General features: G+C 40.4%; 2 protein-coding genes across 3 annotated transcripts; one reads left to right on the top strand and one right to left on the bottom strand.

Annotated features, from left to right (window-relative positions):
- Positions 1–2260: 2260 nt before the first annotated feature.
- Positions 2261–5911, bottom strand: LOC109436249 (small integral membrane protein 10-like protein 2A). 2 transcript variants are annotated; one of them, XM_074323576.1, is made up of 3 exons: positions 4981–5911; positions 4102–4228; positions 2261–3485 (listed from the first exon to the last, which is right to left on the bottom strand). In XM_074323576.1, exon 1 carries the CDS (start codon positions 5750–5752, stop codon positions 5516–5518), a length of 237 nt encoding a protein of 78 aa, XP_074179677.1. In that variant the 5' UTR covers positions 5753–5911; the 3' UTR covers positions 2261–3485; positions 4102–4228; positions 4981–5515. The 2 variants fall into 2 exon arrangements, with proteins under 2 accessions (XP_074179677.1, XP_019570260.1); XM_019714701.2 differs by having other exon boundaries at positions 5117–5889.
- A 10681-nt stretch (positions 5912–16592) lies between these two features.
- On the top strand, positions 16593–42667 carry CT55 (cancer/testis antigen 55). The gene is made up of 4 exons (XM_019719935.2): positions 16593–16770; positions 30852–30987; positions 41779–41891; positions 42376–42667. Exons 1-4 carry the CDS (start codon positions 16594–16596, stop codon positions 42565–42567), a joined length of 618 nt encoding a protein of 205 aa, XP_019575494.2. The 5' UTR covers position 16593; the 3' UTR covers positions 42568–42667.
- The last annotated feature ends 29422 nt before the right edge of the window (positions 42668–72089 follow it).

Genomic DNA, 72089 nt, shown 5'->3' with positions numbered 1-72089 from the left:
ATTTATTAGGAAGATATACAGTCAAACCTTTATGCATCTATCAACAGCAGTGAACATGGAGGGCAAGGAGAGACGGAATAAAGAGGCAGACCACTCCGATTGGTGGGCTGGAAGGTTTAATAAGCAAGGGAACTTACATACAAGGCTTCCTTGGATGGCTGCAAGAATCTTAGAGTTTATGCAGAGGCCTGACCTGGGTTCAGTCACTATACCCTCCAGATGGTCTCAAGGCTTCGTCCTTGAACCAGCTCTGCTTATGGGAATGGTGGACAGAACATACATGGCAAGGACAGAGATAGGGGTAAGGAGCCCCTGATTGCCCGGGTCCAGCTCAAAGATCATATCCAACTGGCAGTCACATCCTCTCAATGACCTCCTCTAACAGACGGCTGTGGGGATTACAATGAGATGGTGGCAGCAAACCATCCAGCTCAGTGCTTCAAGCTCCATAGGCTCTCTTTACACGTCAGTTCCCTTCGCTTGGTTTTGAGGCAGGCAGCTAACAATAGGAATTGGGTCTCCTACATGTCAGACACACACAACCTGTGGAGAGCGACCGCGCAGACTTCCTCTCCCCACCCAAACCTTTCCCTATCTACCATAACCATCAACCATTATGAGGAAGCTAAAGGATACAAAATACCTGACTGGATTAGACTGGTCACTCACGCCTGTGCAGTAAGGGTTTCAGCGACCTTCATTCCACCTCAGCCTCATTATACTTTCATTATGATATCATACATATGCCCGGAAGTTCATTAACATCATTATAACAGACTGAATTATGGGAACAAACGTGCACAGTCTGAAAAGATGAGGTAATAGTCTCCTGTCAATCATAAGTGCCAATCGAGAGGCCCCACATCTAGAGAGGAGTAGCCCATTCTAGAAAAGAAGGAAATAAAACTGCTAAGTCCTCGCCAGTTGGGGCCCTAGAGTCACTCTTTTGTTCTCGCCTGCTTCTATCCCTTCAGTGTGTACTTTCGCTTCTAATAAACTGTTCTTTCACCACTGCCTTTTTGTGTTCGCTCAATTCTTTGTTCGGGTTACCAAAGACCTGGACACCGCACCGAGGGGAGTCCATGCTCCGATAGCAGTCTCCGCTTCTCAGAGTGACAAGGATGCTCCAGATGTGACCTGAGGACAAATGTTGAATAGACATCATCACCTTGAATGCTCACAACTACGCTAAAGGCTCCTTACTGGAAGTGCATGAGTGTATGTGGCTGGCCTGACCACGCAGTAGTCGGTGAAGGACATGGGCTGCCCTCCTCCCTAGCTGGGAAGGGTGGTCCTCCCTCGTCAGCGTGCCTTGGGGCTCTGGTCTGACCCTCTTCCATCTTGGTTGTGCCAGATTGCATGATCCCTGGAGTGGGTGTGACACAATCAGGGACTGAACAGGACCATCTGGAGGGAAAGCTCAGGGCACTGGCAGGGCCTGGGGTCCATTCCTTCCTGTGGTGGCAGATATTGGAAGGGTCCCTCTTGTCAGGGTGTTCTGACCCTTGGGGAGCTCTCGGCGACAGGTCAGGAGTGCACCCAGGTCCCTTACCCCAGGCTGTGCTCCTCCGTGAGACCACAACCCTGCGTCCTCGGGCCACCTCCCTCCGGGGGCCTGTGGGCCTGCCTTCCTCTATCCTGGCTGCTGCACTCCTCCCCAGATCTCCCTCACTCAGCCCTCTGCCCGACCACCACCCTCACCTCTGCAGCAGCCTCAGTCCCTGGCTTCCCTGGGGAGATGCTGGGAGTGAAGCCACGATGGGACAGTTGGGGTCTAAGGTGGGGGGAAGGAGAGCTTCCATCCAGGTGGTTTACCCTCTCCAACTCTACACCCATCTGGTCAGCAGGGAGGTGATGGGGACCTTGCCACCTGTTGCTACAGAGGGGCCTCCAGCTGACACAAAATGATCTGCACACAGTCTATTTCACCTCACTTCCCCCAGCCCACCCTCGGGGTACAACTGAATTAAGTGCTTTCCAACACCATGCTCTAAAATGAAGACAAGACAGGCATGAGGTTATTCAAAGATTGTGAGTGGACAATTGCCACCTCGTGGGCCAGGCTCATGCTGCTGCCTTCTCCTCATGGGGGCAGTGGTCCAGGTCAAGGCAGGTCTCAAGCATCTCCTGAACAGGTCCTACCCACTGAAAGCCCTCTGAGGGTGCTCCTCTCCCCCAGCCCCTGGCCATCAGAGGGGTGATCTCACCACTGGCCCGTGTCTCCTCCAAGGCTATTGCACCACACCAGAAACAGGAGGCCTCCAGTTTTATTTGACTTTATTGAACTCAAGGACTTTTTCGTTTTTAACTTAGAGAGACAACAAAATTTGATAACACCAGAAACAAGAACATCTTTCTGACCAGAGTGTGCTGACCAGTAGTTAACACACGCAGAAAAGTGAAAGTCAACTTATTTGAGTTGGTGTCTCTGATTTTGTAGAAGTTCTGCTGCCTGGAAAACAGACTGCAAATAAATAAAGTGCATTGAGAGCCCATCCAGTGGCCAGGGCCCAGTGGGGGTGAGGGAGGTGGGAAAGCAGAAGCAGCTCACTAGTCAAGGCCAGAACGGTACAAAAAGCAGTGGTAGGAACAGAGGCTGAGGACCAGTCCCTGGCCCGTCCCCCAGCCATTCCCTTGGAGCAGACACAGCCACAGCCAGCTCCACCCAGAGCCACTTCCAGTGCCCCTCTGTATGGGGTGGAGCTTCTCTGCCGGGAGCAGGTCTGTGAGGCCAAGGGCCCCTGAGGCTTACACACATTTCTGCCTGTGGGACAGGGACAATCAGTGAGGAGCCTCCCTCCAGCCCACCTCAGGCCTCCCTCCTCCCTGCCTGGCCCAGGAAGAGGCTGGAGCTGGGGATCCAGTCCCCCAGAGGGTGTATCAGCCCCGAGGAGCGCCCTCGTCCTCCTCCCCTTTCATGCAGCCTGTGCTGCTCTCCTTGCTCCGAGGCTGTCCCCAGAGATTTCTGGACGGAGCTGGCATGCTGGCAGGCTCCCAGAAGTAGTCCAGGGTGGACAGGGTTGGAGTGGAGGTGGGACCACCAGGACTGGGGGCGCCCGGGAGACTTGGCACAAGGAAGGAAGCCATCAGGCCCTGTCTGAGGGCCACCGCAGGGAGCACGTGGTGGCCTCGGTCCAGTCTCAGTTCCCAGGGTGAGGCAGGTGATCTTCACCTTGGACCTGGGCTCCAGCTGGGCAGCTGAGGAGCGCTGATGGTGTGAGACTGGGCCACTCTTTGCCTCGTGCTGACCAGACTACTGCGGTTTTCAGTCCCAGGAACTCTGAGTACTTGGGCCGGGAGCAACCAGTGTCAGAGCAGACGGTGGTGAGGGCCAGGGTCTCCCCTGGCTCCCGTCTGGGCTGCTCCTGGCCATCCTGGTATGCTGGTTGGTATGCCGGTCAGCGGCACACTCTGGGCCTCGAGGACCAATCCAAGCCCATCTACAGGACAGTCTCCCATGTGATCGTGGGCATGGGGGCCGGAGCCTGGGGGCAGAGAGATGGGGTCATACATAGTTCCCAGTCCCATCCCACCCCAGGTTTATCGCTTCACCCTCCTGCTTACATCATGTCCCCAGGAGCCACCCCCCACCACCCAAACTGAGAAGCTTGCACCCAATTGCTGAGGAGCACTTAGTCAAGCCTGGGGTAGGGTGGGGTGGGGAGATCTGGCTCTGTGGGTGAGGACCTCAGCTCCCCAGGCGGTTCTGGGGCTCATCTCTCCGTACCCATCTCAGCTCAGCCTGTCTTCCTGGTCTTCCCTGTGACTTCCCATACCACTCAAAGGTAAGCTAGTTCCTCACATTCCCTACCCTGAGAGCCTTCTCACCTGAGAGCCTTGCGCTCCCTTCCCCCATCTCACTGTGCTGTCTTGGAGAAGACTGGGGGGACAGGTAGGTGAGTGCAGGCCTTAGGGGTAGATTTAGCTCCACTACTCCTTATCTGTGTGACAGGGGCAAATCTGTCTCCACCTGCGAGCCCCAGTTTCCCATCAGTAAGTGGGGAGAATAGAAGTCCCTCATGGTGTTGCTAGGAGATCTCAGTGCCCACGTGACATGGTCCCATCCTTCCTCATGCCAGAACCGGATGACTGGGTCTCTACCTGGAAGGCTCTTCATCTCCTCCTTGGTCAGGTCCCTCACTCAGCTGCTCACAGGCAGCTAGCTGGGCAGATTTGGCTCCCGATGAGGCTAGAGAAGGGGTGAGTCGCCACCTACAAACACCAGGTCCTGAAAGAAAGAGAGAAATGGAGACTTAAGAGTTGCCTCTCTACTGAAAGAGATCCCCAGTTCCCCAATGTTGCCTCCTCTACAAGCCCCTTCTTCATCTGGTCTCCCTACCCCAGCCTGAGAGCTGTCCTCTGCTCAAGGAAATCCCTATTTTCCCAGATCCTTTGGGTCCACAGGGTCTGCTGGAGGCCCTCTGTGCTGGAAGATGGCATTCTCTGGCCCTGGGAGGACCGGGGGAGGGGAAGCATGGCTGAGATGGCATAAGAGCAAGACTGTGCGGGGAGGGCTAGGGAGGAAGGTGTCTTTCCCACTCTTCCCTGTCTCCAAAAGCAGAGATTGGGAGGATGCCCTCAGGGAGGCAGGCACAGGCAGAGAGCAGCCCCCTGACCCAGAAGCAGGGTGCAGGGTGCTGCAGAGAGCCCCGGGGCCTGAGAGCTGAGAAGGGGCAGACCTGGGGTTTGGCCAAGAACACAACCATCCTTCCTGACTGCCTACCCAGGCGGTGGTGAAGGGTGGCAGCATTTTATCTCCCCTAGGGCCCTCCCAGGGGCCACCCCAGCCCATTCTCCTCCATTTCTTCAGGCTCAGGTGACGGCACAAGGGCCTCTGGAAAACGGGGGGGGGGGGGGGAAGCGGGGGGGGGGGTGGCGGAGAGGGGGACTGGGTTGTGGGAGGGAGGGGATGCCTGGGTCTCCGTCAGAATGGGCTGAACCTCTGAGATGCTCAATGCAGAAGCCACCGCCGCCCCTTACCCCCATCTTGGGCTCCGCAGCTCTCCGGGATGGTTTCCTCAGGTCCCTTTCATATTTCTCCCGAACCCCCAAGGGGTCTGGACGTCTATATGTCGGCAACCGCCTCCCTCCAGGCTACCACCGCCGGGCCGCATACCTTTTCAGTCAGGGCCAGTCAAAGCAAGTCCCGGCAGCACAATTTCTTCTTTCTTGTTTCCCTCTTCGGCCCATATGAGGCAACAGGTCAGCCGCACTCAGATAATTTTCTCGAGCCCGAGGGAAAGGGCCCGTTTTGTGAGTTTCTGTGCAATCCGGCGCCGGCCGCGAAGCGTGTGGGCGGGTCACGGCTGGGTCCGGGGCTCGCTGGCCTCGGGGGCTCGCTGGCCGGCGCCCTCCCACGAAGGTCTAGGGTCCGGGGGCCTAGGCCGTCCCGCCTCTTACCCCGGCCGTGTCTGGGTGACCCGGGCGGCCCCGCCGTCCTCCATGCCGGCGGCCCTGCTCGTCGCGGGCGTGTGGCCGCGGGACCCTCCGGACCGGCCGCGGTGGCCACCGGCGCTCACTCGATCCGCACCTGCAGGCGGACGTTGAGCATCACGGAGGCCACGACGTAGAAGTAGGGGAAGTTCATGCGCAGCCGCCAGGCCAGGTCGAAGAAGGTGAGCAGCGTGCGCGTGAGCCCCTTGCAGAAGGTGCCGTAAGAAGTGCGGGCCGCGGCCGAGCGCGACAGCCTCACTGCCAGGCCCGACAGGGCCGCCGCCGCCGCTGCCGCCGACAAAGCCGCCGACGCCGCCATGGGCCGGGCTGACGCAGGCCCTGTTGACCCGCAGGAGCGAGATCAAGCGGACAGGTGGACGCGAGGCCTGGTGTGACCCGCCGGCCCCGGGGGCCTCCTGCCCCTCCCCGCCCTCGGTATCCTCTGGAGCTGGGCTAGGCCACCGCCCCCGCCGCAGCCACTGCCCCTCCTCCTCCCTAGAGTAGCTCCGCCCCTACCGTAGCCACGCCCCTTGTCGGGATTCACTGAGCTGCTGCGGCTGATATAGCCCTGCCTATGGCACCCACAACTCTGGCAAGCCCCGCCCACGACACCACCCTGCCCGCAAGGGTAGGCTCCTAAGAGCGGAGCCGGAGGTCCTGAGCCCATAGGAAGGCGATGCTTCCCTGGTGGGGAGCGGACGGCTGTAGCGTCTGGGCCGCTGTGCTGATAATGTACAGAAGGCCATCCAAAGGCCCCGCCCATTCATACCATCTTCCACTGTCTTTTGTAGAGCTTTTGTAGCTTTAGGAACATTTCACTACAGACTGCAACTCATTGAAACCAGGGAGTTAACCAATATCATAAATTCTCCAAGTTATTGGACGATTTCACCTACAAGTTGTTGCCATAGACTGAGAGCCCTGTGGGCAGGTAACAAAAGTGGGAGGAGGCCTAGCTAGGAGTGGATCTCAGGTCTTTTGAGCAACACCCCTTCTGTTTACAGCCAGCTCTATAACATTATCATCAGTAAGGATGAATACTCTTGAGAAAGAGGCAAGTGAAGAAGTGAAATATTCTGATTTGGTCTGACATACGTTGAAACCACATCCTCTCCAATAGGTCGCTTGGAATTGCCCAGGACACTACCCTTCTCTCATTCATTTCTTCTTCAAATATTTATTGAGCACTGATTATCTGCCAGGCTTTGTTTTAGGTGCTGGAAGCACAGCAGAGAACAACAAAATCCTTGCCCTCAAGGACCTAATATTTAAGGGCAGGGAGACAGACGTTTGTAAATAAATCAATAAATATGATTTTTCAGCTGGTAACCAGAAACATAAAGAAAATACAGCAGGAGCATGTCATTGAATGTTTCACGGTAGGAGAAGAAAACTCTTTTATAGAATTTGATCAAGGAAAGGAAACTCTAAGGAGGTTATATTTGAGCTGAAATCTGAGACTATGAAAAGGAAATAGCCATGGAAAACCTAGAGGAAGAGCTGTCCAGGCTGAGGGAACAGCAATTGCAAAGGTTGATTCTGCCTCGGGCCTGTTGATGAGTTCTTTGCCTAAGCTGATTTTAGACATAACATTTTTTTTTCTGCAAAGATTCAGGTCAGTAAGATAGGTGGATACACATCATGAAACAGTATGCTGTAGTTGGAAGTAAGAGACTAGATTTACACACAGCAACATAGATGTGTCTTAAAAATGTGCAGATGAAAAAAGAAAGAAACAGGGTGAGATCTATATAGCAAAGCACCATTTTGGTAAAATGAAAGTAAATTCATGGGACATTGGAAGCCAGGTTTCTCACTGTTGGAAAAAGAAGTTACAAATAAGTAAAAAGGAAAGTAAGAATGAACCCAGTGGGGCCACTTTAAATAGAAGGCTGAATAGTCTGCCATTTTATGAATCGTTCAAAATTTATATATCTTTGCAACCCCTCTTCTTGAGTTATAGGGTGCTTACTATGTGCCAGGCACTGTTCTAGAGGCTAGGATGTTGATGGACATATGGGTTATTTCTAGTGCTTTGCTAGTACAAAAAGTGCTGTCGTTAACATGCTTATACTTGTCTGCCAATGTACATGGACAAAGGTTCCCGCTGGTCTACACTCAGGAGTGGAATCCTGAGTCAAAATGTGTTTGCATCTTGAATAGGTAATTCCAATTACCTGGAATTACCAGGTAATTCCAATTTGTTTTCCAAAGTGTCAGTAGCAAACATATGCCTTCCATAAGTGAATAAGACTTGTACCACCACATGCTCTCGTATTCTTGATATAACTGATTACAATTTTTGCCAGTCTGAGTGATGTGAATTGGCATATCACTGTGGGTTTAATCTACATTTGTCCAGTTACTGATGATGCTGAGTATCTTTTCAGTGTTTGTTGACAATTTGGTTTCCTCCTATCCTATAAGAACTGCTTCTTTCAAATCTTCTGTCCACTTTTCTATTAGACTGTTTGATAGAAATAAAATTGATTTTAACATTGATTTTACATCTAGCATCCTTGCTAAATTCTCTTATTAATTCCAATGATTAATATCTGATTCTTTGTGCTTTCTAAACGGAAAATCCTTATGATCTGTAAAGAACAACAGTTTTCTATCTTCCTTTCCTACCCTTATATTGATTTTTGTTGCATTACAAAGCCTAGTTAAGACCTTCAGTCTTAGGGGCTTCCTTTGTTTTTATCTTGATCTTAAAGGGGATGCTTTCAAAGTTTCACCCTGGATAGTTTATTCCAAATATCTACCTCACTAACTGTCTAACCTCCTTCAAGTCCTTGCTCGACTATTATTTTCCTAATGAAGCTTACTCTGACTATCCTGTTCTAAAATACAACTTGCCACCCCTCCCCAGCACTCCAGAACTTCCTTCCCTGCTATATTTTTCCATAGCACTTATTACTTTCCAACATACCATACATTTTCCTTACTTACTGTTTCTATCTACTCTTTCTTCAAACCATGAGAATGCTAGTTCTACAAGGACCAAGTTTTTTGTCTCTTTGTTCACTGATTTATTCCCAGAGATTTATGGCTCAGAAGGGTATCTTAGTCAGCACTCAACAAATATTAATTAAATGAGTGAATAAATGGAAAGTACTTTATAGAGTAACTGGCTGGCATAATGACATAACCACTCAATAAATGGTAGTAGTGATTAAGAAAGAATTCCGTGTAGTTAGACCATACTTGTGGCTCTTAAATTGAAAGCATTAGAGACAGACAATCCTGCTGTGGGAACTCTTGAGCTACAACAGGTGAATCAACAAGTCATTGCTTATTATTAAAAAATTTACAGATTTTGGAATGTGGTCAGGAAACACAAATTTAACACTGAAAAAAGATTCAAAGGAAATTCTAACCAATTCATGTGGTCCAGTGCTAATGGGAGAATTCCTTTTGAAAATGAGCTAATATGTTACTAAATAGCTCCTTTTCAATGTTTAATCTATTTAAGTTATTAAAAAATGATTAGTGCTGGCAGAGTTGATATTAATGAACTGTAGCAACTGTGGTTTTTCCTGAGAAAATAAAAGGTAAGTAATATATGTGCATACTCTACAAATTAAATAAATTAAGCAATTAAATGTGTTTTTCTAAGATGTTTGTCAATTTCAAGTAAATATTTATTACAACAAAAATAAAATTTGAAAAAAAATGAGAAGGAGGAGGAGGAGGAGAAAGAGGGAAAATTCCATGATAAATTACCACTGGGCTCCATAAAAGGTAGGTATTGGCCATCCCTAAAATGTTACATGCCCACAAGAACACACACACACACACACACACACACGCACGCACACGCACGCACGCACGCACACACATACTTCACTCAAGCATCAGGTAATTACTTCTGGGTTTTATTTTCATTTGGTCCCATTCTCATGCCCATAACCTCTTGCAAGCAAGGTTCCAGTCAGAGTCTTACTCTGAGAGGTACCGCTGCAAGGTGTAGAGGCCAAAGGGATGCATTCTTTCTCTGGCACTGGTGTGGTGGCAGGCTAGTGCAGGATTAAAAGGTGGAGATTCCTGCAGCTTTCTTGGACTCCACATTCTTCTGTCAGTCTCCAGCTCCAGGGCACCAGGGAGGCTCTGGCTTTGGCACGGCTTCCTGGACTGTCCTGATTCCTTGACCTTAAACAGATTGGTCAGTTCCTAATTTCGGCATTAGATCCTTTCCTTTTTGAAATGCCTGCAGTGTTTTCTCGTTAAGTGACTGTTCTTGACTAATCCAGGGAGCACGACAGACAAGGTCCTGCCTATACTGAATTTCTAAAGGGGATATGGCCAAGGGAATAGGCAGTTACCATATAGTGTGAAAGGCCCATCAGTTAGTTTGTCAGTCAGTCAATAAAAATTGGTGAGGGCTTACACCAGAGTCCCAGGCACTGTGCTAAGAAATATGGAGAAATGATGCTCAGTGTCTGGAAGAAAGAGATGGTAAACAAATGAGGAATGAATAAACAATTCAAGGCAATGTGTGTTCATAGGAGACTTTCAGAGTGCTGGTGTTTCTGAGCACCTAAAGGATGCGTGGACTCCCTGGCAGCCGATCTAGTGCAAAGGGCCCATAATGAAGGCTGCCAACCCCAGGTCCCACTGGGGTCTTGGGCCTTATCATGAGAGTGTTAGGTGAGAATCAATTCTGAAATTGCAGAGTAAGGACAAAGAAATATCTCAAATAAATAACCTAAACTTCTACCTAAAGAAACCAGAAAAAGTGTGACCTAAACCCAAAGCAAGCAGAAGGAAATAAATTATAAAGATTAGAGCAGAAATAAATGGAATAGATAATAGAAAAAGAATGGAGAAAATCAATGAAACCAATAGTTGGTTCTTTGAAATGATCAAGAAAATTGATAAACCTTTAGGTAGACTGACCAAGGGAAAAGAAAGAAGACTCAAATTGCTAAAATCAGAAATGAAAAAGAAGACATCTCTATATTTTTTAATTATTTTTTTATCTTTTTACAGGACTTTATTGGGGAACAGTGTGCACTTCCAGGATTTTTTCCAAGTCAAGTTGTTGTTGCCTTTGTTAGTTGCAGGGGGCGCAGCCCACCATCCCTTGTGGGAATTGAACCAGCAACCTTGTGGTTGAGAGCCCGCACTCCAACCGACTGAGCCACCGAACCAGCCCAAGACATCTCTATCTTTAAAAAGGAGTATAAGAGAATGCTATGAACAATTGTATGCCAAAGAATTAAATGACCTCGATAAATTTCTAGAAAGAAAAAAACTACCAAAACTAATTGAAGAAGAAATAGATTTTAAACTGCCTACTTTAAATAAGTGACTACGATGGTATGTGAATTATCTCAGTAAAGCTCCTATAAAAATTAAAAATAAAACCCAAACCCTTGTAAAAAAAAAAAAAAAGAAAATCTGAATAGACCTATAACAAGTAAAGTAATTGAATTAATAAGTAAAGCACTTCACAAACACACACGCACGCACGCACACACACTCACACCCAGGTGTAGATTCATTCACTGGTGAATTCTACCAATCAGTTAAAAAAGACTGAATTCCAATCCTTCTCAAACTCTTCCAAAAAACAGAAGAGAACACTTCCTAACTTATTCTATGAGTGTAATATTACTCTGATACAAAAACTAGACAGAAATATCACAAGAAAAACAAACAAACAAAAAATCTCAGGTCAATGTCCCTTACGAATACAGAAGCAAAAATCCTCAAACTAATCCAACAACATATAAAAGGATTATACACAGTAAATGTATTAGCTGGCTAGGACTGCCATAACAAAGTATAGCAGCCTAGGTGGCTTAAACAACAGAAATGAATTTTCTCACTATTTTGGAGGATAGACATCCAAGAGAAAAGTGGCATCAAAGTTTATATTTTTCTGAGGCCTCTCTAGCTGTGTCTTCACATAGTCTTCCATCTATCTGTATCTGTGTCAAAATTTCCTCTTATAAGGACACTAGTAATATTGGATCAGGGGTCATCCTAAGGACCTCATTTTAACTTAATTGCTTCTTTACAGACCCTATCTCGGTCACATTGTGAGGACTGGCGGTTAGGACTTCAGCATAAATTTTAGGGGGATACAATTCAGTCCATAACAGTGACCAAGTGGGATTTATTCCAGCAATACAAGATTGGTTAAAAATTAAAATCAATCAATGTTGTACACCATATTAACAGGATAAAGGCCAAACTCACATGATCATCTCAATAGAAAAAGCATTTGACATAAACTAACATCCTTTCATGATAAAGTCACTCAAAAAACAGTAGAAGGGAATTTCCTCAACCTGATAAACAGCTGGGCAGCCACCAGATGCCTGACTATTAAGCTACCCCGTGTCTAGGGCCAGTCAAAATAGCATGCGCTGCCCTACATCCAGGAGGCTGGGGCTATTTCTGGGGCTTGTCAAAACTAGTCGGTGACAGGTCCAGCCTGCAGCAGCTTTAATGCTATTGGCAAAAACAGCAGATGTAATTGTATCTGAACTGGAGCGGGAGGGCTTTTAAGGGATTTGGTGGCTGATGAGGCATAAAGGGTCCCCAGGGAGCAGGCTGATAAGGTTTCTGAGTGATGTATTAAAAGGAGCCAAGGGACAGTGGGTGGTGAGGGTGGTCCAGGGGAGGGTACTGGAGTGAGGGACTCTGGCAAGCAATGGCCCAGGAGAATTGAGAAGTTGGGATCTCCTGAAGTTGGGAAGATATCCATAACAAGGGAGAGTTGGCAAGGTGGGGAGTGAGGCTGCAGGGCCTGGGCTTCAGAGCCATCACAGATGGGTAAATTCTTCCAGTCTCACTTCACCATAGGGTCCAGAGCATTTGGCTGGCCAGGGCTTCCTGGAGAGAGGGCTTAGTTTGTGTTAGAATGTGGGTACCTGGGGAAAATGAAAGGTACTGGCTGTGGGGGCTCGAGGTCTAGAAGGAAAGCCCTGGTCCTAGGCAGCACCTGAAATGCAGGAAGGGTACTGGTAAGACAAAGGGACGGGGGAGGCTGATTCAGGTCTTTGTTTTAGAGCCCAAGACCATAGGGAGCCCTTGACTGGCCAGTGTCATGTTGAAGGAATAATACTCACTAAATTATGTATTGTTGAGCTTTGGGAAGTGGATGCCCTGCCTCTAAAAGTTTTTCAGTCTTGAGGGTAAAATGGAGACACTTGGGTCTTCCAGACATATTCATGTAAATGGCCTCTACCGAGACCTAGACATGGGGATTCTTTAGATTTTTATTTTATTTTATTAAATTTATTGGGGTGACAAATGTTAGTAAAATTACATAGATTTCAGGTATACAATTCTGTATTACATCATCTATAAATCCCATTGTGTGTTCGACATGGGGATTCTTAAAGCTACACAAATGTTTTAGAAATAGATTTTTGAGTGGTACATTGAAGACAAGCTAAACCCTCACTTAATATTCTTATAATGACCATGCCTGATGGTGCGCCAAATAAAATAGTGATGAATTCCAAACTCCCTGCATGGCACTACATGACCTGACCCTCTTCACTGAGCCATCCTCACCTCCAAATCACGCTTAAAAGTGTCTCTCAGGACCATAATGTGTGCTTTGCTATAAGGCCCAGCTGGCCCCAGCTTCAAAGCAGAACAGGACACAGGCTATGTTTTGAGGTCCAAGTAGACGTGAAAGTTTGGCTTTTCCACAATATTATGATGAATGAAAAGGGGGCTCTGTAATAAATCTGACAAGCACAACGACTGAAAGTAACCTCACAGGGCGATCTGATCAAATGCTAACTGGGCAGATCATGATGAGTAGTGATGCCTCAGAGCTATAACTTCCCTAGTAAAAGGTTTATCTTTGCCTTAAGTAAGCCCTGTCCGTTGGCCTTGTGCATCTAACAGACAAGAAAAGGGGTCAGGGTCTTTCTTAACATACCCTTGAAATGTCAGAGTAATCCTCTTTTTCAGAACCCTGGGAGACCACCCTCAAGGGAGCATATAATCCTATTAACTATCCTATAATTCAATCATAGAGATTTCCCTGTCTTGCTTTCTCCCACCTTCATATAATCTCCCTTAAATTCCCTCCTTAATTCCAAATATATAAAAAGAACTGCAAAACTGTCATTCGCAGGAGCATTTGAGATCCTGTTTCCTGGCATATTGTCAGTTTGGCTCAAATAAGCTCTTATAATTCCCTACAGGTTTGGACCTTCTTACATCAGCAATAATATTTAACATTCAACAGAAAGCAGTTGCTTTGAGCTGACCGCTGAACTCTCTGTGAAGTGGGTGTAGGGGTGAAGAGGTGGGGCTGCTGTGGGTGGGTGGGTAGAGGGCGCCTAGAGGCAAAAGAAAAGCACTCAGGCAGGGAGAAGTGGGGGCTCAACACCTGGGAGCCTACCTCCATCCTCTGGGCAAGTTCTTGCGCCACCTTTCAAGACTGACACTAGGCCCTCCCTGCAGAAGCCCATAGATCAGACCCTCTACCCTAAGAAATGCAAAAGAGGTGGGCCTGGAAGCGATTTCCCATAGGTCACCACTTTTCCGGCCTACGTCTGTGGTGAGAGGAGCGTCGGAGTCCCGCTTGTCAGCCCTCGCTGAGCGCACCACGCCCACATTGGCTGGGTGGTGGGCTCCTCAGTTGGCAGCCGTGGCTAAGGCTTGTGTGAAACCCTCCGATTAGAGGTTGGCGGGGCAGAGGAGCAGGCACCGCTACCGAGAAGGGACTAGACTTAGACTGAAGCAAGCCTCGCGGAGCCCAGTGTCACGTGGGCCCCAGGCCGCTCTGAAAATAGGACCATGCTTCGGTTTATTTCTAGGGCTCTTGGTTTCTGGAGGAGGACCGACTCGTCGGCGGCAGAGAGGGAGCAACATCAGAGTCTCTTGGAAGGTACTCAGCTCACCTATCGGTGCGCCCCACTCCTGGTTATGGGCTTCAAAGTTCGGAAGAGCGCTGCATGCCCAGGGCGGTGCCATCTTGCGGGGAGGGGCGTTTCGGAGTCCCTGAGGTGCTGGGACTTCCAAGTCCAAAGTGGCGATGATGTAGAGAAGTTCCCTGGGGAGCTGTGCCCTACCCCAGATGCTTTTGGTACTACATTGTGCGTATGCTATGTGAATGTGTTTTGAAGTCAAGCGGACAGTCATATGTTTCGCCCCTAGGAGGGCAGGGACCGGATTTAACTTGCTCACCTTTGGAGCCTAAAAACCTGCCCCAGAGTCTGGCCCTGAGTTGGTGACACATTTTGTTGGTGGGAACCTATTTAAAATGTGAGAAGGATTTGGGGGTGGGGGTGGGGGTGGGGGTAGGGTGGGGGTGGGGGTGGGGGTGGGGTGGGGTGGGGGTGGGGGTGGATCGCATCCCTGCTGTGAATCGCATTAATTCTATTGTGTGTTGAAGTACTCGTCTGTGCCAAGCCCTGGGCTCAAGGCCTTAAGGGCATTCATGGCGTTTAATCCTCAAAAAACTCCCATGAGAGTAGTAGTAGTATTGCCAAGTCTATTTTACAGCCGGGTCGGGGAGATATAACCAGAGAGAGAGGGCGCAGGACTAGTATCACCCATACGGTGAGTCTATCAGCTTTTTCCTCACTTCAGTGCTTTGGCCCCTGAGGCGTGAGCTCCCGCCCCCTGAGGCGCTAGCTCCGGCGGTTGAGGCGCGAGCTTCCGCCGATTGAGGCGCGAGCTCCCGCCGCTTAGGTACGAGTCCCCGCCCCCTGAGGCGCGAGCTCCGGCAGGGCCCCCTGAGACCTGAGCTCGAGTCGCTGAGGCTCTTGCTCCGGCGCCGGTGCCTGAGGTGCTTCCTTCCTGGGGAGTAAATTCACAGTGTGCTCAGGTTGATAGTCTGGAAGAGACTACTCTTTGGTCAGCATTCTTCTCCCAACAGGGACGCAGCCCCCCTCATTCCAGAGTTTCCCTGCAGCTTCTCTGCCAGTGGAGTTAGCAAAGTTTGCCGTAGAAGGCTGCTATTTAGCTTATAGCTAAGGTCTCTAATTATCCTTACTTTTACCAATGGGACAACACAGTAGAATCTCTGACATACTTTCATGTGCCTAAGTGACAGTTGTCACCCTGGTCCCTTCCACTTTCTTGTGTTTTATAGTTTCACCTAACAAATTTGCCTCGTTTTTTTTTTTCCAAATTTTCAGGATTTTCTTGGCTTCTGATTTCACAATCTATTATAATCAAGATTTTCCCCAGCCATCCAACCTGTCAATTCACCCAAGTCTTTGGGGAAACACCTAAAGTGTTGTGGCTCATGGTGTGGGCTCTACAGGCTGATTCTCTAGGTTCAGATCCCAAATTATGGCTTACTTGCTGTGCTTGTTCAGCAAAAAAATTAAAAAACAAAATAAAGCCAAGTGTTTTAGATGCACATTTAGTCTAGGTTTAAATCCCAGATCTCTTTATGTGCTTTGTCTGGTGAGATGTTTAAGAATCTGCTTCTGTTGTTGATAATGATGAACTTAAATATAACAATAATGGATGCTTAAAGACTGTCTAGATGCAGATACCAAGACAACTAATATATAAGCTCTAACCTGTGGAGACATTCACAATTCTAAGCAGTTGATGTGTGTGTTGGTTTGTATTTATAACAACCTTTTTCCCCCCAGCTTTATTGAGATACAGTTGGCATATAACATCGTGTAAGTTTAAGGTGCACAACATGATGATTTGATATATGTATGTATCGTAAAATGATTACACAATAAGGCTGATTAATACCTCCGTCACGTCACATAATTATCTTATTTTTTGTGGTAAGAACATTTAAGATCTATTCTCTTAGACATTGTTATTTTCCTGGCTTTACAGATGAAAACAAATTCAGTGAGGGTTACACTGTGTAAGGGGAAGAGCTGTGTTTCAAAGCCACCTGGTCTGGCTCCAGACCAAGTGCTCTTCACCTCAGAGTTCCACCGTCTTGGCCATGGAGTCACTGTGCTATACAGAGAAATGGTGGAACCAACATTTCAACCTAAGCATTCTGCCTCCTGAATCCTGCACACTTAACCACTGTGCCCTACTGTCATTGTCAACTGTATCTCAAATCTTGCCCAATTTATTTCTAGATTTAGATTATCATCTACTATATCTTCCTATGGTAGGACTTATTTATAGTGGGTGTTTGCTTTTGAGATTAATTAATGAAACCTTTTGTTTATCCATCTCTTAGGTGACACCATGTTAAAAACTGTGCAGGGAGTCGTGACCAAGTTCTGTAATGATTATGGCTTCATTAATGAGTTGATCTACTTCAGTGGTGATGTTGTGACTGGCGGTGTGCTTCTGAAAGTTGGACAAAGAGTTACTGCAATTGTGGAAGAAGATAAAATATCTCAGGAATTGAAAGCAATCAAAGTAAGATTATTATGAGTTTGGGGACTGTCTTTATTCCTGGGGGGCTTTCAATCTTGCTTCTATTAATTCAGCGTCCCTCAGGTGACCACGTATAATGAATGTAGGTGGAATTTGAAGTCCAATTCACTAGATTGAGTGGGGCATTTGTTCTTGTCTTAGTGGTTTCTGTTTATGAAAGTATAAATTGTATATCTATTCTTTGGCATTTAAAAATAAGGTTAACGGTGATAATTATTAGAGTCTATACTATCCTGAACACTTCCTTTCTTCAACCAAGTAAACAATTTTTGTATTTGTTGAAATGTAATTAGTAGGTGAACAGATATGCATTTTAATCACTTTTTCAACACAGCTTTATTGAGATACAATTTACATACCATAAGATGCTTTGGTTTTAAGGGTACATAGTTCAATTATATTTTTAGTAAATTTACAGTCATGCAACTGTTACCTCAGTACAGATATTTACCATTTTAATTCACAGTTTATCCACAGTTTCAATTATGTGTGGTGAATTGTGGTCTGAAAATATTAAGTGGAAAATTCCAGAAATAAACAATTCATAACTTTTCAATTGCTCACCATTCTGAATAATGTAATGAAATCTCACACTGTCCTGCTGTCAGTCCTGGAATGTGACTCATCCCTTTGTCCAGTGTCCCCAAGCTGTAGGTGCTCCCCGCCCATTAGTCACTTACCGTGTTTCCCCGAAAATAAGACCAGGTCTTACATTAATTTTTTCTTCAAAAGACGCATTAGAGCTGATTGTCCGGCTAGGTCTTATTTTCGGGGAAACACGGTGGTAGTCTTCTCAGTTATCGGATTGACGGTCATAGTATCACAGTGCTTGTGTTAAAGTAACCCTTATTTTATTAATAGTGGCCCCAAAGCACAAGAGTAGTGATGCTGGCAATTTGAATATGCCAAAGAGAAGCCATAAAGGAAGCACTTTATAAAGGTGAAAATTCTCACCCTTTATAAGGGAAGAAAAAAAATAGTATGCTGAGGTTGCTAAGATCTATTAGTAAGAATGAATCTTATATCTTTGAAACTGTGAAGAAGGAAAAAGAAATTCATACTAGTTTTGCCGTCCCACCTCAAACTGCAGAAGTTATGGCCACAGTGTGTGATAAGTGTTTAGTTTCGATGGAAAAGGCATTAAATTTGTGGGTGGAAGATGTGAACAGAAAATGTGTTTTGACTGATGGCAACATGTTGCTCCAGAAAGTATTGAGCCTATATGAAGACTTCAGCAAGGGATCCCCTGAAACAAGTGACACCAAGCCATTTACTGCAAGTGTTACAGGTGCCCTTGATACTGTGCTAAGGTCCAGCTGCCTGCCACTTGAAAAAGTTAAAAATCGAGAGACAAGGTTGGTGAAAAGAAAAGTAGGTTTGTTAAGAATGCCGACATGCTGGGAGGATGGCAGGCTCTAGTCCAAAGGCCACCTCCCCATTCCTAGACCAGTCAGAAGGTTTTATAAGTACACAAGAAGAACAAAGAAAAGGGGGAGTTGGTCAGGCAGGTCCGAGGGCTGATATCACTCCCTGGGGTCTGGTCTGTTTTAAGATAATGTTATCTCTGGACCACCGTGGCCTGGGGCTTTATGTGTCACCAGTAAAAACTGCAAGAGAGTTGCAAAATGGATTCTGCTGTCCAGGTGCCTGAGGATTAAGTTGCTCTTTCCAGGTTAGGATTCTTCTGATTAAATAGATTAATGAGGTATGTGTAGATTTAGGAAAGGGAACAAAACAGAATTCTTAAGTCAGTCAGTGAGAGGAGAAACAAAGAGAAAACAGCTGAATATCAGGATGGATCTAAGTGTAAACTAGTTAAGTCTAACTACAAGTGGCTAGATAGTGAGCTATGAGGTGAGTAAAACTGCAAACTAGCTAAGTCTAATTATGTTATTGATTTACTGAATTTCACCCTTACACCCTGGGTTCTTGCAATCTCCCAGATGGAAATCAAGAGACATCACCACAAGAAAGTTCAAGCAAGAGGCAAAGGTTTATTAAGCCTGTGCACAAAGGAACCAACACCGTGAAAGAGAAGGTTCCAGTGGCTCCTCCAGAGAAGCTGGGAACAGGGTTTAAAAGGGGGGAGGGGAAGGGGAGTTCCAGGGAACTGAGAGAGAAGTCTGTTTCTTTAGTCATAGGTAACACTTTTTCACATCAGACTCCTGGGCTCCAGCAGCTGGTCGCAGCTACCTTGGAGAATTCCCTCCTGCATAATAGACTCAAATTCTGGAGACCCTGAAGTATCTCCTCCTGCTTGACAAACAAACAGCACATCAGCAACACAAAATTGTACTGTGAGAACAAAAGGAGTTGAGCAAGAAGAGCGGTTAACATGTGAACAAAGATCTAATTGAGAATTAAATTAGTTAATTCTAGCTGCCACAATACTAGGGGCATTAAAATTACAAGAGGCTCTGCCACACAAGTAAGGGATGGTTGCACAGATTCAGAAATAGGTTTGGAGGGAGAAATATAAAAAATTACTGGAGAGGCTGTGTCTGCCGACAAAGAGTGTGCTGCAACATTTCCAACAAAGTTGAAGAAGTTGATTAGGGTTCAGTACTATCCGCAGTTTCAGGCATCCACTGGGGGGTCTTGGAATGTATGTATTCCGCAGATAAGTGGGGGAACTACTGTATAATCAAATTATGCTTCAGCTTTATTGTACTAATTGACACAAGCTGTGAAACTGCCTATTTGTCAATATTGACAAGGATGGAAATACTGTCAAGCTTTGAAATCTTTGCCAATCTGAAAAATGAAAGCCTGTTTCAGTTTTATTTTGCATTTCTTTAAATGTTGATGAGAGTAGAGCAACTTCTTAGAGCTGTTTTTATGTTAGGAGCATTAGAGCTATTTGTATGTTATGGAAATTAGAGCTTTGTTAGGAAATTTATCATATGAACGTTTTGCAAATATTTCCTGCAAGACTGTCTTTCAACTTTGTGGAGTTTAATTTTTACATACTTCAAATGTGTCCATCTTGTCCCCGTGGCTTTTCGGTTCAATAAAAATCCTTATAAAGGTTTACTCCATTTCATAATTTACACAAATACTCACTTAGATTTTCTTCTGAAAGTTGTTTATTTACATCTAAATAGAGTGCCTGGAGTTGATTTGGGTATAACAATTAAGAGAAGGATCCAGGTCTTGTTTTGTTATTGACTACCCTCTTATCCCCATACCTTTAATGGAATAATCCTGTTAAAAATATTTCACAGCCAAAAGTTTCTGAAAGAAAGGTTTTATTGAGCCAAATGCTCACCAGAAAAGGACTAGGTCCTGGGGCTTGCAGTCTAAACCACCACCAACAAGGCCAAGTGGAAAAGACAACATATCCGCTGTCCTGGAGTTGACAGATTTTTTTATACATTATGTTTTGGGAAAGAAAGATGTAAATTGTTTTGAAAGAATTTACATTGGCTACAGATTAGAGGGGTGGAAAAAGGTGAGGCGGGACCGTTCTAGAATAGGTGCACAACCTACTACTTTTGATTGGTTACGGGCAGCAGTCCTGAAAATTCTTGCATATGCAGGATACAGAGACATCTAGTGGTCTGCTAATAGATGCCTGGAGGTTGGTTGAGGCTTCAACAGACATTCAGGAATGTGAGCAGTCTTTTGTTAGTTGGCCCAGGGCTATTAACTACTTAACTATCCCTGTCTTTTTCTCTCAGTATGGCTGCTGTAATTTAATTTAGAACATCTCAGAATTTTTCTTTTGTCAATCCACTTTCCCCTACTGAGTTGAAGTTCCCCTTCTTTCATGCTCTACATTCCTATAGACATTTGAAACTGAGGACATCCTACTGTGTTCATTTGATTGTGTTATCTTGCCCTGGAGGTATAATCAAGTGGTTTGAAATACTGAAGCATTATAACACTTTAAAATGTTTGGGAGCCTGGTTTCCCTGTCAAAAATTTGTTTACGTTTTTGAAATTTTCCTGATCATTCTTGTGTGTTGGTTTTTCTGCATCAGTTTAAAAGTAATGTGTGTAGTTCCCCCACTCTTCAGCCACAACAACCACAATACCTGTTGGGATTTTGAAATGGGGATGAATGAGTTTATGACTGACCTATTATAGGGAGAACTGACATAATGGTAATTGCCTTTTTCTCCACAAGGCATGTCCCTCCCCTTTTATGCTTCTGAATGAATGATTTTATACTTCTTTTCCAATAGGTTCTGTATATTTCCTGCTAATTTCATTTCTCAGATTTTTAATATTTTTGTTCCATTGTCAATATACATTTTTATTTAAACTATTTATTTAAAATTATTTATTAAATTATTTATTAAAAATAAACTTAATATCAGGATAATTTAAATTATTATTAATATATTTATATATTATTTGTTCAAACTAATTTTGTCTCCTATATAGTAAAGTATTGATTTTTGTTATGTAATTTGGTAGATGGCAAACTTATTGAACTCTTTGTCCCTTTCTCAAATGATTGAGATGCACTTTGTTATTATTATTACTATTATTTAGGTAGCACTATCAACTGAATGCTTCATATAAACTTTCTCTAAATTTGAAAAGTTTTATATACACATAAAATCATACATAAATAAATCAAACTCTAGAGGGATATAAAATGAAAAGTAAAAATTGTCCTTCGTGCCCTCCTGGGCAAATTTTATTCCTGAGATATGGTGCTTTTTGTAGTTTTTACTTTTAGAAATAACAGCCCTCTTCTTGTGGGCGCCTGGATAACATGCATAATATTCTTATACCATTTCTTGACTTAGCAATGTTGTAATTGTATGAAAGCTCAAACAACAGCCAGTAAGTCAAGTGACAAAGAGTTGGGGCAAGGAAAGTGATTTTATTCAGAAAGTCAGCAAGCCAAGAATATGGCAGACTAGCATCCTAAAGAATCACCTTGAGAAAATACAGAATTGAGGCTTCTTTTATGTCAGGGGAAGGGGGAAATGGGAGGGGTTTGAGGTCAGGAGGTGATTGATAACTGCAGACATCTGGACGCTAGCAAGGGTCTGAGGCGGATGGTGAAACTTCTTTGCTTTTGGTCAACAAACGCTGGTGTTCCCAGTCATGAGGTTCCTATAAATCTTTGATAAACAATCTCCTTGGGGAGGTAGTTTCGAGCCGGGAGGTTGTTTCAGTAATTCTTAGGCTGCAGGTTAGATTCCTTTCATGATTGGTATGTCTATGTGCAGGACTAAGCAGGAGTTGCTAAATGACATATGGGAACTGGGCAGGCTCAAGCAACATGAGTCAGAAAGACAGCATTTTATTCTATTACAATATTAGCCAACATTTATTGACTTTGTATCATAAAAGATGTTCGGTTAAATTGCATTATCCATTTCTCTTCCCTTTTATCAGTATTGTATTAATTTATACAAACACACATATGTGCCACATTCTTTTTAATTCTTTTGTAGGTTACCATTGTAAGTTCAAAATCAACAAAGATAGTTAATTTTTTGACATGTATAATAAGAAATAGTATGATTTCAGGATCTTTTTTTTTTTTTTTTTATGATTTCAGGATCTTAAAAGGGAATCTTAACATCTAGGAAATATAGTATTTATGTCTATTCAACACAGATTGGCCCTTTGAATAGAATGTCATCAATTTTTAACACTCCTGTCAGTTTTAAGACACACCAATAATTTGAAAATGGAAATTTAGAGTATACATAGGTTATGGCTGTCCTTTCAGAAATGTTAAAATGGGGGGGAAATGGGCATCTTGAAATACGAGAAAGACTGGTTATAACTCTTATCTGGTTTTCACGTTATTGGAATGCATGATACTAACAGATGCTTTGAAACATCTTAGTTATGTTAAAGAAGTGTTCTCTATTACATTTCTAGATTTCTTTGAAAATCAGGGATGATGAATTTTCTAAATATTTTTCAGCACTCTCAAGATCTTCATCTAGTTTTACTTTCCTTTGAGCTACTGATGTGAAGAAAATATGAATCATTTTCCTAATACTGAGCCATTCTTACTTTATGTAAAGGATCCTCATTTGATTTTTTATAATTCTTGTAATGTCCTGCTGGATTTGCTTGCTGTCTTTTCATTTAGATGTTTGTATTTCCATAAAGGGAATTGATCTATAGCTGTGTCTTTTATGTTATTGTTATTGTTATTAGTTTTTGGAGTCATGTTACATAGTATTTATAAAAAGAATCAGGAGCTTTCCTTTATTCTTTATATTTCTGCACAATTTAACATCAGAATTATATATTCCATGAAGATTATAAAGAAGTGATCTATCAAGCCACCTTAAGACTAGCACTTCATGGGGGATAGGGTTGGGTAACTTCATTTTCTTACAAAGCTAGTCTTTTTTTGTGGTTTGTTTTAACTGAACCCTTTCTCACACTATTGAGTATCTTTTTTCTTCCTTTCTTTTTAGGTCATCCTTTTAAGGGCCAGTATCCATCAGCATTTAAACATGCTCGAATCTTGCTCACAAAATACAAGTCCTGGCCCTCAAGATCACTTCTTCTTTTAACTTCTCCTCTTACCTTTGCAGGAAAGGCAACTTGAGAGAATTGTCTATCTCTATTACCTTCTCTTCCTGTCATGTGTCATCCCACTTAAATCTGACTTCCTCATCCACCTACCCACCATGTACCCAAAACTACCCTTGCTCATATATGTGGAAATCACTTATCAAGGAATGTGAGCTGAACTCCAGGCTTTTCCTATTTTTACCCCACTGCAGCTTCCTACCCAGAAGAGCCCTCCATCTGCTGCTTCTTGGTCCACATGGATGGTTTATTCTCTGGTGTCTGAGTGTCTGAAGTCAGGGCTTCTGGTCACTAATGACGTGATTTTTTAAAAATTCAATTTAGATTTTAGGCAGTCTAAAAGGTGATGTGTGTTTGAGAGACAGAAAGATGGTCCAAGATGCTGGAGCATGGTGAGGGGGAGTGAGAGTAGTAGACAGCACCGAGGAAGAGATCGTGTATGGCCTTGTAGATTGGGATAAGCAGTTTAGGATTTACTTCAAGTGAAGCAGAAATCTATGAAAATATTTTAAACAGAGAAAAGACAGATGTCATGCATCATTAAAAATAAACATTGGCTGTTGTGTGGATAATGGATGGTAGTGAGTGAAGAAGGAAACGGGTGACATCGAATGCTTTTGCAATATTTTGGATGTAAAATGCTAGTCGCGTGGACTAGAGTGGTAAGAATAGAGGTGGTGAGAAATGGTCGGACCACGGGCATATTTTTAAGGTATTGATGTGACTTGCTGATGGATTGGATGGGTATATGAGAGAAAGTGAGGGAGTAAGAGTTATGCCAGGGGTTTTGTGGTAAGAGCACGTTAGCTCAATTGCTATTTTCTGAGATGGAGAAGATGGGAGGAGTGCAATATTTTGTGGGAAGTTTAGGACATGTTAAATTTTGTACGTGCTAAGCTTGAGACACCTGTGGGACATCCATGTCTGTAACTTAGTGTACTCAGTTTCAGGGACAAGAAATAGGAGAAGGACCTAACAAAGGAGGCTGTGATGCAGTTGTTTCAGCTGAGAGGGTGGCTGCACAGAAGCCAGGCAAAGTATTTCCAGAAGTAGGGAGTGATCAACTGGATCCAATGCTAAGAGATTGAGAATGACCATTGGATTTGGCAACCGGCGGTTGCTGGTGATCTTAAGAGCAGTTTCAGAGGAATGTTGGGGATAAAAGACTGATCAGAGGGGAATGAGGAAGGAATAAGAGATGAGAAAGTGAGTATAGACATTCTTTCAATATTTTCTGCTAGGAGGAAGAGAAAAGAAATGACACTGAGTGGGAAATAAAATCAAGGGAGGTTTATTTATCTTTTTTTTAAGACAGGAGAGTCTAGAGTATATTTGTAGAAAGAGAAAGAGAAAATTGTTAATGTAAGAAGACAAGCAATAACTGGTGGAGCAAAGTCTACATGGAGGCAAGAGGGAATGGTACCATGTGCACAGTGAAGGGGTCGGCCTTGGTTAAGGACTTGGGCGTCCCTCTTGTTATAGAAGGGAAGGCAGAGAAAGCCAGGACAGATGCCAGAAGGTTGATAAAGGAGCTTTTATTTTCTGTAGCCTTTATTTTCTCAGAAATATCTGTTTACTGATTTTGCATTAATGGAAATAAAATATTTTTGTAATTGAAAAATAAAACAATGATATTGTAGTTTTGAGGTGTAGATAGTTTCAGATTGTGGGAAGACGTATTTACTAGCTATGGCAGTGAGTTAGTGTGGAGTCAGGGAACAGAGAGCATGGGGACCTTATGGATCATCCACTTGGATATTGGCAGAAGTGGTAGTCAAGAGTTAGTTGTGAGTCTGGTGCTTCATTCCTCAATGAAAGAGAATGAGAGGAAAATAACCAAGAGATTGGCACTGGCAGCTGGGAAGCCATGGATAGAAAAATGGGAATAGGCCATGAACTAGTTTATTCAAAAAATAAACATGAAAATGAATTTACACATCCATGGATCACGTTTACATTAGAAACTTTTGAACAAGAAATTTCCACTCCTAGGAGTTTATCCTCCAGAAATAAAACAGGCAAGTAGGCAATGGGTTAGGATATAAGACAAATGTTCGACTATGTGGAATTTAATCTTTAAATTATGGCATGTCCATTCAGTGGGATTCCATATTATCCTTTAAAGTAACATTTCAGCAATCTGTTGACATATTTGTGATTATTTGATGATATGTTAATAATAAAAATAATATTAAATTTTCCCTTAAAATAGTGCATACCTATTTATGCATCGTAAAAACATATGGAGCAGGGTAAGTACCAGAACATGGTCAGTGTTTATCTTTAGATAGGTAGTAGATTTATGGATTACATGTAATTGCTTTTTCCTTTTCTAAATCTTTTATATTTTTTGCATAATGAACATGTAATATTTGTATAATTAGAAAAGTAAAGTATAAAATAAAGGCCATTATATTTTCAATAATAAAAGCTTTGAATGCCTCCTTATTATAGATAAATTAAGCCCTGATTTGACTAGCCTTTTTTAGTGCCACCCCTACTCCCGTTATTTTGCCAACTTTATCTCATGCTTTGTATCCCTAGGTACAATGATACAGAATCTTATGGTTTTCTTTCTTGTTCCTCTAACTTACGTGTCTTCTTTCCTCCCTTGCTGTTTCCCTACCAATGAACTGAACCCTACCCCCATTTGCCAGGTAAAAATCTTTCTCTTTTCACAGCCTAAGTCAAATCCCATTTTCTCCAAGAAATTGTCCTATATTTTCTCAGTCTGAAATTCTCTCCCTACTAGAAATTCCCAGAAGCCAATTTTTGCCCCCCCCCTTTTTTACCATTTGTCACAACTTGGCTTTGAATTAGTTATTTTTGTCTTTTACTGGTCTTCTGTAAAAGATTTCTATTAAAATATAGCTAACATACAATATTATATTAGTTTCAGGTGTACACCATGGTTATTTAACATTTACAGTGAATGTTTAAATAAAGAAAATTATTACAGTAAAGACACATTGCCATTAATCCCCCTCAAAATAGTCCCCCTTGTTTGTTTTTTTTTTTTTTTTAATTTATTGGGGTGACAATTGTTAGTAAAGTTACATAGATTTCAGGTGTACAATTCTGTATTACATCATCTAAAAATCCCATTGTGTGTTCACCACCCAGAATCAGTTCTCCTTCCATCACCATATATTTGTATATTGCTTTGGGTAATATGGCCATTTTATCTTATGTTGATTCTTCCAATCTCTGAACACGGAATCTCTTTCCATTTCTTTGTGTCTTCTTCAATTTCTTTCAAAAATGTCTTATAGTTTTCAGCATATAGGTCTTTCACGTCCTTGGTTAAGTTTATTCCTAGGTATTTTATTCTTTTTGCTGCAATTGCAAAAGAAATTGTTGTTTGTATTTCTTTTTCTGAGATTTCCATTGTTAGTATATAGAAATGCAATGGACTTTTGTTCGTTGTTTTTGTAGCCGGCAACTTTACTGTATTCGTTGATTGTTTCTAATAGCTTTTTGGTGGAGTCTTTAGGGTTTTCTATATATAGCATCATGTCATCTGCAAAGAATGATAATTTAACTTCTTCATTCCCAATTTGGATGCCTTTTATTTCTTTCTCTTGCCTGATTGCTCTGGCAAGGACTTCCAACACTATGTTGAAAAGCAGAGGTGATAGGGGACAGCCCTGTCATGTTCCTGAACGTAGAGCAAAGGGCTTCAGTTTTTCACCATTAATTATGAGATTAGCTGAGGGATTGTCATATATGGCCTTTATTATGTTAAGGTATTTTCCTTCTATACCCATTTTATTAAGTGTTTTAATCATAAATGGATGTTGTATCTTGTCAAATGCTTTTTCTGCATCAGTTGATATAATCATATGATTTTTGTCCTTTATTTTGTTTATGTGATGTATCACATTGATGGATTTTTTCGTATGTTGAACCATCCTTGTGCCCCGGGGATGAACCCCACTTGGACGTGATGAATAATCTTTTTAATGCATGGTTGCATTCGATTTGCTAGAATTTTGTTTAGGATTTTTGCATCTGTATTCATCAGACATATTGGTCTGTAGTTTTCTTTTTTTGTGTTGTCCTTACCAGGTTTTGGTATCAGGGTAATGTTGGCCTCATAAAATGAGTTAGGGAATACTGCCTCTTCCATTTTTTGGAAGAGTTTGAGCAGGATTGGTATTAGATCCTCTTTGAATGTTTGGTAGAATTCACTAGTGAAGCCATCTGGTCCCGGACTTTTGCTTTTAGGAAGGTTTTGGATGACTGATTCAATTTCGTTACTGGTGATCTGTCTGTTTAGATTTTCCAGTTCTTCATGGTTCAGCCTTGGAAGGCTATATGTTTCTAAGAACTTTTCCATTTCTTCTAGGTTATTGAATTTGGTGGCATATAGTCCTTCATAGTATTCTTGGATGATCCTTTGTGTTTCTGTGATGTCCGTGATAACTTCCCCTTTATCATTTCTGATTTTGTTAATTAGTGTCTTCTCTCTTTTTATCTTAGTGAGTCTAGCCAAGGGTTTGTCAATTTTGTTAATCTTTTCAAAGAAACAGCTCTTTGTCACATTAATTTTTACTATTGTCTTTTTGTTCTCTATTTCATTTAGTTCTGCTCTGATTTTTGTTATTTCCTTTCTTCTGCTGACCTTGGGTTTCATTTGTTCTTTTTCTAGTTCTTTAAGGTGTAACATGAGGTTATTTATTTTGGATTTTTCTTGTTTCTTGAGATAGGCCTGTAATGATATAAATTTCCCTCTTAAAAGTGCTCTCGCTGCATCCGAAAAATTTTAGCAGGATGTATTTTCATTGTCATTTGTTTCTATGTATCTTTTGATCTCTCCTCTAATTTCTTCTTTGACCCAGTCATTCTTTAAAAGTATGTTGTTTGATCTCCATGTATTTGTGTTTTTTCCTGCTTTCTTTTTGCAGTTGATATCCAATTTCAAAGTCTTGTGATCAGAGAATATGCTTGGTATGATGTCAATCTTGTTAAATTTGCTGAGGCTGATTTTATGTCCCAATATATGGTCTATCCTTGAGAATGTACCATGTACACTACAAAAGAATGTATAGTCTCATGTTTTAGGATGAAGTGCTCTATAAATGTCAATTATGTCCATTTCATCTAATGTGTCATTTAGGGCTGTTATTTTGTTATTTATTTTCTGTTTGGATGATCTATCCATAGCTGTCAATGATGTATTTAAGTCCCCTAGTACAATTGTGTTTTGGTCAATTTCTCCCTTTATTTCTGTTAGTAGTTGCTTGGTACATTTCAGTGCTTCCTGATAGGGGACATAAATATTGGTGACTGTTATGTCTTCTTGTTGTATAGTCTCCTTTATCAGTTTATATTCTTCATTTCTGACTGTTCTTTATGTTTTCTACCTCAATTTTTATGTTTCTTATCTCTTTGTTGAAGTTCTCCCTGACATCATTGAGTGTCCTTGTAACTAGTGTTTTGAACTCTGGGTCTGGTAGATTGCTCGTCTCCATTTTAATTCTTTTTCTGGAGTTTTGTTCTGTTCTTTTATTTGAGACACATTTGTCTCCCCATTTTGCCTCCACATGTTTGTTTCTATGTATTATGCATGTTTCTATGCTGTTATGTCTCCCAGCCTTAGTAGAATGGCCTTCTGTTGTAGGTGTTCTGTGGGGCCCAGTAACTCAGTCTTCCCTGGTTACCTGAGCTAGGTGCTCCAGGCATGTCCTTTGTTGGGTTGTGTGTTCTCTCCTTTTGTAGTTGAGCCTTGGTTGCTGTTTGCATGTCAATGGTAGGGATTGACCCTCAGGCTGATTGGTTATGGAGACTGGCCATGACTACAGTGGAGGAGTTGTTGTGCAGGGGCTGATGCTACAGAGCAGGATTTGCTTTAGCAGGTCTCTGGTGCCTGCCCAGTCTGTGCTTTGGGTGTGTCATCCTCAGAAGTTGCCAGGTGATGCTCTGCCTCAGTCCAAAGCTGGCCACCAGGCATTTTGACCACAGGGTCTCCCGGAAGGAGCCCTGCTGCAGGCCAAGTTGAGCCACAACTCGTGCCCTGTCCTGGGCCACCTGGTATGTGTCACAGAGCAATCTGCACATGGCTGCCAACCATACTGGGCTGACAGTGGCCCAGGAGAAGGCAAGCCGCAAACCGAGTCCAGCTACCACTAGTGCCAAACTTAGGGCTGTTCAACAAAGAGGTACGGGACATGCCAAAGACAGATGCTGCTTGTTTGGGTTTTGTGAACCTTTGGGAGATTTTAGGAAAGTCCACAGCGTGAGGCAAGACAGGCCATTTGTATGGAAAAGCCACTGGAAGTGGCTTGGGTGTGCCCATAAGTGGGTGGTGTCTCAGACACACAAGGGTGGAGTGGAGGAATGGTGTTAGCAAGGTTGACGGAGACTCAGCTATGGCAGCTACCTGCATCTGCACTCTGGGAGTGGGGAGGGCTCAACAAAGAAACAATGGATTCTGCCAGCACTGCTGTCTGGGAGAAAGATGCCCCTCTAGTCCTTGCCCTGAATCCAGACAATAACAGCTCCTCCCCATATGTCCCTGGCACCTTTTGAACTGCTGCTCCCGCACTGGAGCTCAGCGCAAGTGAGTTTGCCAGCAAGTAGGTCTGTGTGCAGTTTCTTTAATAGGAGTGCTTGGGATTCCAGCTACCCTTGCCTCGCTCAGCCACAATCTCCCCTGGTCTTCATAGCCAGAAGCTATGGGGACTTCTTTCCCTAGTACTTCTTTCCCTAACCCTGCCCTGGGGAGCTTAATCTGGAGCTGGGACCTCCTCACTCCTCCGTGGGGAATCTCTGTAGCCGAGATACCCCTCCCGATTTTTAATGGTTACACGTAGGTGTGGGACCAGCCTGTTCTACGTCTCTGCTCCTCCTGCCAATCTTGAGGCAGCTTCTTTTCTGTGTCTTTACTTGTAGGGCTTCAGTTCAGCTAGACTTCAGGCGATTTTCAGTGGTGGTTGTTCTGTAATTTAGTTGTAATTTTGATGTGATAGTACGAAGAGGCAAGCACAGCGTTTATGTACTCTGCCATCTTGTCGAAAATCCTGTTTTTTCTTGCCCTTTGATTGAGAATTCCTGGAGAATTCCTGGATGAAAGAAATAGTATATCTTTTATCTTTGAATCTAATACTATCAATGCATTAAAACTGGTTGGTGCACAAATAATATTTTCAGACACACGTTAAAGATACATGATAGTACAACACCAAGAGTGAATCCTCGTTTAAACTATGGGCTTTAGTTAAATATATTTTATCAATATTGCTTTATCAATTGAACACATGTACCAATTGGACAAATGCAAGATGCTCCTCGTAATAGGGGAAACAGTGGAAGAGAGGAGTATATGTGAACTTTCTGCTCAATTTTCCTAAACTGCTCTAAAAAGTAAAGCAAAAAAGACATGAGACTCAGGTATCATCTCATGTCTATGATATGTTTGTCAGATGAAATCTGTTCAGCTCTGTTTATTATAGTTGTTTAACCCATTTCTCAAAAAATGATTTAAGCATTTTTTTTTAAACTTTTGTTATATTTGGAGTAATTGTTTCTTTACCTCACAGGTGGATCCTTTCTGTGATAATTACCATGACAATGGACTGTCAGACTCCTGTACTGGAGTTTCGTCTGGCTGTCTTACCTGTCGAATGGATGGTGCTGACCACACAGCTTACTTCTCTCTAGATGTTGTTTGTAAAGGTACAATTTGTGTGTGTTTTTTTTAATTTAAAGTTAGGTTTTACCTATTTTTTAATTTCATAGGCTGGATTTGGAGATCGTTATAGGCATCATTTACAGGGTCAACTCTGGGACATGCTTATTTGGTGAGAGGATTTTAGTGCTAGAACTACTTCAGTGTCCTTGGCTCCATTCATAATAATACTCCATTTGAATATTTGAGGTGGACCTTTGGAATTGAAAATAATGTACAGCAAGGGACAGATATATAATGTTTTTAAAACTCATTTTATCGTTTGTTGCATTTTCTTTTCTTTTTTTATTTTTATCGGGGAACTGTGTTTTTCCAGGACCCATCAGCTCCAAGTCAAGCCGTTGTTTTCAATCCAGTTGTGGAGGATGCAGCTCGCTGGCCCATGTGGGAATCAAACCAGCGACGTTAGTGCTATGAGCACCGCACTCTAACCAACTGAGCCAATAGGCCGCCCCCTCATTTGTTGCATTTTCATTTATTGGATGTAGTTACTAGTATTTGTGTAGTTTTTCCACTCAAATAAGCATTGAATTTCTTATTTAACTGAATGATATTACATGTATACAAGGATACTATATTTTCAAATACTTCAAATGCTTTAAAATAAGGTTTGGAGATAGCTTTGTACCTTTCTGTTGGTTCGCAAACTAGCCCCTGAACACAGAGGGCAAGGAGAGATGGAAGAAAGAGGCAGGCCACTCCAGATTGGTAGGCGGCAGGTTTAATAAGTAAGGGAATTTATAGCCCAGGTTTGTCTTGGGCTTCTCAAGACAAGTAGGTCTCCGCACCTGCCAGCCAGCATCTTAAGAGCTTATATAGAGGCCTTAATGGGGTTCAGTCTCTATTCTGTTCAGATGGTCTCAAAATACCTTACTCTCTCAAGGCTGCGTCCTTGAAATGGCTCTTGCTATGGGAATAGTGGGTGGAATGTTCATTCCAAGGACGGGGAGGGGGTGAAGAGCCTCCCATTGCTTGGGTCCAGCTCAAGGTTTGACTAATGATCATGTCCTCTCGATGACTTCCTCCAACACTTTCCGTGTGTGTGTGTGTGTATTCATTGTTGAATTCTATTTGTAATTATCAGATATAACATTTTGGTTTTTTATGCCTAAAGCAATAATTTGTTAATTTGTTTATGCTATTTGAGTTTAATTCACCTCGAGATAGAGTGCCAGATATTGGCAAGACCAAGATAAATATGACTTTATTAAAACCTGCCTGCAAAGAGCTCATATTCTAATTGAGAGAGACAGATGTATGAATACATAAAAAGAACATGATGGAAACATTACTGAGCAGAGGACAGAGAATGATTGACCATTATGGGAAGAACTGGAGAAGGCTGCCTGGGCAAGGTGCTCTCCGAGCTGGACTCCAGACACTGCCAAGCCCTTGACAGGCTGGATTTTTTTTTTTAACTTTTTTCTTAATTAAAATTTATTGGGGTGTCAATTGTTAGTAAAGTTACATAGATTTCAGGTGTACAATTCTGTATTACATCATCTATATATCACATTGTGTGTTCACCACCCAGAGTCAGTTCTCCTTCCATCACCATATATTTGACAGGCTGGATTTTGAAAGATAAATAGAGGTAAAAATTTTGTACCTGTTTAAGTCCAATTTGCTGCCATTAAGTTTGGATACAAAAGAGGAAGTTAGTTCAGCCACACCAGACAGCTTTCTATTTTACTTTTATTGGAAGTAAAAGCCAGGACTTGACCTGAGTTGTTAACTCTGGAAGTCTCCAAAGGTTACTGTCTGTCTGGTGGCAGCTAGGATTTTAAGATTCATTTAGTTAAAACTACCCAATTCTAGAAGAAAAGGCCTCTAATTGCTGAACTCCAAAGGCAATTTCTTGGTCCTTATAACCATATCAACAGGAAGTCACCACTAATGGTAGCCCTCACTAGGTTCTCAAGATGAGAAGCACTTGAATATGTTTGTAATGCCAAAGAGATTAATTGAAGGTGAAGAAGCTATCAGGAAGGACTGCTGGAAAAAGGTTTCTGGGCGGAAAGAGAGGGTGGGACCGAAAGCATAGGTAGAGGGATTTACTGCTGCAAAATAGTGAATTGGAGTAAAAACATCTTTTTTTTTTGGGGGGGGGGGGGGAGATTGATTGTTGATTTAAAAAACCTGAGCAGCTAATCAGTCATTCTTAGAATTGTCAAAATAGCAGGTGTTAATCTGCTTATGAAACCCAATGAAAATGGCAAAAAAACCCCACACAATTTAAAACATAATAGGATTCTAAAAGAAGGAAAATATTTTTTTTGTCTCACATAATGGGGAGTTAGTTTATTTTATTTTATTATTTGTGTTCATTCAATAGATATTTGAGTGCCTCACTCTGTTCCAGGTACTATTTGCATTCTAATGAGGTAGACCCCAGACAATCAGCGAGTAAGCAAAAAGAAAAAATAAATAGATTGTTTTCTGCTCTCCAGGATTTGAACAAGGTACTGTGATAGTAAAACTGAGAGTAGGGTGGGTTGCGGTTTACTGTAGATAGCATATTAGGGAAAGCCTCTCTGAGGAGGTGACTCTTCAGCTGAGACTGGAAGACTAAGAAGGAGCCAGCTGGGGAAAATATTCCAACCAGGGAAGAGTCATTGTAAAAGTCCTGAGGTGGAAAAAAATCTTGGCATTTCCTAGGAACTAAAGGGAGGACAGGGTGGCTAGAGTGTGATGAGTGTATGTGGTATGACTTGAATGAGGGAATAGTGTGAAACAAGATTGTAAATGTCAGTGGGATCCAAATGGTGTATAATCTGGTACTGTGTTAAGTACAGAATTTACATCATCAGATTTAATCCTATCAGGAGCTTTCTGAGATAACCTTGGTGTGGTCAGTTCTAATAGGATGGTATAGATGAAAAAAATTGTAAGTAGGTTGAGGAATGAGTGAGAGGTGAAAATATGCAGAGCATGTGTGACAGGAGTGTGTGAGAGGGAGTAGTATTTTCATGTAAACAACCTAGAGTATCTCACATTTCCCAGTGATCCTGCCAACTTAATGGCCTGGTAGAATCTTGCCATTTTTAGGCCCGTGACACGGGCCACGACATGACTTACTGGTCCACCAAGTGGTTGGCGGGGCCAACAGCATCTCTTACCTCCTATTTCTCCCTGAGACTGGTTGGAGTTAACTGTTCCTAGTCACTCATGTCCAAGGACACTTTGTTTTATCATAAAGCACCCTCCATGTGGTCCTTGGAAGGGAAAAGTTAGTTATCTTGTGCCTGGAAAGAGTTTGGGAAAGAGAGGTAGATTATTGCTGACTGTAGTTCAGATTTTACCATGACAGTGAGAACTCTGTTGACTGCAGTGGGAATTATGAAGTGGAAGTTGATCATACTGGCTCAAGTTTTTGTCTTTTTATTAACCAAGTTTTTAAAAATACAGAAAATTTGAAAGAATTTTACAGTGAATAACCATGGAACTACCACCTGGAATCTGTCATTAATGTTTTCATTATACTTGTTTTACCACATATGTATCCTTTCAGTCATCATTCCATCCAACCATCAGTGTATCTTATGTTTTTGAAAGTAAACTGTAAACATTTATATAGTTTCTCCTGAATACTTCAAAATGTATATCAGCAACTCAAGTTCAATAATTGTTTATGGATTTTTCTGAGTTTCTCTGGGTTTTGACAAGTGCATATACCTAAACACTACCCTCATGCCCTTCCCCAGTCAATCGCTGTCCCCACTTCCCAGGAAAACAACATTCTGGTTTTTTTTCCACTATAGATTTAATTTTCCTGTGTAGAATTTTATGTAATGGAATACTCTTTTGTGTAAAACATTTTTCACTCAGAAGAATATTTTTAGATTCATCTATATTGTTGCATATGTGTGTAGTTCATTCCATTTTATTGAATATATCAGTTTCTCCATTTTCCTGTTTGTTGTTGTTTATTTCTTTGTTCATTTGTTTTTACTTTACATGGCTTTTTAGTTTATTTTTTGGTGGTAGACCAGGAAGGTTGTGTAGTCAAGGATAGAGAGACAAGAAATGACATTTAGCAAGCATTTACTATATGACAAGCATAGTTTAAGCACAGTACCCACTGAAACTCAGGCAAGTGTGAACATTTTCATTTTTGTGTTTTAGCTACTACCTAAAACAATAGAGTTGAAACATATGATTAACTCACTTTGAAATTGGTCCCAACTAATCAGAAACAGTATATAAAATTTCAGCTGTGACTTTGAGGAGCTCCCCTAAGACCTGTGACTACATATAACTATATAACTAACTAAATATATGAGGGCATGCCTTCCACTTGATCCATTATTCAAAAGTTGTTGAAGCTGAAGTGCTCAGATGTGCAAGAGATAACTTACCTGCCACCCGGGGCATGCAGTGGAGACAGGCTGTTGGATGCGTTGGTTAAGCTGGTGAATCAGTTCATTGGAGATCTGTTAAGAGAGTCTGTACTGTAAATTGCAGAGTTGGAGTTCAGTCCCAGACATCTCTGACTCCAAATGCCATCTCCTAAAATACTTAACTATGTCGACGTAAGAAATGTCCAAACCTGTAGAGAATATTTATGAGTTTGTTAGAGCCAAACTGACAATTGCCAGGAAGCAAAATTTCAACAAATTGAGAAAATGCTCTCTATTTTCCTGTTGAAGGTCGTGCTAGCTGTTATCAGCTTTTGGCTATACTGAGTAAAATTGCTGAAAAAAAACAAGTCTTTTGTGGGCCTGTGATTATGTTTGTCACGGCTAAATGCTCAGGACTAGGAATGAAGCTGCTGAATCATAATTTAAGGAAAAACATAAATCTAGGGAACCATAGGTTGAAATTTTATATAGAGTGTACTGGGAAGGTTTTACTGAAAAAGTAAATTTTCAGTAAAGACCTGAAGGGTCAGTGAAGACATGAGCCACAGAGGAATTTAGAGGTAATTGTAAGGATTTGGCCTTTTGGAGGGTTGTGAGCAGTGATGTGATATGAGGTGAGTTATGTTTTAAGATTTTCACTCTGGCTGTCATGTTCAGAACACACTATATGGGACAAGGATGGAATTGGGAAGACAAGTTAGAATCTGTTGCAATAGTCCTGGGGCACGGTGATGGAGACTTGACTAAAGTTAGTGGAGGCTGCAGGGACTGATTTGATTCCAGAAATATTTTGAAGGTAGAAATGAAAGTATTGGCTAATGGATTGGACATTTGGTGTGAAGAAAAGAAGAGTGAAACTTCTAAGGTTTTGTTTGAGTAATGGTAAGGGTAGGGTTTCCATTTTGGAAATGTGGAAAGATTGAGATGCAATATTGAATACATGAGAAGAACAGCAAGAGCTCAGCATTAGACAAAATAATTTGACTAAGTACTTGGATATATGAATCTGAAGTTGATTAGAGCTGCAGTTATATACATATTAGACATATTGGAGTTATCAGGCTACAGATATTATACAAAGCCACACAAAAGAAACGTGTATAGGAGAGAGAAAGGGAGAGAGGTGTCCAGTACGTGTCTTGGGTCATTCTAAAATTTAGTTGTAACTTCTTTTTTTTTTTTTTAATTTTATTTTATTAAATTTATTGGGGTGACAATTGTTAGTAAAATTACATAGATTTCAGGTGTACAATTCTGTATTACATCATCTATAAATCCCATTGTGTGTTCATCACCCAGAGTCAGTTCTCCTTCCATCACCATATATTCGATCCCCCTTACCCTCATCTCCCACCCCCACCCCCGCCCCCCTTACCCTCTGGCAACCACTAAACTATTGTCTGTGTCTATGAGTTTCTGTTTCTCATTTGTTTGTCTTGTTCTTTTGTTGTTTTTGGTTTATATACCACATATCAGTGAAATCACATGGTTCTCTGCTTTTTCTGTCTGACTTGTTTCGCTCAGCATTACTCTCTCAAGATCCATCCATGTTGTCACAAATGTTCCTATATCATCTTTTCTTACTGCGAATAGTATTCCATTGTGTATATATACCACAACTTCTTTATCCATTCATCTATCGAAGGACATTTTGGTTGTTTCCATGTCTTGGCCACCGTAAACAAAGCTGCAATGAACATTGGAGCACACGTGTCTTTATCTCTAAATGTTTTCAGATTTTTGGGTAGATACCCAGGAGAGGATTGCTGGGTCATATGGCAATTCTATTCGTAATTTTTTGAGGAACCTCCACACTGCCTTCCATAACGGCTGCACCAGTCTGCATTCCCACCAACAGTGTATGAGGGTTCCTTTTTCTCCACAGCCTCTCCAACATTTGTTACTATTTGTCTTGTTGATGATAGCCATTCTGACTGGGGTGAGGTGATATCTCATTGTGGTTTTGATTTGCATTTCTCTGATGATTAGTGATGTTGAGCATATTTTCATATGTCTATTTGCCATTTGTATGTCCTCTTTGGAGAAATGTCTCTTCAAGTCCTCTGCCCATTTTTCAATTGGGTTGTTTGTTTTTATGTTGTTGAGTTGCATTAGTTCCTTGTATATTCTGGATACTAGCCCCTTATCGGAGGCACTGTTGGCAAAAATCTTCTCCCATTCAGTTGGTGGCCTCTTTATTTTGTCAATGGTTTCTTTTGCTGTGCAGAAGCTTTTAAGTTTCATATAGTCCCATTCGTTTATTTTAGCTTTTACTTCCATTGCCTTTGGAGTCAAGTTCATAAAATGCTCTTTGAACCCAAGGTCCATAAGTTTAGTACCTATGTTTTCTTCTATGCAGTTTATTGTGTCAGGTCTTATGCTTAAGTCTTTGATCCATTTTGAATTAACTTTGGTACATGGTGACAAATAGCAGTCCAGTTTCATTCTTTTGCACGTGGCTATCCAATTCTCCCAGCACCATTTATTGAAGAGGCTGTCTTTGCTCCATTGTATGTTTTAGCTTCTTTGTCAAAAATTATCTGTCCATATTTATGTGGTTTTATTTCTGGGTTCTCAATTCTATTCCATTGGTCTATGTGTCTGTTTTTCTGCCAATACCATGCTGTTTTGATTATTGTAGCCCTGTAGTACAAGCCAAAGTCAGGAAGTGTGATACCTCCATTATTGTTCTTTTTCTTAAGATTGCTTTGGCTATTCGGGGTCTTTTGTGGTTCCAAACAAATCTGATGATTTTTGTTCTATTTCTTTAAAATATGCCATTGGGATTTTGATGGGGATTGCATTGAATCTGTATATTGCTTTGGGTAATATGGCCATTTTAACTATGTTGATTCTTCCAATCCATGAGCACGGAATGTCTTTCCATTTCTTTGTGTCTTCTTCAATTTCTTTCAAAAATGTCTTATAGTTTTCAGCATATAGGTCTTTCACATCCTTGGTTAAGTTTATTCCTAGGTATTTTATTCTTTTTGCTGCAATTGCAAAAGGAATTGTTTTTTGTATTTCTTTTTCTGAGATTTCATTGTTAGTATATAGGAAGGCAATGGACTTTTGTGCGTTGATTTTGTAGCCGCAACTTTACTGTATTCGTTGATTGTTTCTAATAGCTTTTTGGTGGAGTCTTTAGGGTTTTCTATATATAGCATCATGTCATCTGCAAAGAGTGATAATTTAACTTCTTCATTCCCAATTTGGATGCCTTTTATTTCTTTCTCTTGCCTGATTGCTCTGGCAAGGACTTCCAACACTATGTTGAAAAGCAGAGGTGATAGGGGACATCCCTGTCGTGTTCCTGAACGTAGAGCAAAGGGCTTCAGTTTTTCTCCATTAATTATGAGATTAGCAGAGGGCTTGTCATATATGGCCTTTATTATATTAAGGTATTTTCCTTCTATACCCATTTTATTAAGTGTTTTAATCATAAATGGATGTTGTATCTTGTCAAATGCTTTTTCTGCATCAATTGATATAATCATATGATTTTTGTCCTTTATTTTGTTTATGTGATGTATCACATTGATGGATTTGCGTATGTTGAACCATCCTTGTGCCCCGGGGATGAACCCCACTTGGTCGTGATGAATAATCTTTTTAATGCATTGTTGTATTCGATTTGCTAGAATTTCATTTAGGATTTTTGCATCGGTATTCATTAGAGATATTGATCTGTAGTTTTCTTTTTTTGTGCTGTCCTTACCAGGTTTTGGTATCAGGGTAATGTTGGCCTCATAAAATGAGTTAGGGAGTACTATCTCTTCTTCAATTTTTTGGAAGAGATTGTGCAGAATTGGTATTAGTTCCTCTTTGAAGGTTTGGTAGAATTCACTAGTGAAGCCATCTGGTCCCGGACTTTTGCTTTTGGGAAGGTTTTGGATGACTGATTCAATTTCGTTACTGGTGATCGGTCTGTTTAGATTTTCCAGTTCTTCATGGTTCAGCCTTGGAAGGCTATATGTTTCTAAGAACTTGTCAACAATTTGGTGGCATATAGTCCTTCATAGTATTCTTGGATGATCCTTTGTATTTCTGTGGTGTCCGTGATAACTTCCCCTTTTACGTTTCTGATTTTGTTAATCAGTGTCTTCTCTCTTTTTATCTTAGTAAGTCTAGCCAAGGGTTTGTCAATTTTGTTAATCTTTTCAAAGAACCAGCTCTTTGTCATATTAATTTTTTCTATTGTCTTTTTGTTCTCTATTTCATTTAGTTCTGCTCTAATTTTTGTTATTTCCTTTCTTCTGCTGACCTTGGGTTTTACTTGTTCTTCTTTTTCTAGTTCTTTAAGGTGTAACATGAGGTTATTTATTTGGGAGTTTTCTTGTTTCTTGAGATAGGCCTGTAATGAGATAAATTTACCTCTTAAAACTGCTTTTGCTGCATCCCAAAAATTTTGGTAGGATGTATTTTCATTGTCATTTGTTTCTATGTATCTTTTGATCTCTCCTCTAACTTCTTCTTTGACCCAGTCCTTCTTTAAAAGTATGTTGTTTAATCTCCATGTATTTGTGTTTTTCCTCGCTTTCTTTTTACAGTTGATATCCAATTTCAAAGCCTTGTGATCAGAGAATATGCATGGTATGATTTCAATCTTCTTAAATTTGTTGAGACTGATTTTATGTCCCAATATATGGTCTATCCTTGAGAATGTTCCATGTACACTAGAAAAGAATGTATAGTCTGATGTTTTAGGATGAAGTGCTCTATAAATGTCAATTATGTCCATTTCATCTAATGTGTCATTTAGGGCTACTATTTCGTTATTTATTTTCTGTTTGGATGATCTATCCATAGCTGTCAATGATGTATTTAAGTCCCCTAGTATAATTGTGTTTTGGTCAATTTCTCCCTTTAGTTCTGTTAGTAGTTGCTTGGTGTATTTGGTGCTCCCTGATTGGGGGCATAAATATTGATGACTGTTATGTCTTCTTGTTGTACAGTCCCTTCACCATTATGAAATGTCCATCTTTGTCTCTTGTTATCTTTTTCACCTTGAAGTCTGTTTCATCTGATATCATTATGGCTACACCTGATTTTCTCTGGGTACCATTTGCTTGGAGTGTCAATTTCCACCCTTTCACTTTGAGTCTATGCTTGTCCTTGTAGCTGAGATGTGTCTCTTGGAGACAGCATATGGTTGGGTTTAGTTTTTTGATCCAATCTGCTACTCTGTGCCTTTTTATTGGTGAGTTCAGTCCATTTACATTTATGGTGATTATTGATATGTGAGGATTTCCTGTCATTCTATCTTTAGTTTTCTGGTAAGGCTGTGTCTCCATTGTTTCTTTGCCTTTTTGTTGTTGTCTATTATTTCTGTGTGGTGGTATTCTATGATGTTTCCCTCTGTTTCTTCTTTTATTTCTGTATATATTTCAATTCTGGATTTATTTTGAGTGGTTACTCTTAAGTTTATGTAAAAGAAAGTTTGATATTTAGAGTATTCCATTTTCTTCAGCACGCTTACTTTCTCCATTCCCATATAGTTGTAACTTCTAATCAAGGAAGAACAAGGAAAGGACTATGAAGAAACTAGGAAATTCTGGGTCATAGGGTACAGAAATGTTTAGTTAGTAGATATTGCCAACTTTCTAAAGTGGTTGTACCAATTTTCACTTCCAGTATCAATATTTGAAAATTCCATTTGCCTCAAGTCCTCCATGATACCTTTGTATCCTGTGTGTGACTCACTTTTAACTAATTGTGAAAATCTGTAAATATTTGTTTATAACTGTAAAATGTGAAATATATAGAATTCATCATTTGTCCAAAACACGTGAGAAAGTTGTTTCTCTCTGTAGCAATGTGTTCTCTTGCTACTTCTACCACTAATAGCAATCAACATTTATTTGGTGCTGGTTGTATACCAGGCACTGTTCTGTGAGTTTTATATGTGTTCATTAATTGTTCGTTCAACTCTGTGTGGTAAGTACTACTATTATGCTTCTCATTTTATAGATGAAGAAATCGAGGTACAGAGAGGTTAAGTAACTTGACCAACGTTGCAAATTGAGTAAGCAGCAGTATCAAGGTTTGAACCCAGCCAGTCGGATTCGTACTTGTGCTCTTACTTGTGTATTTTCCTGCCTCTTCAGAAGGAGTTGTGAATGCCCAATGGTTTAATAAATCCTGTGCTGCTCTCAGAAAGATTGCCTTGGGATGCCCACTTGACACTTTTGCCCAACCAACTTTGTTAATCAGTAGAGAGAATCAATGCCTAATGGATGGTAAACTTCCTTGCTGACAGGACAATTTACAGGTTACCTGTTTTAAAATGTTTAAAATGTACCTTTAATGTAATAGAAACTATTTTAGGGTACTACAATGTTGAAGTAACTTGTGAAATTTAACACTACCAAAAATAAGAGCTAATTCCAACTTCATTTCTCTCCATGGCTGTTTTAGATTTTCAGCCATATCAGGGTGACCGAGTAGAAGTTGCGTTTTCCATCCAGCCAGACACGCGGAAGAGAAAGGCCATCTCTGTAAAGCCTCTGAGACACAAGCATGTGCATGAGGTAGTTTGTTTGCATGTTGCTCTTCTTATTTGTTTCTGCTTCTCCTTCCTGTAGTGACAATGTTTGCTTCTCAGGATTCTATTGGGTGTGTTAAAAGACCTAAAAGAAAATACATTCTTTGCCAAAATGGAGTTGATTATCTTATTGAAAAGGCTGTGCTTCTTCTGAGAGGAAATAATTAGAGAATAATATAGAATACACATATAATTAAGATCTAAATCATGTAGTTTCTTTGGGAAGTATTAAAAAGTTCTGAGAGCAACAAGAACAGCAAACAAATTGTGTTCAGGGAATTGCTGGGAAAGAATGAATGGAGTGGGTTGTGTGACTAGAGGTTACACTAAATGTTGGGTATGATTTGGCTAGTAGAGACTGAAAATGAGTGGGAAATTTATTCTGCACAAAGGTGTAGGTGAAGCTTGCGCAGACCCTGTTACAGTGTCTGATGCTTTTACATAAACATTTCCATTATTCACGTTTACAGGCCTGCATTACCAGCCTATCTGGAAGAAGTGGGGTGATAGATGATAGCATCTTTTTCACCTTGGATTCTCTGAAACTTCCTGATGGATACACACCTCAACTATCTGACATCGTTAACGTGGTTGCAGTGGAGAGCATTCAGTCCTGTTATACTTGGAGAGCAATTTCTATGATTCTAGTGAAAAAGTGTTAATAAGAAAATGACATTTTTATTCCCTGTGCAGCTTTTCTTCTCTTGGCAGTACAGGGCTTGGTTTAAATGTGTTTTGAAAAAAAAAAAAATAGTTTAGTAAACCTCAACAATGAATTCAAATACAACCTTTTAAAATCCTGTGTGGGTTGGGTAAATAGAGTGTATCTTCTGAAGAATGTTCAGCATTTTTCATTATTGATTAAAGTCATTTTCATCTTAATACTTTGTAATAATTGTGGTTTTATAATTTTCTCGTTTTAAGTGGCTCTGTTTATTTTTTATTTTATATTTTTATTATTTTTTATTAGTTTCAGGTGTACAAAACAACATAGTGATTAGACATTTATACCCCTCAAAGTGATAACCCCCCAAGCCTACTACCCCTCAGACATCATACATAGCTATTACAATACCATTGACTATATTCCCTATTCTGTACTTTACATTCCGTGACTATATATATTATAGTTGACATTCAATATTATTCTACTTCAGCTTCAGGTGTATAGCACAGTGGTCAGGCATCTATACAGTCTATGAAGTGATCCCCCCGATAAGTCCAGTTGCCCATCTGGCACCCTACATGATCTTTACAACATTATTGGTTATATTCCCCGCACTGTATTTCACATCCCTGTGACTATTTTCTGACTACCAATTTGTGCTTTCTAATCCCTTCACCTTCTCCCTCATCCCCCAACCCCCCTCCCAGCTAGCAACCATAAGTTTTTTTCCCTATATTTCTGAGTCCATTTCTGTTTTGTTTCCTTGTTCATTCTGTTCTTTTGATTTCACATATAAGTAAAATCGTATGGTATTCGTCTTTCTCAGTCTCACTTATTTCACTTCATGTAATATCCTCTAGGCCTATCCATGTTGCTGCAGATGGTAAGATTTTATTCTTTTTCATAGCAGAGTAATACTCCATTGTATAAATGTACCACAATTTCTTTATCCAATCATCTACTGATGGGCATTGCGGTTGTTTCCATATTTTGGCTATTGTGAATAGTACTGCAATAAATAGGGGTGCATATATTTTTTGAATTAGTATTTTGGATTTCTTTGAATAAATACCCAGGAGTAGAATTGCTGGGTCATAAGGTATTTCTCTTTTTAAGTTTTTGAGGAAACTCCATACTGTTTTCCATAGTGGCTGCACCAATCTACAATCCCACCAACAGTGCATGAGGGTTCCCTTTACTCCACATCCTCGCCAACACTTATTGTTTGTTGATTTATTGATGACAGCCATTCTGACAGGAGTGAAGTGGTATCACATTGTGGTTTTTATTTGCATTTCTCTGATGATTAGTGACATTGAGCATCTTTTCATATGTCTATTGGCCATCTGTATGTCCTCTTTGGAGAAATGTCTCTTCATGTCCTCTGCCCATTTTTTAATTGGGTTGTTTGATTTTTTAGTGTTGAGTTGTATGAGTTTTTTAAATATTAATTTTGGATACTAACCCCTTATCAGATGTATCATTGGCAAATATATTCTCCCATTCAGTAGGTTGTCTTGTTGTTTAGTTGATGGTTTCCTTTGTTATGAAAAAACTTTTTAGTTTGATGTAGTCCCATTTGTTAATTTTTTTCTTTTGTTTTCCTTGCCCAAGGGGATATATCAGTAAAAATATTACTAAGGGTAATGTCTGAAAGTTTACTTCCTATATTTTCTTCTGGGAGGTTATGGTTTCAGGTCTTACATTTAAGTTTGTAATCCACTTTGAGTCTATTCTTGTATGTAGTGTATGAAGGTTGTCCAGTTTCATTTTTTTTTGCATGTATCTGTCCAGTTTTTCCAGCACCATTTATTAAATAGACTGTCTTTACCCCAATGTAAATTCTTGCTTCCTTTGTCATAGATTAAATAACCACATAGGCATGGATTTATTGCTGAGCTCTCTATTCTGTTCCATTGATCTATGTGTTTTTATGCCACTACCATGCTGTTTTGATTATTATAGCCTTGTAGTATAATTTGATATCAGGTAGCCTGATACCTTCTGCTTTGTTCTTATTTCTCAAGACTGCTGTGGCTATTCGGGGTCTTTTGTAGTTCCATATAAATTTTAGGATTATTTGTTCTAGTTCTGTGAAAAATGCCATTGGTATATATTAATTCTTCCTATCCAGGAGCATGGTATATGTTTCCATTTAGTTGTGTCTTTGATTTCTCTCTTCAATGTCTTATAATTTTTACTTCCTTGGTTAAATTTGTTCTTATTTTATTTTTTATTTTTTTTAACTTATTGGGGTGACAATTGTTAGTAAAATTACATAGATTTCAGGTGTACAATTCTGTATTACATCATCTATAAATCCCATTGTGTGTTCACCACCCAGAGTCAGTTCTCCTTCCATCACCATATATTTGATCCCCCTTTATTTTATTTTTTGATGCAATTGTAAATAGGATTGTTTCCTTAATTTCTCTTTCTGATAGTTCATTATTGGTGTATAAAAATGCAACTCATTTCTGAATATTAATTTTTTATCCTGCTACTTTACTAAATTCATATGTCAGTTCTAATAGGTTTTTGGTTGAATCTTTGAGGTTCTCTATAGTACCATGTCATCTGCAAATAATGACAGTTTTACTTCCTCCTTTCCAATATGGATGCCTTTTATTTCTTGTCTGATTGCTGTGGCTAGAACTTTGAGTACTATGTTGAATGAAAATTATGAAAGAGGGCATACTTGTCTTGTTCCTGATCTTAAGAGGAATACTTTTAGGTTTTTTCCATTGAGTATGATGTTAGCCATGGGTTTGTAATATATGGACTTCATTATGTTGATATATGTACCCTCTATTCCCACTTTGGAGAGTTGTTTTTATCATAAATGAATGCTGAATTTTGTGAAATGCTTTTTCTGCATCTATTGATATGATCATATGATTTTTATTTTTCATTTTGTTTATGTGGTATATCACGTTAATTAATTTGCAAATATTGAACCAACCTTGCATCTCAGGAGTGAATCCCACTTGTTTGTGGTGTGTGATCTTTTCAATGTATTGCTGAATTTGGTTTGCTAAGACATACTTTGTTGAGGATTTAGGGTAGCAATTCTTATACCAGACAAAATAGACTCTAAAACAAAGGCTATAACAAGAGACAAAGAAGGACCCAGTCATCCCACTGCTGGGTATTTATCTGAAGAAACCCAAATGTTACTTTGAGGGGCTGTGTGCATCCATATGTTCATTGCAGCATTGTTTACAATGGCTAAGATGTGGAGGCAGCCTGAGTGTCCATTGATGGATGAATGGAGAAAGAGAAGTTATAGTATATGCATACAATGGAATGTTGTTTGACGATGGAAGGGAATGGTTTCATGCCACCTGTGTTGGCATGGATGTACCTGCAGTTATTGTGCTGTGTGGAGTATATCAGACAGAGAAAGACAGATGCAATGTGATTTTGCTTATATGTGGAATCTAAGCAATAAAATAAACAATCAGAATAGAAACAAACTCATAGATACAGAGAACGTTTTGATGATTGCCAGATGGGATGGTGGTTGGGTGGGTGAAAAAGGGGAAGGGATAAAGAAGTGCAAATTGATTGTTACAAAGTAGTCATGGGGATGTAGGGTATAGCATAAGGAATATAGTCAATAGTATTGTAATAACTATGAATGGTGTCAGATTGGTGCTAGATTTATCAGGGTGATAGATGGGAGGGGCTTTGGGATTCAGGGTGAAAAAAGTGAAGGGATTAATAACTACAAATTGTTAGTTACAAAATAGTCATGGGATGTAGAGTAAAGCATAGGGAATATAGTCAATAATATGGTAGTAACTATGTCTAGTGCCAGGTGGGTGATAGACTATATTTGTAAATTATATAAATGTCAAACCACTATGCTATACACTTGAAATTAATATAAAACAATATTGAATGTCAACTGTAATTGAAAAATTAAAAGAGGAAGTTGGAGGGGAATAAGAGTTTCAGATTTTCAGGTATAAAACAAATAAGTCATGGGATATAATGTACAGCATGGGGAATATAGTAAAAAATATTGTGATATTGTGGTACGGTGTCAGATGGTTGCTGGACTTACCATGGTGATCACTTCTTTAGGTATATAAATGTTGAATAACTGGTGTACACATGAAACAAATATAGTATTGTATGTTAGTTATATTTTAATAAAAATCTTTTTAAAAAAAGAAAATACAGAGACCTGCTACCCCAAATTTCTGCCGGTCCATTGTTCTGTGGTAGGACTTCCCAGTTGGTGTGCTGGAAATGTGCTGATATACGGGTTCTCCTTAGCTCACTTAGGGATAAATGCAAAGAAGACAAGGAAATAAGACAATTATCATGAACAGCATTGGCAAACTACAGCCCTTGAGCCAAATCTGACCTGCACCTTTATTATTATTATTATTATTATTTTTAAAGATTTTATTGGGGAAGGGGAACAGGACTTTATTGGGGAACAGTGTATACTTCCAGGACTTTTTTCCAAGTCAAGTTGTTGTCCTTTCAGTCTTAGTTGTGGAGGGCGCAGCTCAGCTCCAGGTCCAGTTGCCGTTGCTAGTTGCAGAGGGCACAGCCCACCATCCCTTGCAGGAGTCGAACCGGCAACCTTGTGGTTGAGAGGACGCCCTCCAACCAACTGAGCCATCCGGGAGCTCAGCGGCAGCTCAGCTCAAGGTGCCGTGTTCAATTTTAGTTGCAGGGGGCGCTGCCCACCATCCCTTGTGGGAGTCGAGGAATCAAACTGGCAACCTTTGTGGTTGAGAGGACACGCTCCAACCCACTGAGCCATCCGGGAGCTCAGCGGCAGCTCAGCTCAAGGTGCCGTGTTCAATCTTAGTTGCAGGGGGCAGAACCTACCATCCCTTGCGGGACTCGAGTTGAACCAGCAACCTTGTGGTTGAGAGCCCACTGGCCCATGTGGGAATCGAACCAGCAGCCTTCGGAGTTAGGAGCACGGCGCTCTAACGGCCTGAGCCACTGGGCTGGCCCCTGCACCTTTATTGTTTTTAAACAGCTTTATGGAGATGTAATTCACATAGCATACAATTCACCCATTTAAAGTGTATAATTCAATGGTTTTCAGTATATTTGCATGGTATGCAACTATCACCACAATCTTGATTTTAGAACATTTTCCTCCCCACTAGAAAATACCCCATATCAGAAATAAAAATCAGATTTTACATTTCACCTTTTAGATAGAGTCACAGACATACTCCCTTTCTCCTGCATTATAAAGTCAACTGAAGTGGTTTGAAGTGCATTGAACATTGGGACCCAACTGCATTCAGTTGGTCACACATACGGCATTAGACACCACTTGTGATCTGAATTTCAAATATCTATTTCCAACCAGGTGTGCTGCCTAAATTTCTTAAATTTAAATTTCTTAAATTGCCTACTGCAATCTTTCTTGAGCTCAAACTCAAGTGTCATAAAACAATTTTTCACCTCCCATCTCTGGAACCATACCTTGGACTCACTATATTCCATGTCCTGTTGACTAGGACCAGCCAACCCTTCATCCAAAGGGGACATGAATTGCTCATGTAGTGTACTTCGTGCTTTCCTTTTGCTTTATTCTTGATGCTGCTCACTCTTTTCTTGAATTTCATCTCTATAGTCTTTACAATTCCATTGTTGCCTGTAAAAATCCCATCTATTTCAGGCTAAAAGCAAACAAATGTGAAATAGAGACTTAAACATTGAGTCAGTTAGGGAAATGTTTATTAGTTCCAAGTTCACACACCACATGGCTTGCCTGTAGTATCTAAGAACACTATTTGTACTACATTAACCAAAAATATGACCAGGGATCTAAAATCCTGGCTCTTCAGTATAAAAATGGAATTGGGGGTCTGCTGTCTGGGAGGATAAACAGAACAAAATGATCATAAATTTTGACTGCCCAATATGCTCACAGCATTGGGCTAGGAATTTACATCCACTGTCTCATTTAATCTTCAAAAGCACAATCAGAAAATATAGAGTTAGTAAGCACAGGCACAGAAAAATCAAGTGACTTTGTAAAGAACAGAGGCCTTTTACTCAACAGAACGGGGAATCGTATTCATGTGTGTCTGCTTCCAAACTTGTAAACTCAGTACATTTGATAAGAGGAAATTCTCCGTACAGGGTTGTAGTGGTTTTCAACTCATTCAACAGCTTTTTTTTTTTAAATACCAGGCTGGGTATCTGCTCCTAATGCAAAGGTGAACAAAGAGGCATGGTTTAGGCATTAATGACACTTTTGGACTAGTGGGAAAGGTGGATGTGATCACATAAATAACCATGAAAATTAAAATTAGGATGGGCTAGATGTAAAGAATAGGCTGCTCTGAATATGAGATAATAGTGGTGGTGGGGACTATGTTACATTAGGCGTGAGGGAAGACCCTTTGGAGAAGCCATATTTAAGTTGAAAAAGGAAGGATATGTAGACATTTAGTAAGCAAAGAATTATGAGGAGAAAAGTTTGGTGCATTTTAAAGAACTGAAAGACCTTGGGGTTGGCCAACTGATTTTATTCAGCCAATGGGATGTGAGAGTATGTGATGTGAGTAAATGCCTCTAATGTTCTTGTGAGCCACTGTGAGAAGCCCATGCCCCTTCATCCTAGGCCCAGAATGACAGCACATGGAGCTGATCTGAATCCAGCCCGCATTGTGGAGGCAAACCCAGGCAACTCACATCTGAAACAGAGCCAAGAACCGACAAAAATCTATTTCATGAGCAATGTGAATGTAAAAATGTGAATGTACAAATGAATGGCTTGTTACTATCGGTCACTGAGTTTTGGGCATGATTGTGGCAATAGCTAATACAGACGTTTTACATAAGAAATGACCCTCACCAACACACTCACACACACACACACACACACACACACACACACACACACTATCTGCTCTGTGCTTGACTAAAATAAAAACAGGAAAAGATGACGAGTCTATGCAGGATGTGAAGCACAATTATTAATCATGACAACACTAGATGATGAGCAGTTAGTTCATAATTTTGTCATTGAATTTAAACCAGGCTTTTTAATAAACCCATTATTCAACATATTTGAGATATTCTGAAAAATGATTTTACTTTAAATAAAAAAGTAGGATAATAGCACAATGCAATGACAGAAAGAACTCTATTGACAAGCTACTACATACGTGATCTTAATTTCTGGGTTTAAAGAAGCCTCAGTCATTTCGAGCACATTTTTTTCCCCTTCACAGTCAGTAAGATGCTGGCATTAAAGGTACTGTGTTTCTCCCTTATATATAGCCAGGGGATTTTTATGTTGCTATAATGCTTCCCACTTCTTAAGGGCTTTTGGGAAACAAATCTTTGAACAGTGAAATTTTACTGCACAGATTCTAGGATGACATTGAAGAGCTAAGAGAGAAAATTACATTGATATAGTTTGCCATCTGTTAATGATTGAACTAGTCTAACATCTAGATGTGATTTTATTAAAATGTATCTGATGGTACTTCAGTATTATAAGATGAGAATATAAATGCATTCAAAATGAATTGTTTATTAAATCTGAAGTCCTTTACACTGTGCAAAGAGTTCTTACTAGAACAATTATATGTCTTGTTCTTAGATACATGGGTTTGTAGAGGAGGAAAGACTTTTCCTCTACCTTCTTATGTTCTGTAACTGGAACCTACAAATTAAACTGATGAAAGCAAGATTAACAGGAGAAAATGCATACAAATTTAATTTTATGTGCACTGAGGTTTCACAAAAAAGAAGTGAAACTCAAAGATATTAGACTTGGAAGCTTAAACTAGTATACCATTTTAACAAAGGGTGATAAATTGTGGAGAAGTGGCCAGAAAAGTAAAGGAGGGTTGAAATTCTAGGAGCAGTAAATTCTAGGAAGGTAAATACATGGGAAATTGTGGAAGATAAGGGTAATTTTAGTAAGGTTTGTTTGTGCAGACTCATCTCAGTGCCATCTTTCCATGTCTGATGATAAGACTGTCTTAAGGTCCTCAATTTTAGCTCATGGTTATTGGACTTTCGAATTGCTTTAAGTATGTGAAGTCTTATTTTCTAGAGAGAGCTATTGTCAGAGAATAATTCAGCTACCAAAAACTCTGGCTTTGTCCTCTGACCAACAGAAATTTGCTTTTAAACATTTCTTTTTATATAGACAAAACGAAGAATCTGCTTTGGCATTTTAAGTGTTCTCTGTTTCACACATGTATTTGAGTACAAGAGTTTAGGCTGTGGTGGGACCTCCTTCCTTGGATTTGTATTGATGGTTTGCTAAGCAATAACCATGTTCCTGAGACTCCCTGTTGAAACAATAGATGGAGAGCTAGACAGAAAAGGTGTTTTTTTTTCTGCTTCTGACATGAAAAGGCAGAAAAGAAAATTGGTTTTCTTTAATGTAGCCCCAAACATAATATAACAAAACATTATCAAATTAAATACTGACACTAGGTGGATGACTTCTTACTGAGTTATAAGTTGCTATTTAACCATGAATAATCATAATTTTCATAAAATCTAAAGTATGTAATAGCGCTTTTTACTAAAAACAGTTACTAAACGGTTGCATGCTTCATTGATAAAACTGGCACATGGGAAACAACACATCTATCCTTAAAATTGATTTTTGTTTAATTTGGCTATTTGGCTTTTCCTATTTCAATATTGGAGTCACTGAATAAAGTGACCTGACAACTGTGGGGACAGAAATAAATTATTACTGTGTTTCCTACACACATCTCCCAAGTCAAATTGTTGAAATTTTAGCTAAAATCATCATGAAAACAACATTAATAATGAAAGCATCTAAAAATACATTTAGTTTTCACTATTTTTAACCTTTGCTGAATTGTCTGCAAATAAATGATCTTTAAATACTACAAAACTATAGTCCAGGCAAACAAGGATGTAAGGTCGCTTCCCCTTCCTTCCCCAGGTAACAGTGCAGGCGGTTCCAAGTATTCTACACATCTGCTCCTCCCTCCCAGCACCGTGGCCAAAATGAACCACAGATGAGCTTTAAAATTTCACAAATGTGGTGGAGGAACAGCTGCAAAAAGTTAGGACACTGAATTAATGTCGTTTAATTTCTGTTTTCATTCACAAACAGTTTAAGAGAAAGCAAAGCAAGAGGTATCAGAGATGCCACAAGCCAACTGGTTGCCGTCTTAAAAAAGAGAAGAATCGATTTCAGCCAGGCACAAAAGTCTCCATGTCAACAGTGAGCTTCGATCCTCATCAGCATCATTTTTGCAACATTTTATCACAAAATATCCATCCCACTAGCCTGCCTCTCAAGTCCTAATTTTCTAACTAACCTTCCATTTCTTTGTTGTGAATTTGTATCTGGGTCCTTAGTTATCGGCATATCATTATTTTAAAAATCCTGGAAAATTGTAAAATAATTTAAAAACTAAAATTTAGGCTTTGTTTCCTTGGTATTCAAAGGGAAGAGATAAATTCTAGATTGCTTAGAGTTCACATTTATAGCCAGTTTAGTTTTATTTCAAAGATGACAGTTGTTTAACAAGCATGAGCTTATTCAAATTATTTCATTTTTGAAATGAGATTGCAATTCAACGGAAGTAAAACATATGGTAAAATCTAACCAAGCAAAGGCTAACAGAAAAGAGAATTTGTTTCGATGCTGATTTAAAGCTAGATTTCAAATACTGATATTCATCCACACGCACATCTAGCATTATCCTAGTACAGTGGTACCTCGGTTTTCGAACGTAATCCGTTCCGGAAGACCATTCGAGCTCTGAAACATTCGAAAACAGCCGACAGTTAGGTCTCAGGATCTTGCACTCAGTGGAAGCCTTGTGAAATGTTTGACTTCAGAGCTGTGTTAGAAATCCGAAGCATTTACTTCCGGGTTTATGGCATTCATAAACCAAAATGTTCGTCAACGGAGAGGTTCAAACACCGAGGACTATTGTATCTCAAACAACTCCTTTGAGTGTCCTTTTTAGCCAAAACTTTATTTGAGCCACGACTTTTTCAGTATCATAAGTTCAACAAAATATTTTAAACATTTTAACGAACTGCGTACTAAATGGGTTCTATGTTCATATTTTACAGCTAGATGATCTGAGGCAAGATACTTAAAATAGCGATAACTCACATGCACCAAAGTAATTAGACTGCTGTGACTATTAATAAAATGATACTATAAAATTATTTTTAATTATATAGCAATATACAAGTATAAATTGTGAGGATGATATTTGGTTTTCAAAGGAAACAGTAATAGTGCTCATTTGAAAAGACTTGCATTTAGTGTTATTAGCTCAAATAAGAAGTAAACAAAGTGACTTAAAAATTAGGTTTTGATTATAAAATAATGCAAGCTTAGTATAAAGGTATTTGAATAGTGTATACTTTTATTAAGTAAAGGGTAGTTCTTATTTCCAAACAACCCCATTGTCTTTTTAATGTAATTAATTATTCATCTAGTCCTAAATTATTTTCTGTGATTTAGGTCATGATTGACTCTATTTTGCAATTGACACTTAACTGACAATTTTGCAAGGCGGATTCATGAGTGTATTTCCTGTGTCAGTGCATATCTGAGAAGATTTTCTGTTGCCTGCCTGCAAAATAGTCAAATGTTCCTGTTATGTAACCCCAGGGGGCATTATCAACCTAGGATGGGATATGCATGGTGCCTCCAGAAGTACAACTCACCTTGCACTCTCTGGAGTTGTGCAACTCAAGGCCCTGCCTAGTTTTACAATTTTTGTGTCACACATTTCTGCCTAATTCTGAAAAAAACAAAACAAAACATTAGTATGCCTTCTGTTATGAGTTGAATTGTGTCCCTTCCAAAATCCATATATTGAAATCCTAACCCACAGTACCTCAGAATGCGACCTTATTTAGAAATAGGGTCATTGCAGATGGAATCAGGTAAGATGATATCATTATGGAGTAGGATAAGCCCCTAATCCTATATGACTTTATGTCCTTGTAAAAAGGGGAAATTTGAACACAGATACGTACACAGGGAGAATGCCATATGAAGATGAAGGCAGAGATCATGGTGATGCAACAGAAGCTAAGCATGATAGTTAATTCTATGTGTGAACTTGACTAGGCCACCAGCACCCAGATATTGGGTGATCATTATTCTGGGTATGACTATGAGGGTGTTTTAGAATGAGATTAACGTTTGAATAGGTAGACTTTTTAAAGCAGAGGCCCTCCCTAATGTGGGAGGGCCCATTCCAATCAGGTGAAGGCTTGAGTAGAGCAAAAAGGCTGACCCTTCTATGAATAAAAGGGAACTACTCCTGACTGAACTAGAACATTGATTTTTTCCTGCCTTCGGACTTGGACTGAAACATTGGCTCTTTTAGAATCTTGAAACTGCTGGCTTTCAGACTGCAACTTACACCATCAGCTCTCCTGCTTTCTCAGATCTTTGGACTTGGACTAGAACTACACCATTGTCTCTCCGGGGTCTCCAGCTTGCTGACTGCAGATCTTGGGACTTCTCAGCCTCCATAGTCACCTTAGCCAATTCTCTGTCATCTATCTAGCTACCATCTGTCTGTCTGTCTGTCTGTCTATCTGTCTATCTGTCTGTCTGTCTGTCTAGCTATCATCTATCATCATCATCTATCCTATTTACTAAAACAAAACAAACACACACATGCACATGCACACACACACACACACACACACACACACACACACACATACACAGAAGAAAAATATCCATCCTACTGGTTCTGTTTCTCTGGAGAACGCTGATTAATACACTAAGAAATGCCAAATATTGTCAGCAAACTGCCAGAAGCTAGGAGTTCAGAAGCATGGAACAGATTCTCCCTCACAGCCCTGAGAAGGAACCAACCCTGCTGACACCTTGATCTCAAATTTCTAGTCTTCAGAACTGTGATATAATAAATTTCTATCGTTTAATCCACTGAGTTTTTGGTAAATTAATACACCTTCTGACACTAAAAATTGCAGAGGAGACTTTAAAACTTCAGCCTGATATTTTCTCCTTTATAAAATTATTTTTAAGTCATTTTTAAAAAATGAAATTTTCAGTTGAGAATCGTTGTAGGAATAACAACAATCCACAGGTTACCGCTTTGTTCTCTCTCTTCCACATCTATTGCTTTCTTTCAGTGGCTTTTATTTCTCTGTCTGAAAATTTTTCTATTCTATTTCCTTATACCAGTCCTCTTTTTTCCTGCACTATCTATTCTGATTCCTGATGCTTCTAATGTGATTTCATTTCAGCAATGGCTTTATATTTTTCTATTTTTACATAAACTTTGCCAGCTCATTGTTATCTATTTCTTTCCTTCTTTATCTTACCATTTCTTCTTTAATTTTTTTCATGATTTGAAATTTCTTAGTGCTATTAAAAGAGAATATAGCTAACTTTCTCTTCCACTACCTGGGAGTAATCCCTTTTTCTAGAATTATACTTTCTCTGCTTTATTATTGTGTTAATTTGTTCTCTCTCTTATTTCTGTTTCTTACTTTTTTTTTCAATAGCACTGTGAAAGTTGATGTAAGTGGAGTCACTTTAAAGTGGAGCCAGAGCAGCCATTCCAGAGGAACTGCCCTGTACATCTTGCTCCTTGAACCTTTAGACTGTTTGAATTGGGCTAGACCTTTGGACTAGACTTTTGGGCTAAACCAAACCAACACTGCCTTACAAACAATTGTAAAGCCAGCAAGAAAACATATTGACCACAAGGACTGATGATCAGGGACTCTTTATCTGAAGATAGAATCAGTAACTAAACATGTATAGCTAAAGAGTAACTCAGTTGGTTAGCATCACTGGAAATCTCTTTTATTCAGGTAATTATTCCCTTTCTTTTCTCATACAAACCCCTTGCATTTGCCCTATAATCAGGACACTATTTGGGTTTCTGCCTGAATCTGTGCTCCCAAAATTGCAATTCTCTAATCCCAAATAAACACTTATTGCTTCTCCTTTTAGCTTTTTAATTTTATGTTAACAGTGTCAATGCACCATCTCATATTTAAACTTTTCTGCTTACTAGTTGATTTGAATTACAACCTATCTCAGCCTAACATTGCTCAATAATGTTAGGCTGGAGAGGGGGGTGAATGTCTAGTGTGAACCAAAAGAAGGCCACCGGTAATTTAAAAGGTGGCTGTTACGTGAATCCAACCTCGGACTTTACTCCCTTTTGTTGGAACTACAATCTACAGGGCTCTTTGACTTTCTTGTGTCCTCTCATGCCTTCAGAACTCAGTGTTTAAGTAAAGAACTCTGGGTTACACCATGTCTTTCTTCCTTCCCGTCTTTCTTTCTTCTTCTGTTTACTGAAATATGCACACTGTATAATATCTGAAAAGAGAAGTTTGAGCTCTGCATGCTTCCTTTATATATGGTTTGTGGCTAATTCTGTTCCTACTGTTACTGTAAATGGAATTTCATTCCCAATATATTTATTTTTGGTTCACAGCTGTAACAATGGTTTTCCAATCTCTATTCTACAAGAAGCCACTTGGCATCAAGTTAGGTAAATTAAAACCATCTGTTGAAACCCCACGGAGAAGCAAAATATACAGTTCTAGGCAGCATTACTGTTTCCATCATGATGATTCAGCAACAGACCAAGTGAAGCTCCAAGTCACTATGTCCTGCCTATGTCTCAGTGCTCTCATTTATAACATGAAGGGTTTGGACTAAATGCATTCTAAATTTCAACAGCTCTAAAATATTATGACAGCAGACATGATTTTGTGAATCATGATTGAGTTATTTCAGGAAAAAGAGACATTTTTAAAGGGTTTCTCTGGCTATGCTTTGTCTAGGAAAAAGAAGAGGCAAAGGTATATTGCCTTTGTTTGTTTGTTTGTTTTATTAATGGATTTGTCTAAAATTGACCTGTATTCAACTCACTAGAGAAGAGTACATCCAAAGGAACAAAGTTGTTTTTTTATTATGGCAATTTTGCTTTCAGAGAGAAGTTGCAGTCCTGGAGTTTGTACTTGATGCCAAAAAACTTTAGTTCTTAAACAAATAGAAGTCTGTTTTCTTCAGAACATTTCCTTCTAATTATAAATGTTGAGATGGATTTCAAAGCTAACATTGTATTTGCTATACTGATCAAGACAATCAGAATGGATAACCAACAAATTTTTCTATGTACACAGTTTTGATTTTGCTAAATGGAACATGTAAAGAGGGTAGAATATAGACTGAAGGAGAACACTGATAAAGAACCACAAACTGCATAAAGACAAAAAAGAAAGAAAATGTTTCAGACTTATAAATATCAAGCTAAAACACTATCAAAGTGGTGCTTTAAAAGGCTAGATGTTGTGGAGTACAATAAAATTAATTTTGCTGTGTGATCCAACATTTGTTTCTATAATTACTCTGTGCTTAGTCGAACTCTTTGGTAAGTTATCTCACCTGCACTTCTCAAGGTTTTCATACAATTCAGCTACTTCTTTCAAGGTTTTAAGGACAGGAAGATTTTTCTCCATTTCTGAAACTCCTAGAATTTCCTTCTTTAGAATACTTCTCCCTATAATCAAATAAGCAGGAACAAAGAGAAAAATCCACCCGCTCTTGCCTCTCCCATTAGTATGATGAACTACTCATCACCTTCACGAAATTATCATTAGACTTATAGCTTATTACCTTCATCTTATTAGCAGGACCTAATAAACTGCTATTTTGTGTAGTACTAAATCTATCTAATATCAGCAATCCGTACGTTTCAGTGTAAGTATATTATTATATTAAAAAGTGAATTATAAAAACCAGATGATAGTACACAGGAGTATCAATACTATGTTGATCCTTAGGACATTTTTGTCATTTATACCTAGAGTCACAAATTCAGATGAGTACAGCACATGAAGTAAACGTGTGAGGTAGCTGGACATAAGAACTAAGGGAGACAAAGGTGAACTGAAGAATCCATGTTTATCCAAAATTGATTCAAATCCTTAAAAATGTAAAGCAAAATGGCAGCCATCGTAATAAACAAAAGACAACTAACAGTCTCACCTGCTATGACTTTCTCGAAACAAATACATAATTACTTTAGTGTTCTGTTTGAGTGTCAGGTAATATCTATGGAAACTAAGATCATAATGGCCTACTAAATTGCTGCAACAAAGACTTAGGGTTTCAGATGCAAGAATTAAGTTAAATAAAGCAGTTTCTTCTAACTATGGATACTTTTTCAAATATAAAGATTATGTTCTTAAATGTTCATGTCTTAATATAGAAACTTTACTGATAGCAAGCTTTGTAATGTATACACTGAAAGGTTTTCTAGATTAAAATAACATCAATAAATATGTAATACTTGTTCTAATGATGAGACTAATAATATTATTTCTAATTACCATCTGAAGAACACATACAAAAATATTGATCTTTGCTCCAAGAAACTCTGCAAATATAATCTCATGTATTCCCACACATTAAACCTATGTGATAATTATTTCCCCAATTTATAGACAAGGAAATGAATATCAGATCCTATCTTTAAATCTTCGCATTCCATAAAAACAAGCAAACAAACAACAAAAAAACCAGAAACCATTAGCATGCACTCCTTATGTAAATAAACAAAAAATTTTTTTAAATGTGTATAAAGAATTTTGTGGAAAATTATTCCATTGTTCTAAAGATAAAATATATAATGAGAGACAATTCCTAACTTTGCTTAGATTTTGAGAGACCCTGCCAACACCACATAACTTCATTTGGTAGCAGCAGCAGCAGTAGCCCACTTTAATTTTTGATAATCTTTTTTTTTTTTTTTTTCCAGGCAGGGTTAGAAAAGCAATCTTTTGGAGGAGTAAGTTGCTGGTAATGATAATAATGAGTAACCATTACCAATAAAAGTATATATTTATTTTTCATTTTTGCCATTTTCAAAGGACTTTCTGAGGAGCATTTATGAGCACTAGACAGGAGTCCTCACAGCCAATATCTTTGTTGTGAGACAGCAGACACAGAACCCATCTCCCCAAGACATGACTGTAATGAATACTGTGATGGTAAGAAATGCAACATATTCCTAAATGTTAGTATATTAAAATATTTAACAGCATGGTTTATTATCAGAAATAGAGAGAAGTAGAAAAACTTGTCAAGAAGGTAAGAAAATGGAACATTTCATCCTTCCCCAAAATATGTCGTCCTGGACTCTCCTTCTCAAATGTCCTTCATATCTACTTTTACTACAATTCAGTCAATTTTGTCTTCAAAATGTCTTTTTAACCCTTTCCTTCTCCTGATTTGACTGCCATTCACTTGGCTAAGTTATTTGTCTTATTTTGCCAGGGCTACTCCAATAATACCCTAACCGATTTCCAAAACACAACACTGAGTCGGCTACAATTCATTCTAAAATATAAGTCTGAGCATGTCTGTGGGGACAGAGCCCCAGAGAGCAGTTTCCAGGCTATCGGCCTCACGTGGAAGGATGCTGGCTCGGGTGGTGGATGACCGTCGGCTGTGTCTGGTTGGCCGTCGGCTGTAACCCTTGAGCCATTGGCCACTGATATAACTGCCGCGGCTGCGCTGGGGAGTGGAGTCGAGGAGAGAGTCAGTCGATTGGCAGAAAGGTGGACAGCAGGTCGCACGTAGTGTGAATCCAGCCTCCAGTGAGACGATAGGGGTATGACTCCCCTACCTATGGCTCCGTGGGTGTTCCTTTTTGGCCTAGCCACATCCTGCGTTCTTATGTGGGGAGCGGGAGCAGAGAGACCCCGCAGGCCGCCCCGTGTGACAATGTCACTCTTGCTTAACATCCTTCAATATCTGTCATGTACACTCAAGATAAAAACCAAAGTTTATCACTGCTATGGTCTGAATGTTTGTGTCCCCCCAAATTCATATATTGAAATCCTCTGAAAACATTTAGAGATAAAGACACGTGAGCTCCAATGTTCATTGCAGCTTTGTTTACGGTGGCCAAGACATGGAAACAACCAAAATGTCCTTCGATAGATGAATGGATAAAGAAGTTGTGGTATATATACACAATGGAATACTATTCGGCAGTAAGAAAAGATGATATAGGAACATTTGTGACAACATGGATGGATCTTGAGAGAGTAATGCTGAGCGAAACAAGTCAGACAGAAAAAGCAGAGAACCATGTGATTTCACTGATATGTGGTATATAAACCAAAAACAACAAAAGAACAAGACAAACAAATGAGAAACAGAAACTCATAGACACAGACAATAGTTTAGTGGTTGCCAGAGGGTAAGGGGGGCCGGGGGTGGGGGGTGGGAGATGAGGGTAAGGGGGATCGAATATATGGTGATGGAAGGAGAACTGACTCTGGGTGATGAACACACAATGGGATTTATAGATGATGTAATACAGAATTGTACACCTGAAATCTATGTAATTTTACTAACAATTGTCACCCCAATAAATTTAATTAAATAAAATTGAAAAAAAAAAAAAAAGAAGAAATCCTAACACCTGTGTGATGGTATTAGAAGGTGGGGCCATTGGGAGGTCATCAGGTCATAATCCCTCATGAGTGGGATTAGTGATTTTATAAAACAGTCCAGACCAAGATCCCTCACCCCTTCTACTAGATAAGAATACAGAGAGAAGGCACTGGCTATGAATCCAGGAAAGGGCCCTCACCCAACCATTCTGGCACCATGATCTCGGACTTCCAGTCTCTGGAATTGGGAGAAATAAATTTCAGTTATTTTTAAGCTACCCAGTCTGTGATATTTTGCAATATAGCAGCCTGAAGGATCTAAGATAGTTGCCAAGCAAACAAAGGGCCTTTATCATTGGCCTCTTGCCCATCAGCCATCACACCAATTATTTTGAGCCATTCCCAGTTCCCCAAACACATTATGATCTCTTTTCTGTCTTTGACCTGAATCCCTTTGCATGGACTGCCCTTTGTCTTTCAGTACTAACCATCATTTAGATTCTAGGATAATGATTGATTTAAACATGTGGACTCTTAACAGCAGTATACGAAGATTCAAACCAACTTCTGTTACTAACAAGCTGTGGCTTTCGGCAAAGTACTAGGCCTATTTGAACCGTTTTTTCCTGCTATAATGTGGAGTAGGTAACTGGATCTAACTCATAGCTTTATCTATAAAGATCAAATGAGGCAATTTATGTAAAGATTTTCACGAGCGCTTGGCTCATGCATAAGCACTATTTATGGGGTCCTATTCTGAGAGCTAAGAATATATACTCAACAAAACAAGGTGGTGAAGTTCCAGTCCTCATGTAGTGCATATTTTAGTGCAGACAGACAATAAATAAAATCAAATGTATTATATAGTGTGTTTGAAATGTAAAAACCCCTATGAAGAAAACTAAAACAGGGCATGCCAGAGGTATCATTTTAAGTAAGATGATTAGGGAATATCTTATTGGGAAAGTGGAATTTGACCAAAAACTTGAAGGAGGTGAGGTGAACAATATGAACATCTGGGGAAAGAACATTCCAGACAGAGAAAACAGCAAGGGCAAAACCCTGAGGTGGGAATGCACCTGGTGAGTTTGGCGAATGGCAGGGAGACCAGTGTGTCTGAAGCAAAGCCAATATGGGTGAGTATCAGAGAGGAAGGTGGTAGTAAAACAGATCATGTAGTAGATTTGGGGGCAATTTTAAGGACTTCAGTTTTTACTCTGAGATAGAAAAGTATACAATGGCTAGTGGCTATTATTGTTAATGATTTTTTTCTGGGAAATTTTACCAAATTCTTTCAAGCTGGGTCAGGAGACCTTCTTTCTATTCTGATAGGGTACCCGATCCCATTATCATGGCACTTATTATAACAGCCCCTCCCCTCAATTCCCCTACTGAATTTGGAGGGAAATTTTCCATTATCCATCTCAGTATCCTTAGTGCTTTGTGCAGAGTTCAGCATGTAGTAATATATTATTTAATAAAGAATGAATAGTTTAATAAAGAAAGAACGAATGAAAAGTGAGCAATGGGCTTTTAGAAGATGAACAAAAAGTGTCAATGCCATAGTGATTGAGTATACTATATAAGGTTTCCCAGATAGTGGTGGAAAATAACTGTTTCTCTTTCACAGACATCCATGAATTTTAAGCACTTTCAGCCACAAAGTTCAGAGAGGCAAGACTACTTTCCTAAAATTCTTCAGTTTATAATTTTCAAAAAATTTTTTTACAGGACTTCATTGGGGAACAGTTTGTACTTCCAGGACTTTTTCCAAGTCAAGTTTTCGTCCCCTCAATCCTAGTTGTGGAGGCTAGCTCAGCTCCAGGTCCAGTTGCCGTTGCCAGTTGTAGGGGGTGCAGCCCACCATCCCTTGAGGGAGTCGAACTGGCAACCTTGTGGTTGAAAGGATGCACTCCAACCAACTGAGCCATCTGGGAGCTCAGCGGCCGCTCCGCTCAAGGTGCCGTTTTCAATCTTAGGTGCAGGGGGTGGAGCCCACCATCCTTTGGGGGACTCGAGGAATCGAACCGGCAACCTTGTGGTTGAGAGCCCACTGGCCCATGTGGGAATCGAACCAGCAGCCTTCTGTGTTAGGCGATCAGAGCTCTAACTGCCTGAGCCACTGGCTGGTCCCAATTTTCAAACTTCTTACATGTGATATTTTCATCTGTGCTTTTCAGGGCGACCAGTTGGCTCAGTTGGTTAGAGCACAGTGCTTATAACACCCAGGTTGCCAGTTTGATTCCCACATGGGCCAGTAAGCTGCACCCTCCACAATTAGATAGAAATAAAACAACGACTTTACTTGGAGCTCATGGGTCCTGGAAAAGCGCACTGTTCCCCAATATTCCCCAATTGAAAAAAAAATCTGTGTTTTCCAGATTGAAGTATCTCCATTTTTCAAATGAGGAACGAGCTGGCGTGAGACAAGAGAAACTGTAACAACAGACTGAGATAATGGAGCAATACTTTGGGGTCACAGGGAAGAGCATAAGCCCATTCTACATTCACTAATTATAGATGGAATTGCTCTTGGATGAAGGAGACAGGGAGAGACAACAAAATAAGAGTTGCTGTCAACAGCTGCCAAGGTGACGTGGAATGAGAGCATTTACAACAAAGTTCCTACTGATGGTGTCTATTGTCCATATAGATATTTTATTTTTTTTTCAACTTCTAATTCTTGAGAAGTAGCACTATCTACAACATATAAGGTATAGCAACTGTCACATCAATCAAAAAAACAAAAATACAAAACCAAAACAATAAAAAGAAAATGACTACTTGAATCCAGAAATGTCTTTTCATTTACTACATATGAGACCTTGGACACTCTACTTCTTTATTTAATTTTGGGTTTTCTCTCTGTAAAATGATGATGATATCCATTGTATACGTTTGCTATGGATAAATAATGTACAGTATTTTAAATGATTCAGTAAAGGTAAGATATTATTAAAATATCTCTATTGCTCTTCCTTTCCACATATATTTGTGGTTTAAGTATGTTGCCTTAAAATCTTTAAGGGATATTTTATTAAGATTTTCTTTTAATTATAAGATATATCTTTTTTTTTTAAATTGGGGAACACTGTGTTTTTCCAGGATGTCAAGTCATTTTTCAATCTAATTGTGGGGGACGCAGCTCAGCTCCAAGTCAAGTTGTTGTTTTCAATCTAGTTGTAGAGGGCGTAGCTCAGTTCCAAGTCAGGTCGTTTTCAATCTAGTTGTAGAGTACACAGCTCACTGGTCCATGTGGGATTTGAACCGGTGACCTTGATGTTATTTATAAGCACCACGCTCTGACCACTGAGCCAACTGGTCGCCCACTGGCGGCTCAGCTCCAAGCTCAAGCCATTGTCTTCAATCTAGTTGTGGAGGGTGCAGTTCACTGGCCTATGTGGGATTTGAACCGGCAACCTTGTTAAGAGGTAGCACTCTAATCAACTGAGCCATCTGACCGCCCCTATAGAATATATCTTAAAGAATCTTTCTAGTATTCAAATAACAACCAGTAACCTAAAAACAGAATTACATTCTATGCTCTTTCATATCTTAATATCACTTTTAAAAAATCAGTCAATTTTCGAATGCTATAGAATAGAATATTGAGATTTATATATTTTTACATATACTGTGGATAATTCATTCATGTACCACAGTTTTATGCAGCTAATAATCAGCGTATTACAGAAATAGGTATCTTATTCTGCAATACCACCTCTACATTATATTAAGGTGATATTGATGCATTTGATAAGAAGAAGCTATAAGTCTGTCATCATGAATCGGTTACATCAAACTACCTTGAAACCTGAAGTAACAAAATTTATTTCCTCCAATTTAATATAAGGATCTTTGTTTTCAAAAATGTAATACCATGGGACTTATTTTGCCACAGCAGCATTAAAATGTGGTGACTATAAAGATTGGCACTGTGAACAGGCTGTCTAGATGCGCACCACCTCCACCCTGGGTCTGTCTTCCCATGCTTTGAATTGCTAACCTACTCTGCTGCATGAACCCCACCATGCACATGGAGCTGCAGTCGGCTGACAAGTTTGTGCTGCTTTGTGTTGAGTCTTACTGAGCCTGTTACCCATAATCACTTTGCGTTTAGAGACAGAATATGGGATTGGAGCCCTCCCTGAAATGGCCCTGGGTCACGTGCCTTAGCCTGAACTTATCTGTGTGTTTTAGAAAGAAGCTATGACTTATCCCAAACTCAAGGGAAAAAGCCATACCCTATGACTGATTCGTTGTGTTTCAGCCAGGCCTTGGCCCCCCACTACAGAGTACTCAAGGGAAACACTATACCCTGGGTGAGATATAGATTCATCTCATGGTTACTCGTGAGAGCAGTCTTTAGGGAAGGGAGACATGGGGTGAAAGGGGGAGGCGGAAGGGAGGGAGAGAGGAATAATTAAGAGGATAAAAAGGAAAAAGAGAAAGAGAAAAAAAACAGTAAGAGAGAAAAGAGAAAAGGAATAGTGAATATATTTTCTTTCCATCATTCGGTGGTGTGCAGGCATCCACACTCCTAAGAGCTTACCAAGACTCTTAAATACCTCTGCCATTGCTGCTGCCACTGCCCATGCAGTGCCTCTGTCATTACAAAGATCATACTCCTCAAGGTTATCAGGAAAATCACCTGTTGCACAAAACAGGGGCCAATTCAATCATTGTCATGGGGGAGGTCCCTGACCCTAATGGTAACAATTTGAGACTCTCTGAAGGGAAAAAAAATTATAAATATGAGCAGGGTAAAGAGAACCTTTTAAAGTATATCCAGTGTGTGTGTGTGTGTGTGTGTGTGTGTGTGTGTGTGTGTGTGTGTGTGTGTGGTGGAGGTGCGGAGGGAAGGAAAGAGAGATAAAAGGGTGCTGGTTGGCGTTTGTGTGTCTACAAGATGGCACTAAATTAACTTTCACATTGATGTAACACACAAATTGACAAACCTTCATGATCTTAATCAATACTGGAGCTCAAATTGCAGTTATACCTGGGGATCCCATGAAATTTAAACAAGTTATCCCCTACAATCTTAGGGGAGTTACTGACTATAAAACAGAGCACAGGTATGCCTCATGTGAACCATCAGAAGAATTGGTCCAGCCTAACTTCTGCACCGCCATGAATATTATGCTTATCCCTCAGGGCTCAGCTCTGTTATTCTGGCCTTTGCACAAACTCTTGCCTCTTGTTCCTGTCATCTCTAAAAACAAGCATGCAACATGTCCATGTATTTATTTGTACTTGCTAAATGTGTGTTGAAAATAGAGGTAAATTTATGGATCTTGAGTTCAAAGAGGATTTTATGAATTTGGCCTCAAAGGCAAGGGAAGTAAAGATAAAATAAATGAATGGGACTATATCAAACTAAAAAGCTTCTGCACAGCAAAAGACACCATCAACAAAATAAAGAAGCAACCAACAGAATAAGAGAAGATTTTTGAAAATAATGCATCCCATAAGGGGCTAATATCCAAAATATATAAGGAACTCATACAACTCAACAACAAAAACAAACAAACAATCCAATTAAAAAATGGGATGGGCAGAGGACCTGAATAGACATTTCTCCAAAGAGGGCATACAGATGGCCAATAGACATGAAAAGAGGCTCAACATCACTAATCATCAGAGAAATGCAAATAAAACCCACAAAGAGATATCACCTCACCCCAGTCAGAATGGCTATCATCAACAAGACAACTAGTAACAAGTGTTGGAGAGGCTGTGGAGAAAAAGGAACCCTCATACACTGTTGGTGGGAATGCAGATTGGTGCAGCCACTATGGAAGGCAGTGTGGAGGTTCCTCAAAAAATTACGAATAGAATTACCATATGACCCAGCAATCCCTCTCCTGGGTATCTACCCCCAAAATCTGAAAACACCGATCCATAAAGAAATATGTGTTCTGATGTTTGTTGTATGTTTTTATGCGGTGGCCAAGACATGGAAACAATCAAAGTGTCCTCTGATAGATGAATTGATAAAGAAGTTGTGGTATATATACACAATGCAATACTATTCTGCCATGAAAGAAAGATGAAATAGTGCCAGTTGTGAAAACATGGTTGGATCTTGAGATTATAATGGTACACAAAATAAGCCAGAGAGAAAAAGTAGAGAACCATACAATTTCAGTGATATGTGCGATGTAAAACTGAAAGTGACAAAGGAAAGACAAATAAACAAAGAAACAAAACTCATAGACACAGACAATAGTTTAGTGGTTACCGGAGGTTAAGGGGGGTGGGGGTGGTAGATGAGGGTAAAGGGGATCAAATATATGGTGATGGAAGGAGAACTGACTCGGTGGTGAACACACAATGTGATATATAGATGATGTAATACAGAATTGTACACTTGAAACCTATGTAACTTTACTAAGCATTGTCACCCCAATAAAGTTTAATTTAAATAACTAAATAAATATAAAAGCAAAAAAAAAGAAAAGAAAAGAAAAGAAAATAGAGGTAAGAAGTACTCCCCAAATCTCATACAGTTTTCTTTCTGTTCTTGCCCATTGGACTCTACTTCTGTCTTGAGGGAGTTTAACACACCTTCACCATCCTGTCTATGTCTTTCCCCAGGCTCTGCCTTTCTGCATCCAGGCCAGGAGTCTCTCATTATCACTTAAAATCTTCTGGGGGAGTTAGGGTGGCAGGGTGAAACAGCCCTAATAACTCCCTCATCTGTGAATGGTGACAACTATTAGCTTTATGACATCAAGTAATAAATGGACACAAAGTTGCAAATGGTTTTAATCAATGTTTATGGATGGATTTTGATCATCTAATTGCAAGCTCAGAACTGAAATCTACAGTTTTAGAATTCTATTTTTACTGCAACACGTTGTCCTACTGTTTTGCAGAATCAATATTTTTAGACATTATGTAGAAATACTCCTTAACCCAGTTTTCTAAGAGAAAGGAAGACATATCTGGAGCTGGAAGAGAGAAGTTGGTGAACATCATTAGTGCTGGATTTTGTATGCCCAGGTGAATTCTGGAGAACCTGTTATGTAATACGTTTACCTGTGTGGGATCCTAGAGGCATTAATTCATCTCCAACCAATATGGCATGGCATGAATGTGAGAGCAAAAAGGCAAATGATTTATACGTTTTGGAGGATAAGTTGTGAGAGCTAGAGAGATGATAGAACTAGCACCAAGAGCTCTGAAATTTTTTGCATTGTAGGTACACCAAAAAATCAAGCCGTGCTCCGGTGAATCTAATCTTCTACACCCATCTCTCATCTTTCCTGACTGCTTTATTGCTGTCAATTGCTGAATGCACCCTTAAAACATCAGCCTTCTTCAGAGTTCATTGACTCACTCTTCTTCTCAGTTCCTTCTCTCCTCAGTAATTTCATTCAGTGTTGTGCATTACAAGGCCTGAAATTCCACGTACTGCTTTGACATCTTTGAGCCTTGCAGGGTTCCAAAGGCCAGCCATGATTTCCCCTACTCTTGCCATATATGCTCCCTATCCAGTGGGAAAGTTTCCACACCCAGATAATCCGCATCTCAGCCGGACCAGCTACATTCCACCTGGTCCTCAACCAGAATTGTTCAAGTCAACCAATCACATCTTCCTATGTGAGTGAAGATGTAATCCATATTCTTGTTATTAACAAAACCTACCACCACCAGCTCCTATTAGTTCACTCTGCTGCTGACTGCAACCCCAGTGTGGTCTTGCATGATGTGCCATGTCCTCCTCCCCTGAGCTGTGCGAATATAAACTGCTGCCTATCTCATCTATCCAGTATTGGGTATCATATGTTCAGGCATATCATAATATTTAAGGCAGGAAATCCCTTTTTGACCAAGGGGGTGAATAGAATGTGATAAGAACATGCACTATCACTTTGTCCCTTGTGCAAGGGTGCTGAGATCAATGTATCATTCACCTGTCCAGAGAGCCACTGACTTCATGACAGATTAGTAAAAGTCAATTCTGGTTCAGAAGACTGTAATGGTTGGGCACTGGCTCACTTCCACTCACTTTCCTAGAGAACCACATTTCTGAAGTTCTGAAAATGAGAGGCGCTATTAGTAACTCCTTAAGTTCTTATCAAACACCCACTGTGTGTCTAGCATTAATTCCTCATGGGGAGCTGTTTGAGTTTTCCACAAAGGGTAGACATATATTCAGGATATAGAGTTGCTTTCCTTGTTCTTAGTCACATGAGTGCCACAATTGTTAAACTCATGAACAACTTTTTCAATACCATCGTTTCCTTGAAACATTACTTTTGTGCAATAACTCTTTTTATGGCAATTGCATTTGTGTATGAGCAAAGGCCCTTGCTATCTACCAGTCTTACCATCACCCAGAAGCATCTGGTCACATACCATGAGGGAATGGCATGCTAAATACTCAGTTACAGCACTATATGAAAGACAGAAGTCTGCAAGACAGCAGGGCTGTCCTAGAAGATGCAGATCAAGCTCTGGACCCCCAAGCAACCTATGGTGCCACCCCCCAGACCAGGATAGGGTAGAGAGCGACTCCTCCCACGATTATACCCAAAAAATCATTTACAGATTTTTTTTCCCCCTTTTCTTCCCCTCAAAGTGGGGCTTGGAATGTTTGGAGGTTAAAGTACTCAAAGCAAGAATGTCTCTCCCATGGAACATAGCTATGGTTCTATTAAATTGGAAACTGACATTGACCGATTGTCCTCTGCCCATTTTCAAGCATTTGGGCAACAAAACTGATAGCTGATAAGGGGGACACTGTACTGCATAATTAAGTGAGTGACCCAGATTATCAAGGGAAATTTGGGTTGCTGCTTTACAGTGGGGGAAAAGAGAATTATATCCGGAACTGAAGAGATTCATTGGGGTGTCTCTTAGCACTCCCATGGACAGTTCTAATGTTCAGTGGAAAACTGAGAACTGACTGGGTGGTGAACACACAATGTGATATATAGATGATGTATTAAGAATTGTATACCTGCAACATACGTAACTTTACTTACCATTGTCACCCCAATAAACTTTAATTTTAAAAAAAAGAAAAAGAAAATTGATCCAACTCAATAATGGCATTACCTCAAGGATTCAGATCCTCTGGCAATGAATGTCTGGATCACCCCAGAGGTAAAGTGCGACCAACACTGCAAGCTGCTGGCAGAGTACACGGGATTGAATTGATAGGAAAAGAGGTGGGATAGCTTTTCCCTCATCCATTCCAAGGTAATATGTAGAAAAATCTCTTGTGACCACTAAGCTTATAATTTAGGTTCCAGGTGGGAATATGATCAAATCGGTCTGAACTTTTGGTGATGAGGTGGCTGACAACACTATGTTACCCTGTGTTACGCAGAGGGTTTCTCCATCTGGGCAAACCAGCAGTGGATGTTGGCTGTAGAAAAAGTGGTGGGTTGTTTTAGTTATTTTCAGTTTGTCCAATCAGATCCTACTCCCTTCTCTCCACTGCTCTGTGCGCCAGGAAGCTGAAACCCATAGACTGCATTACTGTGGCTTCCTTGCTCTCTGGCTAACATACCATATGTGTTTGGCCAATGAGAGGCAGCAAGCAGAAATGAAAGAGTGGAAGGACAGAATACTCTGTCCTGTGACAGTGTGAGGCACTCTCCAATCAGCCACTAGTCCCTAGCGCTCACCTGCATCCACATAGCATGCACGAGCCTCCACAAGCCTCCCTGTTAAGCCTCCACATAGCCTCCACAAGCTTCTCTTGAGAAAAGTTCCTTTAGTAGAATCCCAGCCAAATCTCCTCTCTCTCTCTCTCTCTCTCTCTCTCTCTCTCTCTCTCTCTCTCTCTCTCTGCCAGCAACTCCCATTTTGAATGTCTGATATGTTATTCTTCTGGAGAGACAGATCAAGCTCTCCAAATGTAAGTGAAGGGTATTTTCTTCCTATAAACTGAGTGCCCACCAAGCCTCTCAGAAGAGGGCCTCTCTGGTATTCAACGTACCCAGACTCTCCCCTGGCAGTTCATACCCTCCCGCGGGTGAATGGTCAGAGTTCACACAATCTGTGTGTGATTACCTTCATTATCAGTCCTCCAGGGATGGTAGGCAACCCCAGTGAGGTGTGGAGTCATCTGTACCAATTGTTCGGGGGAGTCCACCAAGTATGAGACAAGATAGAGTTCCAGCTGGACCTCCTGCCACTCTGGTTTGGACACCTTTACTATGCATGTGTATATCCAAGACTGCCAGGCACGTGTTGGTCACCATTGCTACTTTCCTCTGTGCTGCTGGTTTGGTCACTCAATAGGATGACTGAGAATTATCCCTGTGGGTTTGTAGAACTCTACCTCCTAAGTTTCATGTCTTCTCTTGGACACCAGAGGACTGTAGGAGGTTGGCCATTATGGGTCCCTGCTCCCTGGTTTGTCTCCTCATCCTACTCGCTGGTCTTCACCTCAACCCTTCACGATTCTCCACCTCATAGCGTCTGTGTGCTCACGAGTGGTGGGTCAGCAGTCATAGCTCAGGGGTGCTCAGACGCCCTCTGCTCCATCCCACAGTCACACCTGATCCTCTGAGGAGGGACTGTGGCCATATCCTGACAATGCCAAATCAGAGCATGCGCAGTGAAAGGGACAGAAACAAGGAAGAGGGTGCAAAGGACATGGAGGGGATAGATCGTCGGCATAATAGAGAGCTGGGAGAGACTGACTGGGCTGAGGAGAGAAAATGGCAGCCCCTGAGCTGTAGGTGGGGGAGTAAACAGGAGAGGTGTTGTAGAAATGATTAACACGTTGGGAGGACACACAGACAGTGGAGGGGAGAGCAGAGAGAGGGTGAGAGAAAGGCTGCTTGGAGTTCACTTTTGCACCGCACTTTACAGGAGAAGAGTTGTGCTTAGAATGTGTGACGGTTTGAATTTTTCCTCTTTATTTGAATGGAATCTTACTGGTCTTTTCAGCTTGCCCTTACCTCCCGCCGCTCCTATCTCTTAGCTCTCCCTGTCCTCCCTGCAGCTTAGCTCTCACTTCTGAATGCCCAATTGCCCACTTAATTCCCATTTCCAATTTCTCTGAGTGAGTATCTGACTTTTCCAGCACTCCCTTTGGGGAGCTTTTTTTCCTGGAAGCCCTTGCACTAGACTTGGTGACTTATGGGCTAGCGTCACTTCAGTCAAATGTGTTCTCTTCCATCATCTGTGGCCTGAACAGCTTTACTTCACATGGCACAAATAAAGGGACCTGGGGGTTCCCCTCCTTTGGGGATAAAGAAAAGAACAACTACCTTTTGAAGGCCTTGAAGATATGACATTCCCATATTACAGTGTCTCATGCTCTCATTTAAAAAATATTAAGTAGAACCAAAGAGGCACAAAGCTGTACTTTCTTTTTTTTTTTTATTTCTATTTTTTTATTAAATTTATTGGGGTGACAATTGTTAGTAAAATTACATAGATTTCAGGTGTACAATTTTGTATTACATCATCTATAAATCCCATTGTGTGTTCATCACCCAGAATCAGTTCTCCTTCCATCACCATATATTCGATCCCCCTTACCCTCATCTCCCACCCCCAACCCCCCGCCCCCCTTACCCTCTGGCAACCACTAAACTATTGTCTGTGTCTCATTTCTGTTTCTCATTTGTTTGTCTTGTTCTTTTGTTGTTTTTGGTTTATATACCACATATCAGTGAAATCACATGGTTCTCTGCTTTTTCTGTCTGACTTGTTTCACTCAGCATTACTCTCTCAAGATCCATCCATGTTGTCACAAATGTTCCTATATCATCTTTTCTTACTGCCGAATAGTATTCCATTGTGTATATATACCACAACTTCTTTATCCATTCATCTATCGAAGGACATTTTGGTTGTTTCCATGTCTTGGCCACCGTAAACAAAGCTGCAATGAACATTGGAGCACACGTGTCTTTATCTCTAAATGTTTTCAGATTTTTTGGGTAGATACCCAGGAGAGGATTGCTGGGTCATATGGTAATTCTATTCGTAATTTTTTGAGGAACCTCCACACTGCCTTCCATAACGGCTGCACCAGTCTGCATTCCCACCAACAGTGTATGAGGGTTCCTTTTCTCCACAGCCTCTCCAACATTTGTTATTATT

This window comes from Rhinolophus sinicus, chromosome X (genome assembly GCF_036562045.2).
Source record: "Rhinolophus sinicus isolate RSC01 chromosome X, ASM3656204v1, whole genome shotgun sequence".
Lineage (NCBI taxonomy): Eukaryota > Metazoa > Chordata > Mammalia > Chiroptera > Rhinolophidae > Rhinolophus > Rhinolophus sinicus.
The sequence above is the reverse complement of the archived record's forward strand: the minus strand, read 5'-3'. Positions and strand labels throughout refer to the sequence as shown.

Excerpts from the sequence above, each read along its gene's own strand:
- LOC109436249 (XM_074323576.1), bottom strand. The coding sequence starts at position 5,752 with ATGGCGGCGTCGGCGGCTTTGTCGGCGGCAGCGGCGGCGGCGGCCCTG.
- CT55 (XM_019719935.2), top strand. The coding sequence starts at position 16,594 with ATGTTAAAAACTGTGCAGGGAGTCGTGACCAAGTTCTGTAATGATTAT. Across the intron at positions 16,771-30,851 it reads AGGAATTGAAAGCAATCAAA|GTGGATCCTTTCTGTGATAA; the intron begins GTAAGATTATTA and ends TTTACCTCACAG. Across the intron at positions 41,892-42,375 it reads GACACAAGCATGTGCATGAG|GCCTGCATTACCAGCCTATC; the intron begins GTAGTTTGTTTG and ends TCACGTTTACAG.